A 62,149-nucleotide genomic window follows, 5' to 3' on the forward strand; every position below is an offset into this window, starting at 1 on the left:
GCCTGTTTTGTCATAATTGTTTTTAAGTTTTCTATTTGTTTTACAACAATCTTTAAACATCCTCACTTTTGTTCTTAAGCATTGCATAGCATACATAAGTTTCAGATATTCGAAAGCAATTCCGTGTTCGTTGGGAGACGACTTAGGGTTACTGTAGCCCTATCTACTTTCTTGAATACTACTAGACAATACTGAAGTTGCCTTGAAAAGTAGTATTAATTTGATAGCTTCAACGACAGCTTATCAGTGTGTGAATGTGATTTTGGTCACTCTATATGAAAGTTTTTGGAGTCTCTGGGGCTATAATTCTCACTGTCTTGGTTGAGTTTGTCTATGATTTTTTGGTCACTCTATGATTTTTAGAATTTTCGTTTGCAGGTTTGTGGTGATTGCAGTGGTGGCTTCAGGGTTTAGGTGTGGCAGCGCTAGGGTTAGATTTTTAGAAAGAAAGTAGGGTTTCATTTCTGGTTGGGCTGAAGGTTGAAGACGATGGTGATGTGGCTCTGTGTTTTGTAATGAATGAAGGTTGTTCAATCTAGTCCTCATTTCTGTTAATTATTTCTGAATGTGGTCCCTATGATGATGACTGATCTAGTCCATGTCAGAACATAAATGACAGTTCACTCTTTAATTGCACATGTGGAGATCTGGTCGTTATCGATTTAGACGGCGTTAGTAAAAAGGACTAAATTGAACACAAATTACGATCTTTAGGACAACATTGAACAAAAAAAAAATATAGGGGCCAAAACGAAGGCACGTGACGAAAATAGGGACCATTAGTACTATTAAGCCTATAGTTTAATGTTATATTTTGGGATGTTACATATTTAATTTATAATATAATAAAATAAATTATAATTGTAAGGACTGAGAAAAAGTTAGCTTTTGGGGAGTGGACAAGTGGCATCAGATAGTTGGATTGAATATTATTAATAAAATAAGTTTATGTAGAACGTTTGATTCAAGTCCAGCTTATTATCTGAGCAACCAGTTTCACCCTTCACAAGCCCTACTCTTAGTTCTCTACCTTCTTTCTTTCATTCATCTTCACTGAACCGTTAGGTTTGTGGTTAGGTGGTGCCCTAGCGTTCCCGAAGTTGAGGGCTTCATAATCATCCGATTAGTTTCTCGTCCTTCAGCCGGTAATTCGTTCTTCTTCTTCTCCATGCTTTTAGGGTTGTGACCATGCAAAGATTCCACTTTGCATGTGATTGATAGTTCCTTTTCTCTACTTTCCCACTCAAGTTTAGTTCTAAGAGTTTTTTTCTACCACCAATGTGGTAATTTGTAGGTTTTGTCGAGTCTTTGTTGTGTAAAGCACTATAGAGGCATTCTTGTGAACTGGGCAGTTCAACTCCAAGGTAAAGGGAACTAGTTATTTTCTGTAAATTGATTGTATGATGTGAATGTATAATGTATTCTGAAATTTGGTGTACTGCTTGTACTGCATGTTGGGTGTTTGTGCTGAGACGTGAAATCTGTGAAATTGTAGTGTGATACTATGAACTATTTTGGGTGAATCTTGCTATGGTAATTTGAGCATGTGTGAAGTGCTTGGAGTGACAAAATCTGTTATAGTTGAATGGAATGGAAAGTTAGGTGAAATTATAGTGTTTTAGGGCAAACGAGAGGAAGTGAGGTAGTGATTTTGGGCATGGGTGTCTTAAGTGCAATTGAGCTGTTTGGGTAGCTTAGATAGGTCAATTGTGACTTATTAGGAACTTTAAACTGGCCAAATACATGTTAAAAGTGCTATAATTAAAATTGGGTCTCCAAGTTGTTGAATTTGGTGTTTTAGAGCAAGAACTGAATCATAAACCTTTTAGATTGGTTGTAGGGATGTTTAAAATCAATTATATGAGTATAATCACGGTTAAAACTCAAATTAGGGATGTTAGAAGTTAGGGAATTGGACTAGAAATGGTGAAAGGGTGTGAGGGTGCATAATTTTGCAGAACTTGTGTTATGCAGATTATGCAGTCTCGCTATGCGAATTGTCTCGCATAGCGAGACCCTGTAAAGGGTGTTCTCTGTTTGAGTAATTCGCTGCGCAAGCTGGTGCGCTGTGCGAATAACTAGAGGGTGTTGCTCTCTGTCTAGTGATTCACATAGCGAATCTATTTGCTATGCGACTGGGAGAAGTCTGGGATCACAGCCATTTAATTTGAAAGGTGAATTTGGGTGCATAGCGAGTCGTTTCATGGGGTTGGTCTCTATCTGGACTCTCGCATAGTGACCTGGGTGCATTATGCGAGAGACCTGAGGTTTGGGCATCTTTGTGAGATAATTCGCTATATGAATTAGGGTGTGTTGTGCAAGATCATCCTGTCTCGCCTAGCGAATGGGGTGCGCTGTGCAAATCCCTTGAGTCCAGATTTCTCTTTTGCTCTTGTTTTGTTTGAATTAAGTGTGTGTAATGATTGGAATGCATGGTATGATGGTGGTAATGTTATTAAATTGAAAGTATGTGATTGTGTGAGGCATTGTTTGATGGTTGAACGTAATAAGTGTGGTTCATGGACGTAATCCATGATCCTCAAGGAGAGGATCAATGGTGGTGTCCTTTTAGTGTGTTTTAGAATGATTTGCATGGAAGCTCAGTCTTGGGGGTTATCCTAAAATTACAATGGTTAATCATTCTCAAGTAGAGAGGATTGAACCATGTCGTGAATAGTAGTAGGAGGTCTTAGTCTTGGAGGCTTCCAGTATGCTTCAAGGCGCGGTACAGACTAACCTCATGAGTGTGGTAGGGTGAAACCTATTGGCAATGACTTTGCAAAGCAGTAGAGGCCACCACGAGTGCATGACCCGCCATAGCTCGACAATCATTCTAGTCCGGACGAGTAAAGTCAAAGTGTAATAGGTTATGTTATGTGATCTATATGTTTGAATCAAACTTGCATGTTGTGTGTGATTGCTATAACATGATTTTTGTATACCTAGCTCACCCTTGCTTCTGTGTTTGTGGCTTGTCTGTTTGCAATGATCATCCACTTGGATATGAGCAGAGGCCGATGAAATACCCTTGGAACAGGCCTTGGATGGTGACGATGCTGCAGCTTAGTAACTTAGGACTTCTTAATTATTTAGTATCATTTTGAAATATTGTATGTTTAAAGTTTTAAATTATAGCCACTTGATGACTATAATTCCTATGATTTTATTTGAAAGTCTAACTTTAACTATGTTTTCATATTTAAATGATGACGTTTATATTATGTTTTCTGTATAATTGAGATGTAAAAAAATTTAGAATTTTATTAGTTATTAAAGTAATTAAATATTTTTTTATTTTTAAATAATTATCCTATGTAATTATTAAAATAAAAATTAATATTAATATATAGTTTAAAATATTTACTCTGAAAATTTAGACCAGATTTATATCTTTCAAGTTATAAAATGGCTAAACACAATTTCCGCAGATACAAGGAAAACTCAAAAAAATAAAGTGATTTTAAAAAATAAAAAACAAAATTGAGAATTAAATATTCCTAAAAAATTTCAAAGAAATATTCACACCAATTATAATCGGTTATTGAACTTAAATAATTGATTAAGTTAAAATCATAATTATATATATATATATATATATATATATATATATACATTTATTATTACTATATATTATTATATTATAATAAAATAAAAATATACAAAAAGAATATACAAAATAAAATAAATTTATTTATTTCAATTTATATTTTCTAAATTAATTTATTTGATTGTATTATTATTTTGAAACGGTTAGAACAAATAATATGAAGAGAATTTACAAAACTAAAAACAAAAAAATTTAAAAACATTTTTAAAAAAATAGAAAATTAATCTGATAAGACGTAAGAGTCAACAAAATGAGGTTATGGAACCATCCTATTAATTGAACTTCATGATATGCACCTTTCCTTCGACACGGGTTACAAATTTTCAGATATTCTGACCCCCCGAATTAAATTTTTTTAGTATCTAAAGTTTTATTTTTAATATCTTTTAATCAAATTTTGAAAAATGTTATATCTTAAACTTATCATCATTGACTATAATCTTGATTAGAAATGTCTTAATTCCATAGTTTATTGAATATAATGGCAATGTGAGAATTGTTTAGTTTATGTTTAGAGAAATAATAGGGGATTAATAGTTTAAGAGAAAAGATTGAGATAACTACTGGTTGTTAGCCAGCGCAGACTAATAATAAGAGAATGCCATAAACATTAAATTTAAAAAAGAAAAAAGTATGCTTCGGCTTTCGGTTACATTAATGGGTCCAAGTATCATCTACTTCTTCTCAACATTAAAAGAAAAAATATATTTTGTTAAATAAGTTATAATTTAATTTTAACTTTTAGTTTAATAATTGATTATTATTTAAAAGTATAGTTTCTTTATTATTTGTGAAGAATTGGATAATATCTTATTTTCATTTAGTTTTTCTTCTGATTTAGAAAAGAAAGAATAATTTTGTTTAAATGGAAGTTCAAGAGACTAGAAGTTAAAATTATGTATAATTCTATAAATGGTAAAAAATAATAGCTTGAAGTAATTTTAGAAGAACTAATGTGTAACTAAAGTAATATTCTTTGTTATTGTTATAAATTAGAATTACGTAAATATATTATTTGTGTGTATTTTAATTTTGGATTCTATTATTTTTTATTTATTTTTAAAATCGAAAATTATTATTATTTATTCCCATATTTATGTGATAGTTTTTAACTAATTATGTGTTAAAGGGAAAGTTAATGACAAATTTAAATAATTGCTTTCAACAATTAAGTTATCTATCCTGTGACGAATGAATGTTAAGATTGAGATTAGTGGTTTCAAAATTTAGAAGATTAAAAATTAGAATAATATTTTTCAAAAATTAAAAGGAAAGTTCATACATTTCCCAAGGATTAGAAATTTTTATCTTAAAGAAACTAAAAGCACAAGATTATCATAATTAGGTAGAAAAGAAATGAGACATTTTTTAAATATGTAAATTTATGTGCTATCTCATTAATATTTTTATAATTAAATCATGAGTGGAATTTGAGACAAGCCAAAATTTCATGGGACTAGATAATTTTCAATTTTTTAAAAAATGAAGAAAAGAAATATAACTTTCATAAAAGTTAAAGGTTACTCTATATTCAAAATAAAAATTAAAAAAAAAATTCTAGAGAATTTTTATGAATTAGTTTATGTATAAATTATCTTTAACTTATGAAAAAGCTAAATTGTACATGCATGTATATTCGTTTTACTTTCAATTTTTTTTTCTTTCCTATAAAAAGTTAACCTAAAGCTGCTAACCAGCTAACATAGCCATATATCGTGGCTTCCATTGATTTGCATGGTTGGTGTTCTTCCCATTACCTTTTAGGTTTCATAAACAAATGGCAAGGAACAAGTAAAAACAGTCAAAGGTTTTTGATGTGATTGTTTTCGAAATATTCATACGTGAAGTTGAAGTTTGGTTCAAGATATCAAGTGGCTCAAGAATACTTAATGTGACTTCATTGAAGCTTTTTTGTTTGGATAGTTGAGATTCAACCTCTCATCATCACGTGGGATCCTACTTCAAATAAAATCATCATCATCATTTCATAACCTCATCAATTTATTAATTAACAACCATACAAATTGTTATTTTGTTAAATTGGTTGTACATTTTTTTTTTTTTAAATATCATTTAACATGGTGATAAGGACAAGACAAAGACTTCCATTCTGAGACCTTTTATTCACTCTATCAACAATATTTTTTTAATGTATAAATTAAGTGATTTTAAATTGTTGGAAATATTTAATATAATTTAAAAAATAAATAAAATTAAAATAAAATTCTATAAATATCATTCATGTATTTGAAAAAGACACAACACAACTTATAAAGTTCGGTCTTATGTTTTGTATTATTGTTTTTTAAGATATTGATGTTCATAAAGTTTGCTTTACTTGATTTGATCGATTATTGTATTTTAGAAGAGAAGCTCATAAAATTTTATTTTGCTTTATATAAAAGAAACATTTTCTCTCTAAAGATACTGCTTTGTTGTCTCAACCAAAATTATTTATATTCCTTTTTTTTTATGATTTTTGTTATTATTTGTTTGACTTAATGAATATTCTGTTGCAACCGGTATTACGATGGGACGGCGAGCTGAAAACAAACGAGTTTAAGAAAAGATTTTGGGACTCGTCATCTTAATTTATTTTGGAAAACCATAAAATAAAACATGGTCTATGAAAACGAAATTTTAAGTTCGGGAATCAGTTACACGTAAGGAATGTATTAACATCTTATGTGTGTATCCAAAAGCAGTACCTTTAATTAAATGTATAAAGTTGACGTGATTTTTCAAAATATTTAGTATAAAAAAACAAAAAATATTTTTTTGTTTTATGAGCTCGACAAGGATTGACTTTACCCCTATGTATATCATTTGTGAGGAAAACCAGGGATTGTGTGGTTCTATATCTAGAAAAAGGTTTGTGAAATTGTTTGAAAATTATTATGGATTGTTTTAGATTTTTGAAGAGTGAACCTGTTAACACCCTGGCAAGTGTACCAGATCGTATCAAGTAATAATAGACAGTAAGTCCAAATTGTTTTCCAATGGACTCTTAGGCCTTATCTTTCATGTAAATTGATTGCATAAGACTTGATTGAAAGAAGAATAATTTTGTAGTGTTAATGCAAAACTAAATCTAAACATGCAAATGCAAATTGAATCAATTGGCAAATAAAAGATATGAATGAATGAAGTTGTTGGGGTTTACAATTTCATCGTTATCCACCCTCTTGTATCTACTATTCTTATTAAATTTGCTTTATTATCAATGTCATGCAACTTTCTAGATTACTCTAAACCCAATTCCTCAGCAAAGAGAGCCTATTACCAATTACTAGTTTACCATTCCTAGTCTCCCTAGTAATTACCAATGCATTATATACAGAAGCTTAAAGCAATTGATCGTCCTACTCCTATTCCTAGGCAGTATTTCATAATCAAGAGAATTCTTATCAATTCTAGATTTCCCCGTATGTTTCCGTATCGACAAAATCAAATATCATGACACCGAATGAGTTAAATGATGTAAGCATTAACATCAGAAAAGAAAACCCAAACAATTGATAATATAAGCATATGAATAAAATAAGAATTTCAATATAAGAGAGTTTCAAAAAGATTACATTGTTCCCCAACAACAAAGGGTTTAGTTCACCATAAACATGGTGAAACTAGATGGAATTAATGGAAAAGATGAAAGAGTAAACCCTAGAATTGATAAATTGGAGCCTTAGCATCCAAGAAACCGCCTCCAAGAAGTGTAGAAGGTGCTCTGAAGTCTTCCTCTCCTAAGAGATTACCCTAAGAGTCGCACTAGGTTTATTTATAACGTAGAAAAGTAACAGAATTTCGACCTAGGCCCATCATTTAGGCACTCAGTACTCATTTGATCGCTCAGCGGTAGCCCTCATAATCGCAGGACGCTTAGCGGTGGAACCTGGCGCTTAGCGCTGGGTTTCGCAAGACGCTCAATGTCACCGCATAGGCGTCAAACCGTGGCTTCCTCCTCGAAGCTAGCGCTCAGCGCTGGAATTGGCGCTGAGCGGTGGACCTTACTCTTCTTTTGTTTCTTTTCTCATCCTTTCTTGAGTCTAAGTCCTCCCTTCTTCACTTCCATCCTTCAATTCTTATCAAATCCTGCCAAAACAATGTCAAACCAAGCATAATATCTCTAAAAACCACTTTTGACTCTCTTGTGACTAAACTAAGTGTTTTGCATGATTCTAAGCTCATTCTAAGTCATAAAGGGTATGTTTTGACATCAAATTTAAGTATAAAAGTAACGGTTTTTAGACCGTTATCAGAACCCGACAAAGATTGACCTTGCTCTGGTAAAAAAAAAAGGTTTGTTTTAACAATATTAACATTTTTTGGTTTTAAAGGTTTTGTATTTTTTATTTTAAGAATGGTGAGAAAAAGGAAAGAAATCGGTTTTAACAATATTAACATTTTTTGGTTTTAAAGGTTTTGTATTTTTTATTGTAAGAATGGTGAAAAAAAGGAAAGAAATCGGTCATAGGTCGACGATACTTATACCATTTATTTTATGATTTATTATTCTTAAAAAAAATGTTATTTGTGTGTAGTAAAACAACTAATACCTTTAGAAAAAAGCTTCAAAGTACAATAAGAAGAGAAAAAGAAGGGTGTAAAGGTGACATACATTTTCACCTTTTGGTGCTCCCTTAGTTTTTCCTTGGTAGTTTGGTTGACAAAGTTCCTTTTGCGTGAGAACTTATTTTCCTCTATAATCTCTATTATTTCTGGGTGTCTCTCTTTATTTTTTTTTCGTCCCCTTTTTCTATGACATAGTGCGTATTTATATATACACATTGTAATATTATGGTAATCTGACCTTAATTATGAATTAATTGACAATGAACAGAATAGGAAAAGAAAAGATTTTGGTTGCAAGAAAAACAAATCAATTAATATTTAAAATTATATTTTTCTCTTTAAAAGAAATTGACATAACAAATTATATCAATATATGATTTTTAATTATTGCTTATAATTATTAGCATAATATTGATTCAAATTATTACCATATTAAACTAATATTTCAAAAATATTTTCTAGTGATGTGTCATGTATTAAAGTTTGAAAATTATGTATATATTTATTTTATTATTTTTTTCTTCTTTTTTTTTCTTTATCCACCATTAATTATTATTCTCTTATCTTTATTTTTATTTATTTACTTATCCGGACGAAATTGGGTGTTTATATATTCCATTATCTATATTTTGTCTTATTCTTATATAACTATTATTATTTATTTTGATTATGTTTCTAACACTCTTAGAGAGAAAAATATTTTTATTTTACTTTACGCATCATTATTCCTTTTCTTGCAAAAGTAAAAGGTAATGTTTTGTCATGAATATGATTAAGTCATTTTCAAGTATACTTAAAATATTATGGGTAATTTTTTGTTATGCTTATAACAATAAGTAAACTTTTGGCTCATTGATATATAGAACTATTAATTAATCTATTATGATGTTTGTGATAAAGATATTTGATGTCATGGACATATTTGAACTATTTTGTCTAATATATTTATAAAATATCTTATCATACTAAAATTATTGTTAAGTAATGGAAAATACTTAAATTAAAATATGAGTTTGCTGAAAAGTTTTATGAAAATATTATTGTGAAAAAATAGTTGAATTTGAAACCTTTTTTTTATTAGATTGATGAATTTAAAAATTTTGTGTATTAGATGAAATTAAAAGGAATTATTTTACTTGACACCATGCTTGTGAGTTTTGTGATTTAAAATTGCCTCCTTCACGGTTTGATTGTTTTGTTTAAAACATAATCCTAAAAAAGTTTATTTTTGAAGTTTTGATTATGTGTCTTTGTGTTAAGAAAAAACATCGTTTTTATTTTTAAAGCTTGTTCAAAATTTTTAATCTAATTACATATATGAAGTTAATATTATTCTATAAGTGTTGCATATAATTTCGCATCCGAAAGGTATCATGTCAGAATCCTATTAAATTATGTTTTTAACTGAAACGATTGGTTTGTAAACTATAAGGTTAATGTTCATAATAACAAAGTATTTTGTTTATACCAAAAGTAAAAGAAAAAATATTTTATTTATTACTAAGTGACTTTTGAGTCCTATAGAGTTGGTAGTTTTTTAGACATGGTGTTTTTGTTGTCAAAGAATATATTTGTAATTTTTTTGTTTAAGTTAGGGTTTATGTCTTTATTTTCAAATAAAATATCTAGTAGTTCTTCTTTGATTATTATAGATGTTGAAAGTTGTAATATTGACATGTTATACTAGTTCATGTGAATTTAAATTCTATTAGAATATAAATATATTTTTGAGAAATTTACATTGAACATTGTATTAGATGATGCGAATGTTGTTTTAATATTTTGGGTTTGTTAATTTATTTATGTCTTGGCAGCGACGGACATTTTTTATTTATTTTAGGATTTAACTAATGTGTACAGGCGAATGAGTGTAATTTATAATGTTTTGGCATAGAAAAAAAATTTGTAACAAAGGTTGATTATGAAACTTAAAATGGATTGACATTTGAATTGTGTTGTTTTTTTTAATGACACTAGAATTATATCTTATTTATATATTGTTTCGGTCAGGTATGGAAGATTCTGGTTCAAAACATTCTATGTTATCTTTAAGGCCGGACGGATACAGCTCAGAGTGGACGGGCACTCAAAGTGGACGGACGTAGTTTAAAATGTTCTAGGTTGAAGACCAGGCGGACATTCCTTCTTGTCTCTAAGACCGAACAGATCTTGAAGGTCGGACGGATTCGCTATAGATTGAACGATCGCCTTGTTGTCTCAAGTTGTTCGTTCTCCTTCTGTCTTCTCCAAGTCGGCCGGGCAGGTATCTGTTAAAGGCACTCCGATGCTCAAGTCAGTAAAAATGACCGAATGATTATCACTATAAGTGAATCATGTGATGTGCATAATGTGCAACGTGGTTTGAAATCATACTTGGAACTTTTATTTATAACGGTTGTAATGAGCTTTTACCTTTCGTGGACCTGATGACGGCCCAATCACATCTTAACCTCCATTAGGGGCCTTAATGAGTTATTATTGCTTATAATATAACCATATGGTCAGCCAATGTGATTGGCATGATGATCGATCGACTTGGATGGTCGACTTGGGTGATCGACCTGGACGGTCAACCGAGGTGGCTCGAGAGACCGTACAATACATATATAATAAAGTTAGCAATATATATGATGAAACTTTACATTTTTCTTCTCGTATTCTCAAATATAATTTCTTATGAAAATTGTAATAAAATTCATTATGAGTTATTATGAAAGGAAAAGATAACCATATTTAAAATATTTCAAAGTGTGGGGTGTCTTGAAAATAAGAATAGAAAACTTCTTAGTTATTTATACTGAGTGAAATTATTTATAATACTATAATTAATTATAGAGATGTTTTCTTTAAAAGATAAATTCACTAAAATTGTTTGTGATATCTTTTAAGTACTTTTTTTCCATCTAGAGAAGATATTATTTGTGTTTCTTCTATATTAATATAAAATTGAATTTTGATTTTAGTGGTACAAAACACTGTGTTTTTACTTTGGGTGGACTTGCCCTATCATAAAAAAATATGCTAATCGAAATATTTTTTCATTATATACCATTAAAGTAAAGATTCTTGTTTTAAATACTATTATTAAGACATATTTTTATTATCTATATGATTTACCATTATTAAATAAACCTATATCGCTTATTTCAAATAGAATGTGACAATCAAGTTTCTATACACAAAGTCTTTAACAAAAATTTTAATGAAAAGAAACATAAATTTATTAAAAACTTAATTACTCATGGTTTATTTCCCTTAACTTTGTCATATAAAAAAAATAAAATATCACATATATGCGTACGAAAGAATTTATGCACCAACAAATATTTAATTTATTTTTATGTAATTATCATTTTTTATTTTGATTATTTTCTTAACAAAGACATGTGTCAATTTCATCATCAAAAACTTCACATTAAAAAAAAAAAAAAACAATGAAAAAAGCGCATTGTATACCCTTATGTTATATCTTCTTTTTATGGTAATATTTTTTTTAAAAAAAAATAATATTACCAAGTTACAATGATAAAATGTAATAATATGATTTTCTTAAAACTTTTACCTCTATATTTGTAAATGTAAAATTACATCTTATTTTTATTTTATTTCTTATTATCAAATTTTTATGAAAAAATTGTGAAACGTTTAGACAAATTTAATATATATATATATATATATATATATATATATATATATATATATATATATATATATATATATATATATATATATAAAGAGAAAGAGTGAGATGTATTAGATATCTTAGATTATTATATATTATATTTATATTTTATTTTCAGTTATTTATTTTTTGTTACGTTGTTATTATTTTTTAATTTGTATTTTAAGATAAGATTTGATTATATTGATGAGTTAATTTTGACTTGAATATGGAATTGAGGTGTTTGTTAATGAATGAGAATAAAGTGGACGAATTCTAATCTTAACAAATTGTAAATATTTTGTTACATTTTCTTACACACCAACTCTTTGATAAAAATACTGAAAAAAAATAAAAGTTTCTTGTATTTTTGTGTCTAATTGAGTTTTAAATTGTGAAAGTTGTCGAAGTGTTGTACAAGTCCCTTAGGAAAAAAAGATAGTTATTCTTTGCTATGCTACGATCGATACACTTGTCATTGGTTTTGCAGTCAACAAAGGCTTTTCAAGCAATGAGTTTATGTAAGAAAAAGAAATCTCTCAAAGCCTTTATTTATTTATTATTATTGTTAAAACCTCTAATTGAAAAATCCGACATTGCAAAATCTTGAAGACAACTCTTGGCAAAATTAATATCTAATTAATATTCTCTAAATGAGATTATAAGATTGTTCCTTAATAACTTGATTGCATATATTTACAAAAAAAAAAATGGAAAGGCCCTTTCAATTTACCTTTACAGATTTGTCTTGAGCCTTAGGTTGCTTAGTTAATCCTCTCGCTACCTGAAATACACAATAAGAAAAGGCATTCCAATTGATATTCACAAAATTTAGAGAAAAAAGAAAATAGAATAAATCAAGAACTCACTTGTGTGAAGTTAGATGTGTAAGACATCATAAGCATCGATCTTATTAAACAATTGAAGAGAATATGAGATATGCTTCTTCAGTGTAACTAAAGCAGCACGAAAAAAAGAAGAAATGAGAGAAGTGTGGGGAAACCCTAGGAAAAGAAAAAGAGAAGGAGTTGAAGGGAAGTGTGAGGCATACATTCTCTATCTTTTGTTACTTGCATATTAGAAACTCCAAAACTCCCAAACATGGAGGAAGAAACCCTAAATGAGTGAAAATGTAGAGGATCACGAGCATAAGAAACTGAAAACGAGTGATTGACAAAAGCAACGAAAGAAGACGGACCAGAGTGAGACTACCAATGAAGAAAGAACAAAGTCAAAAATATTATGTCGATTACAAAATGACCTATCATAATATATTTATTTTAAATTAAAAATAATATAATAAACTTTTTATTATAGAATTACAATGATCTCACTTACAATGATTATTCTAATAATAACCATCATAACACATTTCACTCATTTCACCCATTTATACCACATTATTTCATAACCTATTAAATAAATTAACAAAATTCATCATATTAATCATGTACAATATATATTAATATTTTAAATTACTTTTTAACTCATTAAATTAAATAAAAAAATGTTATTTAAAAGAAAGCTCCATTATTAACTGGAGTACAACTTAATGAGAAAATATAATTAGAAACTATCCTAATTTTTCTCATGTTGAGATTCATTAGCTAGGTGAATCGAGATTTGTTGAGTGAATTGAAGCTTGAAATGAAACTTAACTTGAATTGAGATTCATCGAGCCAATTATAAAAACCCACTTAATTTTGCATAATTATTTTAAAATTAGTCTCAAAACTTAATTCCACCACTCTACATATTTCAACACGTTTTAAAATGTACAGTTCCAACCACTCCTTTCACAATTTTCATGTTACGAAAGGTTTTAACTACAAATAATTATTCAATGCCCAGAATCAAGTTCAAGATGATTCAACAACAAATTTTTAATCGAATCCAAAACATACTTCAATTCAATATAACAAACCATAGTTGTCTTATTAAATTTTAAACCTTAATTTAGAATGATTCTCTACTCCAACGTAGAAAACACTCACTCAAACAAAAACTAACATCTAATACTTGAATTACTCTTACAAAACTATACACTCATAAACATCCTAAAAACAAATCTGTTACCTTAAATAAACTTAAGGTAATAATGCTTTAAACGTGATTTCCCTTAGTTGAAAATTACTTGTAAACTAAATAATTATACAAATGATAGGTGACACTAAAATCCTATAGGGATAGTAAGACATTATCAAACAATTGTAAACTTTAATATAAGTGTAGTGTACCAGGCATCCGTGGTCGGTTGTATCGTTGGGGGATGAGTGGACGCGTAGTATTTGTCGACCGACGGAGCGAAGGATCAGGCAAAAGGCAAGATGTCAGTTACGAAGGAGTATTAAAAGGCAGTTAATGGTGTCAGGAGTGGAATGAATGGTTTTAATAAGCAATTAATGTTCATTATTAATAGTAAGGTCTATAAATATGAATTTTATAACAAGGTAAACTCACTTTTTTTCGAGAATACTTACTTGATTTCCTTGAAACTAATCTAACTTAAGCGTGAGAGTGTTTCTTGCATGTCACAATTGATCGGTGTCACAAAGAGAAACCTTTGGAGAACAACATGGAAGTGTTTCTTGCATGTCACAACTGATCAGCGCCACAAAGAGAAACGTTTGGAGAACATAGGAGTGTTTCTTGCATGTCACAACTGATCGGCGCCACAAAGAGAAACGTTTGGAGAACGAGGAGCATCACTAGATAGGAGGAAGCGAAGCCAGAAAGATTCACAATCTTGAACCTTATAAACCGAAACAATAAAGATAAATTAATTGAGACTCAAAGGACAAAACTAAATAAAAAAGTTAAGTGAAGCCAGAAAGATTCACAATCTTGAATCTTATAAACCGAAACAATAAAGATAAATTAATTGAGACTCAAACGACAAAACTAAATAAAAAAATTAAATACTTATCAGAAAATTGAAAGACATGGGAACAAATTTTACACTAATTATATCAAATTAAAATCTCTCTACTTTTATAAATACTTTTATTTCTTCAACAGTATTAATGAAAATACTTATTTTAGGATTAAATATGTTTTTCGTCCTCCAACTATTGGCCGTTTTTGTGTTTAGTCCCTCTTTCAAACTATAGTATAATTTAGTCCTTCAACTTTAGAAAATTATGATTTTAGTCTTTTTTACCAAATTTTTTAAACTTTATTTGTTGTTTCAAGCACGCTACATTATAGCATTTGGATTGTTTACACTGTTTGACACATTTTTGCTTTAATGTTAACTGAGAAACGCATTTTAAACAATAAATAAAGTTAAAAAAATTTGGTAAAAAGGACTAAAATCAGAGTTTTCTAAAGTTGAAGGACTAAATTGTGTACTATAGTTTGAAAGAGGGACTAAACACAAAAACGGCCAATAGTTAAGGGACGAAAAACATATTTAACCCTTATTTTATTGATCCGTGTTGGCAACTTTGGATGGATATAAAGAACTCATCGAATCAATCAAAGATCGGTGAAAATTATTATTTTCTACACATTGCATTATATACATTGTGACAATGATTATGGGTTAATGAACTATCTTTGAATGGAAATATTTTGATTATTTTATATGTAAGCAATTCCCATAAAAGAATAAGTATCATTATTGGCTTACATTTCCAAGAAAGTTTCATTTGCTTTTCTTAAAAGAGAGGGATGGTCATTGACATAGTTTACTCTTTCATTTTTTTTAATATTTTATTAACTATTAATTTATTTAAATATCCTAATTGATTGTTCTAAATATGTTCTGTCTGTAAAACTCAATCATAAAACTTTATTTAAAATAATCAAATTCTAATAATTTATCTTAATTGACTCCTACTTAATCTTGATACACTTTATATTAAGATAATGAAATTAAATTTAACTCAATTATATTTAGTAAAATAAAATTTGTCATTATTTATATAATTTAGTCTTATTTTTAATTAATGTAGAATGTCTAACGCCATATACTAAAAAATTAACTATTAAAATAATAAAATTTTTGATTCAATTATGAAAGATACATAAAATACAATAACTTTTATCTTATAATAAGTTTTATTAAAAAAAATATTTTTTCAATATACTCTATAATTCCTAAGACTCTTTCAATATTTGTTGATCAATACATTTTATATATAAGATTTTATTTATTTTTTCATATTTTGAGTGGCTAAATTGATAGCACTCCACATTATAAACCTATTTTGTCATATACCCATGGTAAACAACTTCCTTTAAAGCAATAATAAATAAATGTGGATAATATTATATAATATAATAGACATTCTTGATATAGAAAATGATGTGGCCATTGGGCATGTTCCTTCTGTCTCTAAAAGACAATCCCATCATGTGATAGTGGGAAATTTTCTATGAACATAGGAACTCTTCACCATTGGCTAATTTATAAAGTATATAGCAATAGTTTACTATATCATAGGCAAGCAAAAGCACAACGCAGTGGTTAAAACAGTGGGATTATAAATCATACTCTTGCTAATCAAGTCAATGCATGAAATGTTTTGTTGAAGATTAGCCAAACAAAGTTGCTGTTTATGGTAGTAATTAATTAAACAATCTAGTTTTCAGTAATTATTTTATGTCCAATGTTGTTTGCTGTCTGTTTTTCATTGAATGATCTCTATGTTCTCTTTTTTTTTTAATGCCAAAATGAACCATACATTGAATCAAGAACTTGGACATGCTCGTGAAGATCCCTTTCTCTCATGTTTTTTTAATCAATCCATGAATCAGATATTTGTTTTTCTACTTCAACTTTTTTCTTTCAGATACGCCATTTCCATTTTTAAGATTTATTTATTTTTTATTGCCTTTTACTTTTACAAAATACTATTTATTTAGTCTTTTTTTAACTATAAAATGACAATGATAGAAACATTAAAAAAGAATAAACCGAACAAGTTAATTTAGATATATTTGATCTGTTTGTTATCAAAATCATTTTATTTGATAAGTTTTATTTTAACCACTCAATTTTCAAATATTACATAATTTTAAAATACCCAGTTGTGTTGAATGCAAATTCCTATTATATTGGAAAAAATTTCTAAAAGTTCAAACATCTTACATGATAAATTTATGTGTTCTGTGCTAACTAAAGAAAACATTTAATAATAATTAATTTGGTCTCTATACATATATTTAAAATCTTTAACAATTCAATCTCAATATTTTAAATTTAGAGTTTTTAGAACCTTCAAGAACAATAGTTAATAGCATAAAAACAAAAGAGACCAATATATAAGACTTTAAAAGTTTAACTACTACAAATGTCTTTTTCGTTATGACTAACGTAAAGTTTACCCATACATTATAATATTTTGAAAATCATGCTAATTATTTCATTTGTGTAATTATATAGTATATTAATTTTCAATTTATGAAGACATGTATTGGTGCGATTCATTCCACATACCACTCTATTTGTAGTATATTTTTTGTTGTTGGAATATTAATCAATCATGTTATTCTGTATGCTCTTGTCTTTTAATTTTCTTTCACTTTAATAAAGTTGATTCTTTAACAAGTTTAGTATAGTTAAAAAACCATTTTATCGAGACAATTGGTGCTATTAATCATTTTCTTAAAATATCTATAAGATAATGAAGCGTATATGTTAAGATATTTTTACACATACATGTTAGTTAAAGATGTTATTCTTTTACAAACACATTACATTTCCGACTTTTAAGTGGTATTTGTATTCATTAGTTATGTGCTTTTAATCAATGTTTTTAAAAAACAAGTGTTTTATGTAGTAGACATGTAAGCTATATTTATATATTATCAATGTGAAGTATATACATAAAAATAAAAAGTTTAATTTTGTCAGATTTAATTGAGATATGATTTCTTAAGAACTTAATAAGAGGTATGATGCACAAACTTCTATGGTACAATAGAAAATTTTCAAGCAATGTAAATTATAACGAGTATATGAGAACGTAAGAGACAAGTATCATAAAATATAAGAATCAAGATTTAAAACCTAAATGTAATATAGCAAAAAATAGACTGTATTACAAATATACAAAGAAAATGTTAAATAAAACTTATTTAAAATAATACGAACATCTTTATCACATGATCTTTTCTATACAAGTTTTACAATTATAATTAAGAAATCATAAAAAGTATATTATATAAATCTTTGAAATTTGTTTGAAAGCCTGAGACATTTGCCATTTATAATGTCACATAAAATACTGAGAAGATTTCGGGAAAAAGATACTAATACATTTATCACTAATAATTTGTGAAGAATCTATATAAAATATCATAACACCAAAATTTTAAAAACTTATTTTTATTATATAAGAATTTCAACTCATTTTAAATTTCTAATAAATACAACATAATTATATTAGTGAATTTAAAAAGTAAGCTGAGTTGATTTATAATTGTGTACACTACTGTAGACAATTAAGTACTGTAGACAATTGAGGTAGATAGATTCTAGGAAATGCGTTACATCAACTATTCAATTGAAAAGTTTGATTAAAACACATTATTTAATTTGAAAAAAAAATGTTTTTTACACGCCTAAATCACTATTTTTTATTTTTTATTTAACACTATTTTTTATTTTTTATTCTCATCTTTTTTTAAATATACAAAAGTTTATAGTTTATGATATTTTATTTTATACTCTATATTAAATTAATATAAAAGTGTGATATGTTACCATTGCTATTTTTTAAATTTTGTTGTAAGATAATGAAAATCTTCAGTTCATACATAAAAGTATGTTACGGTTCCTTAGATATTCCAAGCATATGGACACAGGACACGAGTTTATGATCACATGTTATCATATCTCTTTCATAAAATCATAACTTCTTTTGGTATATATTGAATGATATAAAGTTTCTTTTGTGTCAAATCAAGTTAAGTATAGATCTATGATTCATATTCAAGTTTCATTTTTTTTTCAAAAAAAAAAAAAAAAAACAAATTGCTTCAAAACACACCAGCTGTTTTGAAATAATATTATTATCATAGCTTCATGTTAAAGTCAAGTTCAATATTTACCTAATATTTACCTAAGATCGTGTGTGTTTGTATATATTTATCTATTTAAGTAAATAAAACAATAAGAGTGGTCCATGAAAAAAAATGTATATAATAAATATATAATATAGTAAGATAGGGGATTATAGTTTTTAACGGTGTGGACATAAAGCCAAAGATACGACAATCCTGCAGAGAAGGTGTACAAAAAGGGAAAGAAAATCTAAGCACGAGGAAGTATACCTGTTTAACGAAAAAACAATTAGAAAAGCTTGAATTAGATTAGGATGTGGATTGGTTCACGCAGAGCAAGTGAATAAAGGAGCAGAAAGAGGAAAAACATTAAAAATTTCAACTCCAAAATAGTAACCCTAATACCCTTTACAGCACACATACAAGACATTCATCCAACCATCAACATCACACTGTTGCACTCGTATCTCCCAAAAGTGTTACACTCCTCACATGCCACTATTGTAAAAAATCAAATCAAAACAATCTTTAGTAACACTTATTTAGCGTCACAAAAAATTGTTAAGTACTGCTTAAAAGAATTACTAGTAACACAATCTAAGTTTAGCTTAAGTTAATAAAATAATATTCTAAGTCTTATTTTTCGTATTTTTCATTACTATATAAATTTAGTTTATTGTTTGCCTAATGGAAAAGCGCGGCTCCTCACTGCAAAAACTGCGCGCAGGTGCGCAGCACGTGCGCTCAGTTTACGTGTAGAAATCCCATTGGCTAATGATTTACGTGGCGCAACATGACGAAGGGTGCGCACTAACTCCAGCAGTGTACGTTAGCACTGATTTCACACTTTTGGATTCCCCATCCGTTGCAGCATTCCATGATCCCTCAACTAGCATGCCAACCCTTTCTTCTGCATAAAATACAAGGTTCTCACCACCATAGCTTCCACCAAATTTAACACACACACTCTCTCTCTCTTTCTCGTTCTTTCTGTTACGCTTTCCACCGCCTAGCAAACGCCATTTCTGAATTCGGTTCTGCTGCTTCTTCTTATCATTATTTTATTTATTTTATTGTTGTTTGAATTAAAAAACTACTTTTAGGAACTCACGCTGCCTCCACGTTCTGCGAGGGCTCAATTGCCGCTGGCCTCGTCGTCATCGACTTTGGACGCACGTGCCAGATTTGAACGGAGTATATCATCCAATACACAACTCTCGGGACTGAACTGGAATACGCGACAGACCGAGCTCCATGGCGGTTACTGTTATAAGGCAATAGTGTCTTTGTTTTTGCTTCGGCGAGACAGGCGACGGCGACGAAGAAGAGTAGTTCGTCTTCGCACGTGAGAGGTTGCACCTCCATCGTGTGTGTTAAAAGAAGAAAGGTTGTTATTGTGGTTGTGATTGTGGTTGTTGAGATCACGGTTTTTCAGTGAAGGAATAGTGAGATTTTTCTGAACATGCCTCACAGAGCAACTTACTTTTTCCCGAGGCAGTTCCCTGAGAGGGCTTTGGATGAGTCTTCGAAGCAGAGATTGGATCATGAAAAGAGAAAAATCGTCAACTCTATCAAATCATCGGATACGACTTTTGCATATGAAAGCGACACGCCGAAAAAGCCAGCACCGGTTCCCACGCGTGCCGCTAAAGACAACGACGACGTCGTTTTCTCATCCGGTAAGCAATCCGCAGTCTCCGACCTCTTCACCGCTGCCGACAAGTTCCGCACCAAACAGAAGCAAATCGCCGCCTTCTGCGATTGGTTGATCGACAAAAAGAAGGACCTCAATCGACCGAGTCACCGTTTAAGAACCTATTCTAACGACGACGAGGACGAAGAAGATGAAGGTGAGCATCTACTTCCTCCACCGCCGCCTGAGGCGGCGGCGGCGGCGCAGGTGGTGAAGGATGCTGTTGACCGGAGCTTCGACCGGCAGGTTTCGCTGCCGCGGTTGTCCAGCGGGAGCAGCTACGCCGGGAGCTTGTTCACGCTGGACGGCACCGCCACATTCTCCAGCGACGTTACGAAAGACGAAACGTCGTCGTTTCAAGTCTTAACCGAAGAAGACGCGAGAAAAAAGAAAGAAGAGGAAGAAAATGTAAAACGCAATATGACGCAGAAGTATAGGGAGAGCTACTACCTGCAAATGGCCTTGGCGCAGAGACTCTCTTGTTTAGCAAGCCTCGCTTCTGAACCTGTTCTCGCACTCGACGCTGGTCCCGAAACCTGGGACGCTGAATCGGTTTCGTATCGTTTATGGGTACGTACTTACTAACGACAACAAAACGAAACTACACTTGCGGCAGCTGTAGGTTATAGTTTAGTAACTCGTTCTTTTGGTTGATTTTCAGGTGAGTGGATGTTTGTCGTACACGGACAAGATATCTGACGGTTTTTACAACATATTGGGGATGAATCCGTACCTTTGGGTGATGTGCAACGATGTAGAGGAAGAAGGGAAACGTTTACCGACGCTGATGGCGCTTAAGGCGGTTGAACCAAGCGAGACCTCCATAGAGGTAGTTCTTTTCGATAGACACGAGGACTCCCGGCTTAAGGAGCTTCAAGATAAAGCTCAGGAATTGTATTCTGCTTCGGAGAACGCGTTGGTGCTGGTGGAGAAACTCGGAAAACTCGTTGCCATATGCATGGGGTAAGATAATATCGAAGAATACGATACACCGTACTTTCTACTTTTTTTACGTCCTTCTTTGATTATTATTATTGTTTTTTACTGTTTGTTTGCTTATTTGGTGTGGGATGATGTGTGTGAAGGGGTACGTTCCCTGTGGAGCAAGGAGATCTACACAAGCGGTGGAAGTTGGTTAGCAAGAGGTTGAGGAACTTTCACCAATGTGTTGTGCTTCCTGTTGGTAGCTTATCCAGTGGACTCTGTAGGCATCGCGCGATTCTCTTCAAGGTGAAGAATATGTTTCTTTGTTGTTGTATCATTTGGATAGTGTAAGAGGAGCATGTGTTAGTCTTTTCCTATTGATTTTTGTAATCTATATTTACTGTTTTCAAATAATTCCTTTTTATTTGGGTTTTGCGGATGTAGAGATTGGCAGATTACATTGGTTTGCCATGCCGCATTGCTCGAGGTTGTAGATACTGTGTTTCAGATCATAGATCGTCTTGCCTTGTCAAGATTAAAGATGACAGACAGCTCTCAAGGTTAGCGCAATGGTCCTTTTTTTTGCAGTGTTCTTCTGTTTTTTGTTTTGATACTGAAGTTAAACAAAATGTCTCTGCCCACGTACTCCTGCTTTGGTGATAATCGAAGCGGGTCGCTTCAGTTGTTATGATCATTTTTACTTTTTCTTGCCCTAGAGTTCTATTGTTACTTTTACCTGTAACTTTTTATAATCATCTAGATTTGCCGGGGTTCATTGTCCTTACAAATTTGTGGATTGTTAATTTGTATGTTTCACTTTTCTGTTTAGTTTTCTCGTTTCAAAATTTTGGCTTGATTAATCGAGATTGTAGAACATTCAGTTAACTGTTATAGTATTCTAGATCACCTTATAAAGAGCCTGACGTTTATTTCATATTTTCAACAGAGAATATGTAGTTGATCTGGTTGGGGAGCCAGGAAATATCCTTGGGCCAGATTCCTCAATTAACGGAGCATATGCGTCATCAATACCTTCCCCATTTCAAATTTCTCATTTGAAAGAATCCCAATCTCCATATGTGGATGTTACAGCATGTTCTCAATCTCTTGATAACACTTATTCAGGTGTGTTGCGCTTTATACCTGGAAATTTGGTCTTCCTACTCCTTATTTCAAGTTCATAATCCATGTAGCCGTTAATCTCGATACACTCCTTCAGAGGCCATTCCTTTCCATTGAAGTTTTTCTTAGATGTTACTCAATATCTTGCAGGCTTTGTACATGAAGATCAACGCGTTGGCGAAACTGATCGACTGAAAAACGATAATGGCTCTATTTATTCTGCAATAGATCAAACTCGTGGAGGTACAGATCAACCTCTATTTCCTTGTGGCTTGAAAGGGAATGATAAGGAATGTGCGGTTCTGGGTTTATTAAATTTTCCTCCCATCTATGAAGGTGTTTCTGAAGATCTTGACGAAGTCTCTGGAGCATCGATTCATGAATACCCCAGGCTCTGTAAAGATTCAGTTGTAGTTATAGAAGCTTCCAAAGAGATCGTTGTAAAGGGGAATTCTGGGGTAAAAAGCATCTATAAGCAATCTATAATGACCTCATCCACCGAATCAGAACAGGAACACGTAAAAAATAAACTTGAAAATCAGGGTGCTGGTAATATTCCAAGATACTTGAATCTTGAACCATCACTTGCAATGGACTGGCTTGAGATACCCTGGGACGATTTACGAATCAAAGAGCGTGTTGGTGCTGGTAAATTTTCCGCTTCCTGTTCTTTTTTTTTTTAGAGCACGCGACTAGCCTGGTGACTTCAAATCTAATTTATCTTCTCTCTGTGTAGGATCATTTGGGACAGTGTATCGGGCTGAATGGCATGGATCGGTAAGTTTTAGTACGTACTTACGCACAAACACCTTCGTGAATGTTGCTTCGTATTGTTTTTGTAGTCCCTAATTTCTCGAGTATGATTGATTGTTTTTTATTGCATGATGACTTTATTGTATCAAACCATTGACATATCTTGTATGGTCTCTTTGAATAAATATGTTCAATACAGCTTATTATTTGTCTATTATAATTTTCACTCATATTGGTGTATTTTACTGTGGTTTTAAAATTGCAGGATGTTGCTGTCAAGGTTCTAACAGTTCAGGATTTCCAGGATGATCAGCTGAAAGAATTTCTGAGAGAGGTAAGTATCATGTCGCCCCTAAATTATATCCCTTTTTGTATCCTTATGTTGAGTACAATAATGTTGGGAATCCATTTTACAAAACTCTTCTCTTGCTCTTTAAGTAATGGGGCAAATGAAGCAAGTTAATATTCAAGTTGATATTTTCATTGTTTTTAGGTTGCCATAATGAAACGAGTTCGTCATCCAAATGTGGTGCTTTTCATGGGTGCGGTTACTAAACGTCCACATCTATCTATAGTAACAGAATATTTGCCTAGGTAAGCCATCCAACCCCTTTTTAGAGTAAAATTATACTGAATTTTCTGTCATAATTGTTTGAGTTGAGCTTCTTATTGTTGTTTCCTGGTGCGTTTATGACAGGGGCAGTTTATTCCGCCTAATACATAAGCCAGCGTCTGGTGAAATTCTAGATCCTAGGAGAAGGTTGCGGATGGCTTTAGACGTGGTTTGTGCCTGCCAGATATTATTTTTCTCTGACCAATTGGATATTATATATTATGATGTATGATACATAATTAATCTGATTGTAGGCTAAGGGGATAAATTATCTCCACTGTCTGAAGCCTCCCATTGTGCACTGGGATCTCAAAACCCCGAACTTGTTAGTGGACAGAAATTGGACTGTCAAGGTATAATGGAAAAGATTGATCAGTGGAGTTTCTCACTGAATTTTTTAAAACAATTGTGCTAAGAAATGATTTTTTTCATTTCCTGCTCAGGTGTGTGATTTTGGATTGTCTAGATTTAAGGCGAATACTTTCTTGTCATCAAAATCTGTTGCTGGAACTGTAAGTTTCTTGTTCTCGGATTTTGTACATAAGCATGGTCATGACAAAAAAATATTTTGCATGTTAGGTTTGAAAGTTATTTGAGTAGCAATTTCAGGTTTGAAGAGTTCAACTAATGTTGCTGACATGAGTGCTCCTTGTTCAAATAGACAACAGTCCTGTCATTTCTTATCAACGTTTCCTTTATAAGCTGGTGTTAGTGCTTAGTTCAATTATATAATAGTAATTTAGATAGATGGTTGATACCATTATGTATGGTTGTCATTGTTTGATGACAGTTCGGTCTTTGAGTGGGGATAATGTGTTTTTTTCAGGTGTGTTTTAAGGAAGCAATTTTTTGTCAAGCAAATTATCTGGTTTAGTAGGTTCTGCATGTTCTTGTAGATAGATGCATTTTCTTTCAACAAAGTGGTCATTCTATTAATATTTTGCAGGTTGAACTTTCACTTCACGGTGCCACATCCTCAATAAGTGTGTAACTCTCTTAATTTTATTTTCAGCCTGAGTGGATGGCTCCAGAATTTCTTCGTGGAGAACCTTCAAATGAGAAGTCTGATGTTTACAGTTTTGGAGTTATCCTGTGGGAACTTGTGACCCTGCAACAACCGTGGAATGGACTTAGTCATGCCCAGGTAATTTTTTAAGAGCATTCAGGTCTGAATTTGTTATGCTTAAAGTTTATTTTTCTTGCTTAATATTTTCATTTGAGGTATCACTACAAGAAATTATAAATTTAAAACGTAGCAGGAACTATAACGGAAAGAGGCGTAATGCAAACTTACGTAATTCAAACAAGCTATTTGGCAAAACGAAACCTGCTAAGTATATTGGTCAGTTTTTTAAAGTCATCTTTATGTGTGGTTCAGGTAGTTGGAGCTGTCGCCTTCCAGAATAGGAGGCTTGCTATCCCTCCAAACATTTCCCCAGCGTTGGCCTCTCTCATGGAAGCTTGTTGGGCAGAGTAAGTGCTATATTTGCCATTTCTTCTGTCTATTGAAATTTCCTAATAACCAATAACTCATTTACATTAATATTAACAGGCTTTTTTGTGCGTTATTGCATTCGTTTATGTCGTATTTAAGTAGTTGAGTGCATGAGTTTCATTTTGGAATTGTTGAGTATTGGATTAGTATTTTGATTTTAGCCGTTTTCAGGACCTTCAGATTTACAATTTCACTTTCTATATAAGGAACTTCTACTCCCTAGGGAAAAAAATTGGCTTGCTGCATCGATTGGATACATTTTGTAAGATTTATTTGTTCCTGACGGTTGGTAATTTTTGCACAGTAAACCTGCTGATCGCCCATCATTTGCAAGCATAGTTGATTCTCTAAAGAAGCTACTGAAGTCACCAGCTGATGCGATTAAAATGGGTGGAAAATAACATAGGTGTAGGCTGCCCATGATTGTTGATGAAATTTATTAACCTAACCTTCCCTTGCTCATATACTACTATTGATGATGGCATGAAGCCCTTTTGATTGTTTGTTGCAATTGTATATCGATCGCTTCATTCATGCCAACCCATTTCGTATGGGCAGCAATCAAATCTGTAGTAACTTTTAAATGATGACCTCGAGCTCTTTTATCTATAGCTTTGAGATCAATAAAATATTTTGCAACTTGGAATTTCTGTTGTTTTTTTCAGACTGTAAATATGTAATAATCGTTTTGGCATTCTGTAATTTGGTCTTGTCTGTAAGGTGATAATCTACAAGGAAATGTTATTACTTCATTAAATTTCTTACATATATAGATGTAGAGATGTAGAACATACAAAGAAGATAGAAAAAAAGAAGGTTTAATACTTATTTTGGTCCCTTCTTTAGGAGGGTTTGTTCAAAGTGGTCCCTCCTTTTTTTTTTAAGTTCACTTAAGTTCTACCTTTTGCAAAAACTGTTCAAAGTGGTCTTTTTTGCTAACGACATTAACTTTCTTAATGATACAGTTGCCAGGTGGTTAATATTTGTTGAGGTGTAATGTTTTGACTGTGTTGACATTGTTGTGTGTTTTAAAAAAAATAATTAATTGTGACGTGGAATTTAATAAAATTAGGTTTAAATTAAAAATTGAATTTTGGGTTAATTGGGGGTAATTAATTAAAAATCCCATTAAGAATCTTAATTGTTTCTGGAAATCTAAAATGGAGAAAAATCCCTAATTTGAATCCTAAGAATCCTAAAGTGAAACTAGAACCAAAAACTCTAGATTGGGGAAGAAAACCCTCAACAAGATCAGGTCAAGTACAAGGATCACACAACAACATAAACCCAATCAAATAATAAGCTAACTTATTTCTGACAACAAGATGAACTAATTGCAAAGCAACAAGATCAACCAATCTGCGACAAAGATCACCCTACACAAAAGCAATCAATGAACAGATGAACGCAGACAAAACAACAGTCCACCACAACAAAAATCAATTCACAAAAACGGAATCAAATCCATTGTCCACGACCATTTTCTATTTCCACGAAGAAGGATCCATTCTCAACCAACTCCAGCAAAAGCGGCAGATCAGTCACGAAAACCACCATCCAAACCATTAACCACGAAATCGAACCAGACAACAAAAAACAAAAGAACCAATTAATAATTGAAGTGAACATAGTGCGACTCCCCTTTGACCATTCCCGAAAAAAAAAACTAAAACCCTATCCCTTCCCCCCACGCTAAAAAACCCTCAGTCGAAGTCCGAAATCAGCTAAAAAAACAACGTCGCAAGCGAGACTAAAAAATGGAGAAAGAATCTCGTCAACGGAATTTCTTCCCCAGGTTTCTGGTTCTAGGGTTCTTAGGATTCAGATTGAGGATTTTTTTTCCATTTTAGATTTCCAGAAACAATTAAGGTTCTTAATGGGATTTTTAATTAATTACCACCCAATTAACCCCGAATTCAATTTTTAATTTAAACCTAATTTTATTAAATTTCACCTCACAATTAATTATTATTTTTAAAACACAGAACAGTGTCAGCACAGCCAAAACGTTACACCTCAGCAAATATTAGCCACCTGACAGCTGTGCCGTTAAGAAAGTTAACGCCGTTAGCAAAAAGGACCACTCTGAACAGTATTTGCAAAAGGTAGGACTTAAGTGAACTTTTGAAAAAAGGAGGGACCACTTTGAACAAACTCTCTCAAAAGAGGAACCAAAATAGGTATTAAACCAAAAAAGAAAGAAGAATAAGTTGAGAGGACAGAAAGTACATAATCAATTTTTTCCCTCACTTATTCTATTTAGGAAAAAGTATCTTTACCAATTCTTTTTTAACAATTTTTTAGGTAGTGTCCTACCTAATCTTTCAAATGAAAATTGCTTATTTTGGCTGATGTATTCTTGAGTGTGTCTGAAATTTTACATGGATTCACTAGCTTCTGTATTTTTGTATATTATTTTATTTGTTCTCCTGATCATACCTTAGGTTGAAATCTGGAAAAGCTATGATCTTTCCATGTAGCTTTTAATTCGTTCCATTGGTAAACTTTAAGAATCATACATCTTGTTAAAAGTCACATATTCAATCATCAAAGTCAGAAAAGTATCATAAATACAAAGATCTTTGTGACTATTATAAATAGATAGACATGATTTTCAGAGAACCAGTGTATTCGATAAAATTTAAGATTTTATATTTTTTATAACTCATTTCCACTTTTAAGAGTTATAATTATATTATGATTGGATAATTTTTTTACTAGAGAATGAGAGGGTAAATCTAAATCTTATATATATAAGATTTGATACTGGTACAAAATTTACATATTATAATTTCTTTCGATTTTTACAACTAAATGTTTTTTTTCTATGTAAATCTTACATTAATAGTTAAAATTTTAAATAACAATACACCTCACATGTCAATATATATATATATATATATATATATATATATATATATATATATATATATATATATATATATTTATATTTATATTTCCACTGCACAAGTGAAATTCTCTCCCTTAGCGAGTTAAGCATATAACTTGTTTTTGGGTTTTGACAATCATACAACTTGTTTTTGGGTTTTGACAATCATACTTTCACTTTTTCAACAAGTATACCTTTTGACTTTGATTATGAAAACTAGCCTCATGAGTAAAAGTGATGGAGTTCTTTGTAATGCAGATTTTGCACATTTGCTTAGTGAGTTTACTCAATTTTATTTATCAAATATAATCTGGTTGTGTTCCTGTGTTCCTAATCAAGCTGCCTTGGTAGTGTATGTCATTCTATTATTTTTTTCTTGAAAAAGAAAAGGATTTAAGCGAGTAAACCTAAATAAATATAGAAACTAAATTAAACACAAAGCACTATCATGTGGCGTTGACATTGACACACGAATTCAAACTTATACGTGACTAAATTGGGATGTGACATAACACGAAAATGATTAAATTTAATCTATTTAACATAAAATAAGACTTTTTGACATTTCATCTTAGAGTGATGAAAAGTATTGTCACATTTATAAATGATTTTTCCAGTTGACGAGGTAGAAAAATAGTGAAAATAAATATGAATTAAGTACTAAGGATCCAATTTCATTTAAACAATTTATGAAAAGCCACAATTCATAAAAGTGATTGAATATTTTGAAAGAAAAGTTGAAAAAGGGATGACAATAAAGTATGGGATATAATTTAATTTTCTAAAGATTTAAAAAGAGCTAATTGTAGATGGGCCTTTAAGACCAAACATGACTCACAAGACAATATCTAGAAGTATAAAGTTAGATTAGTTTCCAAAGATTTCCCTAAAAAAATGGCATTGATTACAAAGAGACATTCTTACCTATATCTAAGAAGGTCTATTTGAGAATTGTTTTGGCTTTAATGGCTTATGATTTAAAGTTTCACCAAATGGATTTAAAAAGTTCCTTTTTAAATTTAGAAGAAAAAATTTATATAGACAAATTTGAAGGTCTATTTCCAAAGAAAAAGAAAACATGGTATGTAAATTAAAGAAGTCAATATATGAACTAAATCAAGATTTTAGACAATGGTATCTCAAGTTTAATGATATCATCACGTCATATGGTTTTGTAGAAAATGTTGTCGATTGATGTATCTACATAAAGGTTAGTTGGGGGCAAGATTGTAATTTTAATCTTATATGTTGATGAAATTTTACTTGTTACTAATAATGTCCATATGATACATGTAAAGAATTTTCTCTCTAATAATTTTGAAATGAAAGATACAGGGGATGCATCCTATGTCATAGGAATAAAAGTACCTGATGACAAATCACAAGGACTGTTGGGATTATCTCAAAATCATCTATTAATAAAGTATAAGAGAAATTCAGAATGGAAAAGTGCTTTGTAGATATTGTTTCAATTCTAAAAGGTTACAAGTTTAAACAAAAGCAATGTCCAAGAAATGATTTAGCGAAACGAAATGAAATTTATTCCTTATGCTTTAGTGGTTAAGAGTTTAATATATGCTTAAACACATATTGAGCTAAACATTAGCTTTGTCGTAGGAGTATTAAAAATTGCAAAGAAAGTTCTTATTTATTTACAAAAAACAAATGATTACATGCTCACAAATAGAAGGTCATATCATCTTGAAGTAATTGACTATTCATTTCTAGATTTTACTAGATGTGTGGACTTAAGGAAATCCCTACTTAGGTACATCTTTCTTCTGGCTAGAGGAGAAATATCATGAAAAAGTGAAAAACAAGTTGTGATTGTCACTCCTACTATGGAGACCGAATTTGTTGCATGCTTTAAGGTCACGATTCAAGCTTTTGGTTGTGAAACTTTACTTTAGGGTTTGATATCATTGGTATTATAACTAAACCAATAAGGATTTATTGTAATAATTCTTCAATTATTTTCTTTTCTAAGAATGATAAATACTCTAGTGAAACAAAACACAAATTTGAAATATTTATTAATTAAAGAGGAAGTACATTAACTAAAGATGTCGATTAAGCATATTGGTACAAGCTTAATTGTAACGTCCCGACAACTTACAGGGACTGCTGACTGCCCCCACACATCAACACGAGGCTTTCCAATGTGCTTTGTCCTCACTCACACACTTTCAGAGAAAACTTCCCGGAAGGTCACCCATCCCATAATTACTCTAGGCTAAGCACACTTAACCATGGAGTTCTTATGAGTTAGGCTACCGAAAAGCAAATGCATTTGTTGATATGAGTAGCCAAATCAATTCCTTTAAGCTATCTTTCAACTGTATAGTCCCATACCTATACAGTCTCTAGATCCCTCTCATTCCGGTGTATGTTCGATTCGTCCACGTGCCCCTTCTACTGGAAGCCTGCCAGGAGCCGCTCCTTGTCCATGCCTCTTGCACCGGCGATCACTCCCCGCCCTCGTCAGTGCCCGGGTGTCACATTAATGATAACAAATTCGTTAATTAAAAGTTTATCAATCAAGACATTCATTGGTCATGTTGAAAGAATGAGCTTAATAGATAAGTCATTGTTAACAATGTAGTTTTGTGTATATAAACATTATGGTCGCAATGTTTACTTTACTTGATACTTGTGATTTCCATTATAGATTTTTTTTTTGTTTATTTTTGCATTCACATTATATGGTGTGGTATACATTATTGTTTTGTTTACTGAAATGAATTTATGTATCTTTGAAAGGAAATAAAAAATATCTATTATAGCTTTAATTAAAATTAAGTTTTATAATTTGTGGTACATAGAAGAAATTTTGTTGTTGGATAACTTACAATTGTTATGATCGAATTTTCTAGCTCTAGCTCAATTCAATGAAGGATAATGATATGATACACTCAATGTATAATGTGTACTTAAAATTTAATGTTGAATCTTCAAGTCGTCATATGAATCAAGTAGAGAATATTACATTATTTTAATTTAACATTAATTCATATAATTTATATAACTATTTTAGTATAAAAAAATTATAATTTAATAATTATTAAATTACAAATGCATTAAAGTTATCAAAATTACTTTAAAAATATTAAAATTAATTTTCTGTCTTCCCAATTCATCAAGAACATTATAATCTTTTAATAATTTTTTTAAAACAAACTAGATAAATTTCTAATATTTTTGCTACAAGAAGCAATGAACTTTTAAAATTAATACATACTGTCTGTGGACATTTTGACATTCCATCTTAGAATGATGAAAATTATTATGTCACCTTTATAAATGATTTTTCTAGTTGATGAGTTAGAAAGATAGTAAAAATGAATGTGAATTATGTATTGAGGATTTAATTTCATTTAAACAATTTATGAAAAGTGACAATTCATAAAAGTGATTGAATGTTTTGAAAGAAGAGTTGAAAAGGGGAAAACAATAAAGTATGAGATATAGTTTAATATATGGACTAAATCGGTCTTTTAGACAATGGTATCTCAAGTTTAATGATATCATCACGTTATATGGTGTTGTAGAAAATATTGTTGATTGATATATCTACATAAAGGTTAGTTAGAGCAAGATTGTAATTTTAATATATTGATGAAATTTTACTTATTACTAATAATGTTTATATGATACATGTTGTACATAATTTTCTCTCAAATAATTTTGAAATGAAAGATATCAGGATGCATCCTGTGTCATAAGAATAGAAGTACCTGGTGACAAATCACAAGAACTATTGAAATTGTCTCAAAATCATATATTAATAAAGTATTAGAGAAATTCAGAATGGAAAAATGCTTTGCAGAAATTGTTTCAATTAAAAATGGTTACAAGTTTAATCAAAACAATGTCCAAGAAATGATTTAGCGAAATGAAATGAAATTTATTCCTTATGTTTTAGTGGTTAAGAGTTTAATGTATGCTTAAACATGTATTGGACTAGATGTCGTAGGAGTATTAGAAGTTGCAAAGAAAGTTCATAGGTATTTACAAGACACAAAGGATTACATGCTCACATATAGAAAGTCATATCATCTTGAAGTAATTAACTATTCATATTCATATTTTACTAGATGTGTGAACTTAAGAAAATCTGCATTTGGGTACATCTTTCTTTTGGACAAGGGAGAAATATTATGAAAAAGTGAAAAACAATTTGTGATTGTCACTCCTACTATGGATTGAATTTTTTGCATGCTTTAAAATCACAATTCAAGCATTTTGGTTGTGAAATCATTGGTAGTATAACTAAACCAGTAAGGATTTATTGTAATAATTCTCCAATTTTCTAAGAATGATAAATACTCTAGTGAAACAAAACACAAATTTGAAATATTTATTAATTAAAGAGAAAGTACATTAACTAAAGATGTCGATTAAGCATAAGGTTTATCAACCCTGACATTCATTGGTCATGTTGAAAGAATGAGCTTAATGGATAAGTCATTGTTAACAATGTAGTTTTGTGTATATAAACATTATTGTCGCAATGTTTATTTTACTTGATACATGTGATTTCCATTATAGATTTTTTTTGTTTATTTTTGCATTCACGTGTGGTATACATTATTGTTTTGTTTAGTGAAATGACTTTATGTATATTTGAAAGGAAATTAAAAATATCTATTATAGGTTTAATTAAAATTAAGTTATATAATTTGTGGTACATAGAAAAAATTTTGTTGTTGGATAACTTACAATTGTTATGATCGAATTTTCTAGCTCCAGCTGAATTCAATGAAGGATAACGACATGATAAATTCAATGTATAATGTGTACTTAAAATTTAATGTTGAATCTTCAAGTCATCATGTGAATCAAGTAGAGAGTATTAAATTATTTTAATTTAACATTAATTCATATAACTTATATAACTATTTTAGTATAAAAGAATTATAATTTAATGATTATTAACTTACAAATGCATTATCAGGATTACAGATATTAAAACTAAGGTTTAATTATTCAACAAGTCCTTTTTTTCGGTGAGAATCTCAATTTGGTCCGATTCTTTTTTGATATCTCAATTGAGTCCTTGTTTTGTGAAAATTGAAACAATTACATCCTTCCGTTAAATTGGGCTTAACGGCGTTATAGTTAGGTTGACGTGGCAGGATGATGTTAATTTTTTAAATGATGTGGCATGCTGACATTGTGCAATGCAGTTTAGGGTTTGTGCAAAGGGTTGATTGCGCCGGGAAGAAGGGTGTTGTTCGCTGATGATGACGCTATTTTGGGGTTTTGCACTGATTGCGCGAGTTGGAGTTTTCTCTCATAAATTCACGATTTTGGGTTTCTTGCTTGGTTCTTTTATTGCAAGTTAAGGTTTTGCAAATTCTGGGTATTGAACTCGTGGTGGCGTGATGAAAAATGGGTTTTGTGATGTTCGTGAGGAAGAATGGTTCATGGATTGCTGGAGTGCGATTTTGTGGTTCCAGGTTTCTGTGCAGGTGCACATTGGGAACGAAAATGGAGGTTGGCTTCGTAGTGGTGGTTGCTCGAGGAAGATGGAGGCGCAATTTGCATAAACTGGGAGAGAAATATGCGATTGGGTTCAGTCGATTCGCTCTTGAAGGAGAAGATTGGTTGCGGTGGTGTGTTAATGGATTTCACAATTGCAAAAGAGATGGTGGGTTCTGTTCGTTATTGGGTTTTTCTTCTATATCTAGGTTTCTCTGTGTGTAAATGGATGCTCATGGTGGTTGTTTTCCATGGTTGTGGTATTGTTGCAACGGAGAAAATGGTTACCGGTGCGAACTAATTTGGTCACGGTGGCTTAAGTTCATGATGAAATTGGTGGTGTTGCCATGGTTGATTTGAGAGTTTCTAGAAATTGGGGTTAATTGGGTTTTTGATTTGTTGCAGGTTTCTAGAGATGGAGGATTTGGGAAGCTCATGATTAGGGTTCTTGAAGAATTGTGGCAGCACATGGTGGAGCTCGTGGTGAGGTTGGTCTAATGAGGTGGTTGTTGACGGCGACACAAGGAACGAAAAAGGGAATTAGGGTTTCGGAAGAGACGAAGCTAATGTGGCAAGATCTGATGAGGTGGCTGCCTCCCATTAGTTGATTGGGTGTGTAGCGTCACTTAAAGCCAACATCACCCTACCACATCAACCAAACTATAACGCTGTTAAACCCAATTTAACAGAAGGGATGTAATTGTTTTAATTTTCATAAAACAAGAACTCAATTGAGATGTCGAAAAAGAACGGGGCCAAATTGAGATTCTCATCGAAAAACAGGACTTGTTGAATGATTAAACCTAAAACTAATTGTTTGTGTTCCTATTTCATCAAGAACATTATAATCTTTTAATAAATTTTTTAAAAGAATTTTTTCTTTTCCTCTCCTAGAATATAAATCCGATACATCTTCTAACAATTAAAAAATAAGAAATATGAAATAAAAAAATATTCTCCTAAAACATATTATATCATTAAGAAAGACAAAGTAACAAAAAGGAAAAATGTTAATTACTATAAAACATATTTATAATGCATTTTAGTGAGTTTTAAGCCTTCATAACACATTGAAATACATTAATTTTAATTTCGATATTGTAAAATATAAGAAAAGTTTTTAATATATTAAAATCAATATATTTTTAAAGTACTTCAGAAAAACAATATTAAAACACTAACAAAAATCTTTTCTTTTTTTCACACAGAAGGAAACACCCATCGTTTTTTTATCTCACATTTTTTTACTTAAACTTCTAAATTGAAAATGAACAGTCTTTCATCTTTGTGAGCCATATTTTCTTTTTGGTTAAAAGTTCTTTTTGGTCCCATGTTTGGTTGGAAAAATTCAAAATGGTCCCCATGTTTTTTTTTGTGTTCAATTTGGTCCCAAAGAACGTATTTGGTGTTCAATTAAGTCCTTTTCAGTAACTCCGTTTAAATTGTTAACGACGAGCTGTCTAATTGTGCAACTGCATTGTGAGGTGTCATTTATTTGTTGACTTGGAGTCCTTTGTGGCATTGTGAGTTGGAATTAAGATTTTTTAAATTGTATTTCTGATTAGGAGTCCTCAGCTTCATTGGGATATGCAGATTGTCCTAAACATCCAAAAGCCCCATGTCGTGCTCCACCCCAGGCTTTATTCCATACTTGCTTTTCATTGACTCAAAATGTACGTAAGCATCCTCCACAACCTCTGCACTGGCACAAGCTCACAACACAGCAAGCAAAGTCTCTGAAGTAATCTCTAAACCCAGTTCATTCATCTGCTCAAACAGCTGCAAGGCATCATCCCCATTGGTGTTATTTGCGTAACCCCGCATCATCGAGAGCCAAGAATCCATATTCCTGTTGGGCATATGGTCGAACACCCTACATGCATCCGTCATGCTTTTACAATTCCCATACATTTCAATCACCTTGTTGTTGAGCATGAGATCACTCCTAAAAGAAGACTGTAGAAAGTGGTCATGGGCCTTCTTAGCATCTTCAAGGGACTTGGATTGGCCAAAAAAGATCAAACAGAAGATTGAAGCAACCAACATCAACTTTGACCCCTTTGTCCATCAACTTTATTGCTTCTTTAACATTACCCTCCTTGCACAAAAATGCCAAATCAGTGATTGAAGGAGGTGGCGGTGGAGGAGTAAAGGCTTGTCCTTGAATAAATGTTTGATTGTTGTTTAGCTGGTTGCTAGGGTTTTGGAATTGGTTAGGGTTTGGGAACCCCTGAGTCCTAGGGCTCCACGGATTCGGGGTAGCAGGGTTATGATTGTTCCATCGATTGGGGGAAGTGGATGGGCGTAAGTTAGGATTTTGAGAAGTGGGAGTTTGAAAATTAGGGCTTTGATGGGTTGGGGATTGAGGATTCCACTGATTATGGTTTTGGCCATGTTCTGGAAATGGAGGAGGCATATTATGTTGACGAGGTTGCTGGTGAAGAAATTGATTGGTCTGTGGATTGAAATGTTGAGACTGATGTTGCTGCCATTGTTGAAGCTGAGTGTGTTCTGGATCAGAAGGTGATTGTTGTTGGTTTTGGTGGGAAGGGAATCTTTGATAGTGGTATGGAAGAGCAGAGGTGCTTAGAAATTTAGTGGTTAGGGTTTGGGTGTAGTAGTTGCCATGGATAAGGTGTGTCCGAAGCTTGAAGGAGGAAGAAACGAGCACGCTGACACAAGGACTCCAAGTCAACAAATAAATGACACCTCACAATGCAGTTACCCAATTGGATAGCTTGCCGTTAACAATTTAAACGAAGTTACTGAAAAAGACTTAATTGAACATCAAATACTTTCTTTAAGACTAAATTGAACAAAAAAAAAAAACATGGAGACCATTTCGAATTTTCCTAACCAAAACTAGAACAAAAAAGGACTTTTAACCTTTTTTTTTATGGTATACACGTTGATCCAAACATCCTACAAAATCTCCACTCAATCAATATTCAACATATGAATTTACTTGTATTTATCAAAATAGAAATATATTTCAAATACCATTATCTCACAGCTATATATATATATATATATATATATCCCTAGTTTATAAAATTGAAATGAACATCCTTAGGTTTTGTACATGGAGGAGATATTTCACCTTAATATTTGAAACGAAGTAATTCATGTCTAACTCCTCCATCTTCCCTCATTTGCACCTTAATTTTTTTAGTAATTTTGACTAATTATTATTTCTTGAGATAATCCTTTAAATGGCCATGAAGGTTTTTCAGTCTTTTTTGAAAGAATTTTGTTGTTCAAGTATAAATGAAAGCCAGCAGAGGCAGGTACAGAAGAAGTTCTCTGCACTCAATGGATAAATCCAAAGACAACTGGGCCTTCAACGACACCGTTTTGCAGGTGGGAATGCTCCTCCTCATGTTCCTCTTCTACCTCTTCATGCACAACGTCCCCAAGAAGCTCTGGTCCGACCTCCGTCTCCGCAACCGCGCCGACATCCAAGCCAAGCGCCACTTCGTCCAAGGGGCCCAACTACTCGCTCGAGCCCGCGCCTCCAAATCCAAGGCCCTCGCCAAAGAAGCCCAGGCCCAGGCCCAACGCGCCATCGCCCTCGACCCCCGCGACGCCGCCCCCCACCTCCTCAAAGCCCTCGCCCTCGATTTCCTCGGCCTCCGCTCTGCCGCCCTCGATTCCCTCGACGACGCCCTCTCCCCCCTCGCCGCCACCTCCCTCTCCCCCTCCGAGCGCGCCGATGCCCTCCTCAAACGCGCCGAACTCAGACTGGCCTCGACTCAGCGCGCCCGGGTCGACTCGGCCCTCGCCGATCTCTCCGAGTCCGTCAAACTGAACCCCAACAGCGCGAAGGCTTTCTTCGCCCTCGGAGACTGCTTGGAGCGGAAGAAGATGAACGAGGACGCCGTTAAGGCCTACGAGCAGGCTCTCGAATTGGAACCCCAATTGCACGTCGCTCAACAAGCCCTACACAGGTTGGATTCTTCGCCCAAAACCAATTGAGATCTTGAACCGCTTTTCATGTTATCGTGTTCGAGTTACAGTTTCATCTCTCCGCAACACGTTTACATCCAATTACAATTCACACTTGCTAATTCAATGGTGTTTTTGTGATAAATTCTTGTCTTTGAAATTGAAAGAGCGCAATTAGGTTTAAGTTCTGGCCATCCTTTGTTTCTGCTTCACTTTCACCTTTGATGAAGTCGCCGAATCTGAATATTTAAATGGACAAAAATTATCAAAAATAATATATCTTGTAAGCGTGCATATTATATATTCAATTTTATTAAATAAATTAGGCTTAATACCTCCATTGGTCCTCTTATTTGTTAACTAATCTCATTTTGGTCTTCAAGTTTGCAACAGTCTCAATTTAGTCACAATATTTGAAAATATGAACACATTGTATCCCATCCGTTAAATGGTAGGAGACAGTGTTAATTTGAGCTGACTTGTATTTTTTTTTTTTTATATTTTAAAATTATTAAATCCATGTGGCGGTGTTCCTTCTTCTTCCCATCACTAACTCCTCCGACCATGCCTCCTTTCCACTTCCACCCTCAAACCCTCACTCCAGACACACACATTTTCTCTCAATCGTCTTCTTCGATCCAATGTGTCACTCCGTCCTCGTCTCCGCTCTCATGTTCGGCGTCGTCGCCGTTTGCCTCCACGGTGCTTTTTGTATGCCTGAGGATCTGTTCCTCGACGAGCAGAACGCCTCTCAGACAACCAGATTCCGCTCCTTCCTCGGCGGCCCCGCCGTTGTCGCCAAGACTGTTCTAGCCGTGTCTACGCGAGTTTGAGTGAGGAATCCTTAGATCTGAAACCCGATCTATTGATTTTTGTTGCCTCGAAGAATTTTCCTTCTCTCTTACCTGAAGCCATTTGCGATCTGGGTTTGAGAATTGGTTTAGAAATGGAAACAGAGAGAGAAAAAGGCGAGGCTTTGGAAGCGCAAAGTGTGGTGAAGCAGAATCGTAGCATGTTTGGGAGCATAAATAGTCGCTAGAATCAAAAGGGGTTGCGTTAAAATGGGATAGAGATTAATAGTAGCATGTTTGGGAGCATAAATAATCGTAGCATGTTTGGGAGCATAAATAATCGTAGCATGTTTGGGAGCATAAATAAGCGCTCTTTCATGGCCTCTGTTTTCTGCTGCCACTGTTCTTCCCACATCTGCTTCGACCACAATGGCTCCGCGTCTTGCTTTTTCTCTTCACAAGTTCAACATTTCGATTCCATTAAAGTTAGATGAAGGTAATTTTCTTCTTTGGCACCGTCCAAGGCTTTAATCTTGAACACTTCTTGGATGATTCTTCAATCCCACCCGTTCATATCACTGATACCGCCACTGCCTCCCTTTCTTTCAATCCTTAGTATCTCTTGTATCAACAACAAGATCGTCTTCTTGTGGCGTGGTTATTGGCTTCGATGATATCGAGAGTCTATTACTCTCTCAAGAAGAGAGGTTTCATAAACATCGCTGCAAATGCTAAAACCCTGACTTGTTTCTTCTTGCTACACGTATGGTTTTATTCAAAGGATTTAAAATGACAAAGGAAGACACGGAAGATGTTGGTTTGGAGTTTTGCATTCGACAACATAAATTTCTCCGACTGAATTCTCAACATTGTTTTCTCAACATTGGTCTGAATATATTGTTTAAACTGATTGGTGAGGAAGTTACGAAATTGGTGTTGGTCAGTGGTAATGGATGTCACGTTGGATGCTTAAAGGCTCCTAGTTATTAATATTTGGTGGTGCTGCCATTTTTTATTGTGTGTTTTTTCATTGTGTTTTCCACTCACTCGTCTGATTCAGAGATGCACACATTATTGGAGATGACTATGGTGGTTTACGGTAGAAGAAGGATCACTGATTGAGGGAAGAAGAAGGAACACCGCTACATAGATTTAATAATTTTAAAACATAAAAAAAAATACAAGTCAGCTCAAATTAACGCCGTCTGCTACCACTTAACGGATGAGATATAATGTGTTCATATTTTCAAATATTGTGACTAAATTGAGACTATTGCAAATTTGAGGAACAAAATGAGATTAGTTGACAAATAAAAGGACCAATTGAGGTATTAAGCCAATAAATTACTACTGAATAGAAAACAAGATTAACAAATTTTCTTGCATCAATATTAAGTTCTGTCTTGTAAATTCTATTCACATCTCAAATAATTAAGCACATGCTTCCAAACATCTTATAAAATTCTTTATCATTGAATTCCTTCCAAGAACTTTATTTCATAATGTAATCACATCATTATTTATCATTCTTCTTTCGATCACTTTTTCTTTAAAAAAAATATTTGAAAATATTAAGAAAATGCTAACCGGAAGAGTTTTTAAAGTTACGTCTAAACGAAAAGAACAAGATAAATTTTATTAGAGTGTTTATTATTGAAGCAATTTACATTGGATATTAACTTATTTCCATCATAAGAATTTCTCAAAGGACTTTACAAATATCAGATACTTAAAATACTTTGAAGGTGAATTTGAAGTTATAAAATTTTGTGCACAACGTCACTCGAATATACAATAAATTAGTATCTTTTTGTCAAAGTAGTTTTATAGGTCTAATTGTATGACAAATAAATAATATGAGATAAGAGAAAGGAAATACTGTGAAACACTTATGTCAATAATAATTTTATTCTTGTAAAATTGTATTAATTGAAAATTCAGTTCAAATTAAATGAACATAAGGTGAATATAATAATTGATGCAGGAAGACATAATAGAAAAATCTTATCCTTTAAGACCTTTATTTCATAATAAAAATACACCTAGCTATTTCTCACCATTTTTCATAATGAAAATACACTTAACTTATTTCTCACCATTTCTCTTATGACTTTTATTCAAGATAATATGAAAACCTTGAAAGAATTAATTAGCAAAAAGGTTTTCAAAGAGATATTTCAAGAAAGTTACAAGAAAGATTTCATAAAAGTGTTTAATATTGAAATATTCTTTTATTGAAGAAGACTTGTTCTTTCATAAAAATCTCTCATAGAACATTGCAAAAGTGCGTGATATATATATATATATATATATATATATATACTTTACAAATCTCGAAGGTAAATATGAGATAATAGAAAATAAGAGAGAAAATAGTAACAAACACTTATGTCAACAATCATTTTATTCTTATAAAAGTGTAATCAGATGAGACTTGTATGAGTACAAATTGAATGGATATATTATAAAGATAAATATAACAATTGATGTTATAAGATATGGTGAAAATATTGTTTTTGTAATCATGAGAAGACCTTTATTTCATAATGATAATACACTGAAGATATTACTTACCATTTCTCTTCCTATAACTTTTTATTTAAGATGACATGAAAATCTCTAAGAAACAACTACGAGAAGAGTTTTTAAAGTGACACCTTAACAAAAGTATGAGAGAGATTCCATAAAAATATTTGATATTGAAACAACTTACCTTGAAGATGACTTCACTTTTCATAAGAATCTCTCAAAGACTCCTTAGGATATATATACTTTAGAAATCTTGAAAGTGAATATGAAATTATTGAAGATAAGAGAGAGAAAATAGTATCAAACACTTATGCCGACAATTATTTTATTCTTAGAAAATTGTATTAAGGTGAGATTTTTGGTGCAAATTGAATGGACATACTATAAAGACAAATATTACAATTGATGTTAAAAGACATCGTGTGAAAATAGTATCATGGTACTTAAGATGAGACCCTTATTTAATAATGATAATACACTCAAATCATCTCTTATCATTTCTCTTTCTATAACTTTTTTTCTTCAAGAAGATGACATGAAAATCTAGAAGGTGCATCTGCAGGTGCATCCTCTTGCTGAGTTACTGCTCTCCTAGGACGTCTCCTAGGAGCTGCTCCGGTTGGCTCATCACTTCCACAAAACTGACGATAATAGGAGGCATCAATAGCCCTCCTCGGCTTCTCATAAGGTGGAACTGCAGTGTCCACCCTAGCCTACTGGCACATGTATGTAATCAGGGACGGATGTCCCAGTGTGTCCTGCTACTCACAGTGGTAGCGCAACCCTGAATATCGTTGGCGATGATCTCACCAACGTTAACATCCATCTGCCTCAGCATGCAGTAGATGAAGAGAATCCGATGCATGGTAATGCCGGAGACATAGGAGCACGACTATATGTTGGCATGAGTGAATGTCATCCAATACTTCGCCAAGGGAGTCAAGTCTGCCCTAATGATGTTAACCGGTGCTCCATTAGGGTTCCTCTGAAAATGTCTCCCAGGGACACACATCACTCTATCGATGTCCTCATAGTCCCTGTACTCCCCTGTGAAAGCAGCATACCTACATTGCTCTCCTAGCCACTCAGTACCCAAAAAGCTGTTGATGGTGTCGGGGTCATACCTGATGATCTGCCCCCTCACATAGCTTATGTACCTCCCAGCTGAAACTCCTCCTCTAGGCAAGGCGTTCGTATAGAATTCCTTTACCAGCTCAATGCTAGCTAGTGCAGGATAAGTGGTCAATCTCTCCCAGCCTCGCCTCTCAATCTCCAGTCCAAACTCAGGTGCCAAGTCTGGAATATACATGGCCTTCCTCTCCATCAATAGTCGCCTCTCCTGTACAGTCACGTAGTGCTCCTCATGCTTCTTAGAAAGGAACCGAGAAGAATAAAATCTTCTTGGCCTTTCTGGCTCCTTTCTCTTGTTGCCCATGGTCTTTACTCTCCTTGAGGATGACATTCCTGTATCAAATAAGTTCAATAACATCACATAAATTCATCATTAGAGGTTAGCACATCATCAATTAAATTTCCAGAATAACACAGTCCAGTACTGAGGGAAACCAGGGTCCCTCAGTGTCCAAGCATCACAAAAGTCAAAACCCAAAATCCTGATAAATTCTGCTCAGCAGTCAAGCAGACTGCTCAGCATTTCGACTAGGGTTTCTTAAAAACCTTCTTCCAAAGGTCCTAATCTCCATTGTAACACTAATTTCACCATTCCAAACCAATTTCATGCAATTTAATCAGTTCAAACAGTTTCTATTTCATCAAATCATGCATAGAAATCAAAAGCCCTAATTTATCATGTTCCTACACATGTTTTTCATCAAATTCCAATTAGAAACCCTAAGAATGAAATTGCACAACTTACTTGAGTGGAGATCTTAGATGATTGCTAAACTTGCTCCTAATCGATGATGAATGCCTCTCCAATGCACAACCCTCAACAAAAACCCCAAACTTTGACAAGATAATGGTAGAAAAATGAGATTTTTGTGAGTGAGTGATGGGAAAAGTGAGGAAATCTCTTTAGAAAGCTCTTGAAAGTGAAAGAGAAGTGCTAGGGCTTAAGGAGACCGCTTGGGCGAACTGCAAAGAAGAGGTTTCAAAGTGCAAAAACCTAAAAAACACCCAGCTTTTAACAAACCCGAGCCAGGTTTGCGCCGCCACCGCTCAGCGGTCAAATGGACCGCTCAACGGTGGGCGGTATTTTTCTTTTCCTCTTCTTTGCTTGCTTTTAAGCAATCTAACCCTGTAGCACTTAATTTCAACTTTCAATGTTTCAGTCACATGCCTTTCCCCTCTCAAATGCAACATTCAAACATGCAATGCACTTAACACAGAATTAAAAACAAAAATAATCAACTGGGTTGCCTCCCAGGTAGCGCTTGTTTAACGTCACGAGCCTGACCCAAACCTGTCTAGCACTCATCTGTAAGTGCCTCCCAGCACCTCTCAGTAGGTGTACTTACATATATCCTTCAGTAGATACATATAATATTTTAGCATCCCTCAGTAGATGCTACCCAAAAATGTTTAAAAATCCAAGGAATTACAAGTCCAAAATAAAATAATCCTAAAACTAAAAATGTTTTACAACAATTGGGATTTAATAAGATAACATCATGTCTTCCCATCCCGGTTGGGGTCTTCATCTACCCAACTCATCAATTGCCTTCTGTCCACTCTTCTGATTGCTTTGGAGTATGGTCTTCTAATCTCCACTACTCCACCTTCTTTAATCTTGTTCACAATCCACTTCCTATTCTTGAATCTTACTTGTGAAGCACGTGGAAGTGATGTATCCTCTGAGTGGATTATTCCTCCTTTATCAACCTCTTCATCTTTAGGTACCTGCAAAACATTACAACTGTTAGTATTAGTACCTGTTGTGCTATCTCCAACATCTTCTCTTTTATGTCTGGCTCTCTTTCTTATTCTCATTATGTTTTCTTTAGAGCCACTATATGTTAACGCCTGATCTTGGTCTCTTAACATCATTCTCCCGTCATCGATACGTATTACCATTTTAGAAGTCCTCATAAAAGGTCTTCCCAAAATCAATGGAATTCTTCCATCATTCTCCATATCCACAACTACAAAATAAACCAAGAACTCCAACTGCTCAATACGAACAATTGCATCCTCCACCCTACCAATTGGCTTCTTAATAGAACCATCCGCAACTGTTAGAGAAATATTGGATGGTTTTAATACTAGCCCTTTAATTTTCTTAAGATAACTCAAAGGCATCATATTAATGCTAGATCCAGAGTCTATCATAGCTCTTCCTATATCCATATCATTAATAACACATGGAAGAGTCAACCACCCTGGATCCTTCATTTTCGGTGGATGATGTTTCTTTCTGGGCTGTACAAGCACTTCCTGTTTTTCTTCTTCTTCATCTAAATTTATCACTTCTCCAAGATAATAATTTATTTTCTTGGAGTAAACAGGAACTTGAGGATGATTTTTATTTAAAGGAACAATAGTCACCTGATTAAAAATTTCTCTAATATGCCCATTGTGACCATCTCTTCTTTCCTCATTTTCTCTCTCATTTTTTTCAAACCTCTCCTCTTCCTTCTCTTCTTCACCACTTTCAATGTCGTCACTCTCGCTCATCTCTTCATCTTCCTCCTCACTGCTTCCTATGTCAATAACTTCCTCTTCTGCTTTTCTTTTCTCCCTTATTACAACAACATTACACTCCTCCTTAGGATTAACATCAATATTAATCCTAAGTTGATTCTTTTCTATGGTCTCTACCATTTTTGTCAGTTGACCAATTTGCATCTCCAAAGATTTGAAACTGGGTTGATTACTTGCATGTTGAGACTCGTAGACCTTCAGGAATTTTTCAAATCTATCATTAAAGCCTATAACAGTCTCTGTCAACTGATTCACCTGCTGCCATAAGGGTGAAGGTTGTTGCAGCCTGTTATTAAGGAAACTTCCTGATTGCCCAGATGGGTTACTTTGAGATTGTCCAATACTAGGATGGTTTTCCCAACCTTGGCTAGAATTGCCTTGGTTGTAATTTCCCTGCCTGTATTGAAACTGGTTTCCCATATAATTTGCTTCCTGTTGCATATTTTTTGGCACAGCACATTGACCATTAATATGATCACCACCACAGAAATCACAAAGTTGCGGTGCTTGGGAGACATTACGAATCTCCTTAGGAAGTCGTGAGAGAATCTTTGTCAAATTGTCTAGCTTTTCAGTCAGAAAATGATTCTGAGCTAGCATAACATCATCTACAGGCAAGTGCAAAACTCCTCTCTTCTGAATAGGTGCGCCCCTTTCACTGTAATTTTCCTGCTCATTAGCAGCCATACTCTCAATCAAGTCATAAGCTTCATCTTCAGTCTTTCTCTTGATATCACCTCCAGCTGAGGCGTCCAACATCATCTTAGACTGCGTGTTCAGACCACCTAGGTAAGCAAGAACTATAGTGGTCTTGTCAAAATCGTGGACTGGGGTCTTCCTCAATAAGCCCTTGAATCTTTCCCAAGCTTGACCAAGAGTCTCCTCCATGCCTTGTTTGAATGATGAAATCTCTAGCCTTCCCTGAGTAACTTTAATTGTGGAAAATATTTATTGACAAACTTAGTTGCCACAGTCTCCCATGTAGTAAATGTTCCTCCGGGAAAGGAATTAAGCCATGTCTTAGCATTGCCTCCCAATGAGAATGGAAACAAGCTAAGCTTAACTCGTTCATCTGGCACACCCGTCATCTTCACAGTGTTGCAAATTTCACTAAATGCTGTCAAATGGTCATATGGATTCTCATTTGACAAACCGTGAAACTGGTTACTTTGCACCAGATGGATAAGCGTGGATTCATCACCATGTTAGTCGTATGATCTGTTGGCATGACTATGCTGTTAAAATGGAAATGGCCAACAACATTAGATTGATATGCTAGAGTGCGTCTTGGAGGAGGTTGCTCAGCTCCCATCTCCTCTACTCTTTGTTCTGGTGAAGGCACTAATAATCTGTCAAGAGAAGGAAACAAATCCCTAGATGGGCGTCTGACTCTCCTTCCCTTTGTTTCACTCAAGCCTTCAAGAAGAGGTTGTGTATTTTTCTTGCTCCTAGTATGTCTAGTCTCTTGCATGCACAAGAAACACAAACCCTAGTAGCACTTTTTAATATAAAAATAAAAAATAAAACTGAAAAATATATATATACAATCAAGTCAAATTTAATCAATATACACTATTTTATAAGTTAAACCACGAGTCCCCGATAACGGTGCCAAAAACTTGTTAAGTCCCTAGCAAGTGTACCAGATCGTTATCAAGTAATATAAAACGGGTAAGTCCGAGTATCGTTTCCCAAAGGACTCTTAGGCCTTAACTTTCGTGTAAACCAATCGCTTAAGACTTGAGAAAAGAATTAAATTTAGGTTTTGTATGCAAGACGAAATTAAACATGCAAAATGCAGTGAGTCAATTGGCTAGAAGAAACTATGGNTGAATGGAGTTGTTGGGGTTTACAATTTCATCTTATCCACCCTCTTATATCTACTCTTCTTATTTAATTCGCTTATTTATCATATTGTCATGCAAACTTTCTTAGTCTACGCTAAACCCAATCTCTTGGTGAAAAGAGCCTATTACTAATTACTGGCTTGCTATCTCTAGCCTCCCCTAGTAACTAATAACGCATGATAAACGGAAGAAAAATACAATTGATCGTCCTACCCCTATCTCTAGGCGGTATTAGCATAATCAAGGAATTCCCCCCAGTTCATGACATTACCGTACGTCTCCGTATCAATAAAGACAAACAACATTTACCGAATGAGTTAAACGATAAAAGCATTAAGTAAAGGTAAGGAACCCAACAATTGATAAGATAAACATATGCAAGCATATAAAGAAAATAAGAATTTTGATATAAGAGAGTTTCAAAAGATTACATTGTTCCCCAGCAACAAAGGGTTTAGTTCACCACTAACATGGTGAATCTAGATGAAACATAATGAAAGAATGGAAGAATAAACCCTAAATTTGGTAGATTGGAGCCTAAGCATCCAAGGAATCTCCTCCAAGGTGTGTAGAACAGCTCTGGACCTCTCTGTCTGCCAAAAGATTGCTTTGGGAATCGCACTAGGTCTATTTATAGACCAAAAAAGTAACAAAATTTAAGCCCAAGCCCAACAGACAACCGCTTAACGTCTAATTTAACCGCTCAGCGGTTTCCCTCTAGTCGTGCCAGCGCTCAGCGGTCAATATAACTGCTCAGCGGTTTGCCTCTAATTGCTCTGGTCGCTCAGCTTTGGGTTTGGGCACTGAGCGGTTCACTCGACTCTTCTTTTCATCCTTTTTCTTCTTCTTTCATGATTCTAAGTCCACCTTGTTTCACTTCCATCTTCAATTCACATCAAAACCTTGCAAAACAATGCAAAAACAAGCATAATATCTCTAAAACCAACTTTTGACTCTCACATGACTCAACTAAGTATTTACTTGATTTTAAGCTCGTTCTAAGCCACAAAGGATGTATTTTGATATCAAATTAAAGCATGAAAATAACGGTTTTTAGACCGTTATCATTCCCCAACAACAAATGGTTTAGTTCACCATAGACATGGAGAAACTAAATGGAATTAAATGAAAGAATGGAAGAGTAAACCCTAGATTTGATAAAATGGAGCCTAAGCATCCAAGAAACTGCCTCCAAGGAGTTAGAAGTGCTCTGGACGTCTATGCTTTCCAAAAGATTACTCTGAAGATCGCACTGGGGCTATTTATAACGCATAAAAGTAAAAAAATTTAAGCCTAAGCCCAGCATTCCACTGCTCAGTGCCTAATTTGACCGCTCAGCGCTTTGCCTCCAAGCCGTAGACCGTTCAACAGTCTAGTCTGCCGCTTAACGGTTTGCCTCCTAATCGCAGGACGCTCAGCGCTACCGCTCAAGCGAGAAACAGTGGATTCACCCCCGAGACTGGCGCTTAGCACTGGAATTTGGCGCTGAGCGGTGAACTTGACTCTTCTTTTCTTCCTTTTTTCCTCTTTTCCTGAGTCTAAGTCCTCCCTACTTCACTTTCATCTTCAATTCTCATTAAAACCCTGCAAAACAATGCAAAAACAAGCGTAACATCTCTAAAAACAACTTTTGACTCTCATATGACTCAACTAAGTGTTTCACTTGATTCTAAGCTCATTCTAAGCCATAAAGGGTGTGTTTTGATATCAAATTGAAGCATAAAAATAACGGTTTTTAGACTGTGTATTTAGGCCTCCCAAGTATGCAAGAACTAGAGTTGTCTTGTCAAACCCATGAACAAGCGTCTTCCTCAATAGGCCTTTAAACCTATCCCATGCTTGTCCAAGAGTTTCCTCCATACCCTGTTTAAATGAAGAAATCTCCAACCTTCCTTGGGTGACTTTTGACTATGGAAAATATTTGTTCACAAATTTGTGTGACACAGTCTCCCACGTAGTGAAACTTCCTTCTGGAAAGGAGTTTAACCATGTCTTAGCATTGCCTCCCAGTGAAAAGGACACAAGCTATGTTACACTCGATCATCAGATACTCTAGTCATCTTTACAGTATTGCAAATTTCACTGAATGTTGTCAAATGATCATAACGTTTCTCATTCGACAACCCATGAAATTGGTTGCTTTGTACCAGATGAATTATTGCAGGGTTCATCACCATATTGGTTGTGTTATTGTTAAGTCCCTGGCAAGTGTACCAAATTGTTATCAAGTAATATAAACGGGTAAGTCCAAGTATCGTTTCCCAAAGGACTCTTAGGTCTTACTTTTGATATAAACCAATCACGTAAGACTTGAGAAAATAATTAATTTGAGTTTTTAATGCAAAGAACAAAAGTAAACATGCAAATGCAGTGATTCAATTGCCTTAAAGTAACTATGGATGAATGGAGTTGTTGGGGTTTACAATTTCATCTTATCTACCCTCATATATCTACTCTTCTTATTTAATTTGCTTATTTATCATATTGTCATGCAAACTTTCTTGGTCTACCCTTAACCCAATCCCTTAGCGAAAAGAGCCTATTACTAATTACCGGCTTGCTATCCCTAGCCTCCCCTAGTAATTAATAATGCATGATAAACGGAAGCAAAATACAATTGATCGTCCTACCCCTATCCCTAGGTGGTATTGCTTAATCAAGGAATTCCCCCCAGTTCATGACATTACTGTATGTTCCCGTATCAATAAAGACAAACAACAGTTGCCAAATGAGTTAAACGATAAAAGCATTAAATACAGGTGAGGAACCCAACAATTGATAAATCAAGCATATGCAAGCATATAAANTAAATAAGAATTTGGATATATGAGAGTTTCAAAAGATTACATTGTTCCCCAACAACCTAGGGTTTAGTTCACCATAATCGTGGTGAAACTAGATGAAATATGATGAAAGAATGGAAGAAATAACCCTAAACTTGGTAGATTGGAGCCTAAGCATCCAATGATCCTCCTCCAAGGTGTGTGGAATAGCTCTGGACGTTTCTCTCTGCCAAAAGAATATGTTCTGATTCGCACTGAGGCTGTATATAAGCCCAAAAAGATAACAGAAAGATTACAGAATCTAGCTAATAAAAACAGACAACCGCCCAGGCGCCTAAGTTCACCGCTCAGCGGTTTCCCTCTAGCCATTTGGACCGCTCAACGTCAGTTTTGCTGCTGAGCAGTTTCCCTCTAATCGCTCTGGACGCTCAACGGTCCATTCTGGCGCTCAGCGGCTCTCTTGACCCTTATTTTCATCCTTTTTCTTCCTCTTTCACGGGTCTAAGTCCACCTCACTTCACTTCCATCTTCAATTCACCTTAAAACCCTGCNAAACAATGTAAAAACAAGCATAATATCTCTAAAACCAACTTTTGACTCTCACATGACTCAACTAAGTGTTTTACTTGATTGTAAGCTCATTCGAAGTCATAAAGGGTGTGTTTTGATATCAAATTTATGTATGAAAATAACAGTTTTTAGACTGTTATCAGTTATCCCTTGGCATGGCTATACCGTTAAAGTGAAATGGCCCACAACATTTGATGCATCAGCAAGTGTGCGTTGTCTGGGAGGAGGTTATTCAGCCATCTCCTCTGAATCTTGTGTAAGAGCCTCTGGTGAGGGTTGTAACAATCTCTCAGGAGAAGGAAACAATTCTTTAGATGGACGTCTAACTCTCTTTCCCCTCCTGTGTGTCAGTCCTTCAAGAAGATGTTGTTGGTTTTTCTTACTTTTAGTGTGAATGGCTTCCTCCATAGACAAGAAACAAAAACCCTAGAAGCACTTTTATAAAAAAAAATAAAACAAAAACAAAATATATACAAAGTCAAATTTAATCAATTTACACTACTAGAGATGTTAAACCACGAGTCCCCGACAACGGCGCCAAAAACTTGTTAAGCCCCTGACAAGTGTACCAGATCATTATCAAGTAATATAAACGTTAAGACCGAGTATCGTTCTCCCAAAGGACTCTAAGGCCTTATCTTTCATGTAAACTGATCTCATAAGACTTGAAAAGAAATAATTTTGTAGTTGAATGCAAAACAAAAATAAACATGCAAATGTAAGTGAATCAGTTGGCAAAGAAAAGATATGAATGAATGTAGTTGTTGGGGTTTACAATTTCATCCCTATCCACCCTCTTATATCTATTTTTCTTATTAAATTCGCTTTATTATCAATTGCCATGCAAACTTTCTTAGCCTACTATATACCCGATCTCTCGGCGAAAAGAGCCTACCACTAATTACTAGTTTACCATCTCTAGTCTCCCTAAGTAATTAGCAATGCAATAAATTACAGGAGCAAAAACAATTGATCGTCCTACCCCTATCTCTAGGCAATATTGCTTATTCAAGGGAATTCCTATCAGTTCATGACTTCCCCGTACGTTCTCGTATTGACAAAGGCAAATATCTTCTTACCGAATGAGTTAAATGATAACAGCATTAATCATAGATAAGAAACCCAACAATTGATATTATAAGCATATGAATGAAAAAAGAATTTCAATATAAGAGAGTTTCAAAAGGATTACATTGTTCCCCAACAACAAAGGGTTTATTTCACAATAGATATGGTGAAACTAGATGGAATTAATGGAAAAGATGAAAGAGTAAACCCTAGATTTGATAAATTGGAGCCTAAACATCCAAGAAACCGCCTCCAAGGAGTGTAGAAGTGCTCTGGACGTCTCTGCTTGCCAAAAGATTACTCTGAAGGTCGCTCTGGGGCTATTTATAACGTATAAAAGTAACAAAATTAACAGAATTTAAGCCTAAGCCCATCATTTAGGCTCTCAGCGGTCAATTTGGCCGCTCGGCGATGGACCTCCAAGTCGTAGGACGCTCAATGATGCCGCTCAAGCGAGAAACAGTGACTTCATCCTCGAATGCTAACGCTCAACGCTGGAATTGGCATTGAGCTGTGAGCTTGACTCTTCTTTTCTTCCTTTTTCTCCTCTTTTCTTGAGTCTAAGTCCTCCCTTCTTCACTTCCATCCTCAAATCTCATCAAATCCTACAAAACAATGCAAAAACAAACATAATATCTCTAAAAACACCTTTTGACTCTCTTTTGACTAAATTAAGTGTTTTACTTGATTCTAAGCTCATTCTAAGCCATGAAGGGTGTGTTTTGGTATCAAATTTAAGTGTAAAAGTAACGGTTTTTAGACCGTTATCAGTCAGTTAGTTGACTTTTATTTTTCATAAACCGATTGAATTTTCCTACCACCATACTCATCAACTCATTGTTGTCCAGTTCAGCTTCTGAATCATCCTCAGACTTCTTTTCTTCAATTTCTTCCTCTTCTTTCAACCTTCCTAGTTCCAGCTCGTGTTCTCTCAGCTTGCCGCACAAGGTTGCCATATTCATGCTTGTTAGATCCCTTCATTCAGAAATTGCAGTAACCTTGAGTTGCCAACTTCTGTTCAGACTTTTCAATATATTGATATTGATCTCTTCTTTGTCAAACACTTTTCCTAAAGCCATCAGGTGGTTGACTATGTGATAACGGTCTAAAAACCGTTATTTTCAGTCGACTACACTAGTAATGAAGTCGACTAAGCTAAAATCTTTGTACAGATTTTGTGCACATGTACTTGATGAGATTTTTAGATGAAAAGAATTTCAAAGTGTTTTTTCATGAGTCAATCGATAGTGTGAATCACTTATTCGACTGTATTACTGCTATATTTGGAATTCTATTTTGCCCACTTGCTCCAACGACTATATTTTCAAAAGTTAGTTAGGATTAACTAACTGGGTCAACTGTCATAAATGTGCATTGATTTTGTTGACTGAGGAGCCTATGTGTTGACTGTCTGTTATAACTGATTTAATATAGTCAACTGTATTAGTAGGCTATTCGATTGAGACTGACAGAAAAACTATAAATAGAAAAAGAACACGAATTGTTCTGAGACTTTTGTGATCTAACATTTTCATTGTCCTGTTTTAGAGAAAGCTCTCAGTTTCAGAAGCTCCAAAAATTCTCCAAGAAGACGGTGGTGATATTTCTTGAGAGAGATTCAGATTGAGGAGTCATTTGCGCTTACTGTTTGATTAACATATGCACAAAGAAGGTGCTTCTGGTTTGATCGTGAAGGCTTGGCATCCTGTGAAGACTGCTGCATTTGACTGAAGGCAGGGCAACCTGTGAAGCGTGCTGCGATAGGCTTGGCAACCTGTGAAGCATGTTGTGATAGGCTTGACATCCTGTGAAGAGTGCTGGTGACACGTTAAGGATTGTTCAACGTGGGTGCAGATTGCAGGAGAGGGGATTCTTGCTGCAATTTTGGTTTTTGTGTGCAGCTATATTTGGTTTTGGGTTAGAGAGGAGATTTATATTTTTGCGTGGTGCTTCTATAAATTCCTTGCTGTAAAAACCACAACCATTATAGTGCATTTGCTTCCAAGGTTGGAAGGAGACTGAATGTAGGCATTGTTGGCCGAACCAGTATAAAAATCAGTGTTTGATTTTCCCTATCCCTGCACTCTTTAAATTCAGTCGACTATACATGTTTAGCAGTCAACTACGTTTTTCCGCTCCATTACATTTTTCAATAACTTGCATTTCAAGGAAAGATCAAAAGCTTTGAACTTTCATACAAAGATTGTGAAAAGATTTTAAATTTGAACTAACACCAATTCACCCCCCCCTCTAGGTGTAAAACGAAGCCAACCTGTTTCCTAACAAACTAAACCCTAGGTTGTTGGGGAATAATGTAATCTTTTGAAACTCTCTTATATCCAACTTCTTATCTTCTTTATATGCTTGCATATGCTTACTTTATCAATTGTTGGGTTCCTTACATTTGCTTTATGCTTTTATCGTTTAACTCATTCGGTAAATGTTGTTTGTCTTTATTGATACGGAGACGTACGATAATGTCATGAACTGGGGGGAATTCCTTGATTATGCTAATACCGCCTATAGATAGGGGTAGGACGACCAATTGTATTTTGCTTTCGTTTATCATGCATTATTAATTACTAGGGGAGGCTAGAGATAGCAAGCCAGTAATTAGTAATAGGCTCTTTTCGCCAAGAGATTGGGTTTAGGGTAGACTAAGAAAGTTTGCATGACAATATGATAAATAAGCAAAGTAGATAAGAAGAGTAGATATAAGAGGGTGGATAAGATGAAATTGTAAACCCCAACAACTCCATTCATCCATAGTTTCTTCTAGCCAATTGATTCACTGCATCTTGCATGTTTAATTTCATCTTGCATACAAAACCTAAATTTAATTCTTTTCTCAAGTCTTAAGCAATTGGTTTAAACAAAAGTTAAGGCCTAAGAGTCCTTTGGGAAACGATACTCAGACTTACCCATTTTATATTACTTGATAACAATTTGGTACACTTGCCAGGGACTTAACAAGTTTTTGGCGCCGTTGCTAGGGACTCGTGGTTGAACTTTTCAAGTAGTGTAAATTGATTACATTTGACTTGATTTTATGTTTATTTTTATTTTTGTTCTAATAAATGTTTCCTAGGGTTTTGTGCCTAACGTTTGCAGAATGCAGTATGGACAAGAATTTGATTATATGGGCACTCAATTCTACCAAAATGATTTCAACCACTGGTGGGAACCTCATTCATTCATGGATCAAAGCCAATTTGGACAAGCTGCTGAGCAACAAATTACTCCACTCCAGGAGAACATAAATTCTGACGATGAATTTCTTCAGTGGATCACGGGTATGAATATGTGATTCATCAGACGTATTGAGGAGATGCGACAACGCGAGGAGTTACGAGAATGTCAAAGACAACAATATCGTCCTTCACTTGGAGAAGTAGAATGTCAAAGGAAGCAATATTCTCCTACACTTGAAGAAAGAGATAAGGAAGCTTAACAATGTCTTTGGCAAAAACAATCCTTTATGCCAAGAGAAACCTTGGGGGAAGCTGAACAACGTTTATGGAAAGAACAACTCTCTATGCCAAGAAAAACATTAGAGGAAGCTAAACAACATTGGCAGCAACCATCTCCATCAGAAAGTCGTGAAGAGACATTCCAACAAGTAATGCAACATACTATTTCCTTTTCAGAATGTGATAATGCAAGGTGTAAAAGGAAGGAGATAGAATTGGGTTGCGTGATTGCATCTCTGAATGATTCTAGGGTTAGTACTGAAGTTAACCCTAGGGAGGAATGCCAAGCCACTATCTCTAAAAGTGATAAGGTTATTGATGAGAAGAAAATAGAGATAGAGAGAGATGGAGAGGAAGAAGAAACAGAAAAGTTGAGTGAGGGGGATAAAGATGATGATAAGGAAAAACAATGGTTGAGAGAAAAGAAAAAAAGAGAAAAATTGTGAAAATAAAGAAAGAAAGAAAAAAGAAAAGAAATTGGAGATCATATGAAAGAAATAAAGAAGAAAATATCATATGAAAAACCCCTTCCTCATTCAAAAAAATATCATAGGAAGGAAAAGAAAGTCAAGTGCTTTATGGAGATCTTCAAGAAATTGGAGATTAAAGTTCCTATGATTGAAACATGGAAACATGTGCTTGGTGTTCTCAACTTTATGAAGAAATTCAGCAGGAAGAAGAAAAATAAAATAATATCAAGCAAGGGGAGTATCAACACTTACTGATGGGTGTTTGAACTCTACTAAATCAAGCTTGTGACATAAAAAGAGCGGTTACTGGGAGGCACCCTAGTGATCCAAGAACAATATTTTTGTACTTTAAATTTTTAATCTTGGTGATGTAATCATGAACAATTTTTTTTTTTTTAAATTTTTTGTGTATTGGGTAGCATCTATTGAGGGATGCTAAAATTATATGTATCTACTGAAGGATACAGGTAAGTACACCTAGTGAAAGCTGAGCGGTCCATTTGACCGCTGAGCGGTTGCGGCGTATACTGGTCTCGGGTTTTCTTAAAAGCTGAACGGTTTTTAGGTTTTGCACTTTGAAACCTCTTCTTTGCAAGTCGCCCAAGCGGTCTCCCTAAGCCCTAACACTTCTTTTTCACTTTCAAAGGCTTTCTAAAGAGATTTCCCCACTTTTCTCATCACCCACTGACCAAAATCTCACTTTTCTACCATTATCTTGTCAAAGTTTGGGGTTTTTGGTTGAGGGTTGTGCATTAGAGAGGGCATTCATCATCAATTAGAAGGAAGTTTAGCAAGCATCCAATATCTCCACTCAAGTAAGGTGTGCAATTTCATTCTTAGAGTTTCTATTTGGAATTTGATGAAGAACATGCTTAGGAACATGATAAATTAGGGATTTTGATTTCTATGCATGATTTGATGAAATAGAAACTGTTTGAACCGATTGAATTGCATGAAATTGATCTGGAATGGTGGATTTAGTGTTAAAGTGGAGATTAGGACCTTTGAAAGAGGGATTTTGAAAAACCCAGCAGGAAACCGCTGAGCGGAATTCATCTGGTTTTGGGGTTTTTGATTTTTGAGATGCTTGGACGCTGAGGGGCCTTGTTTTTCCCCCAGTACTGGACTTTGTTGTTTTGGAAATTTAATTGATGATTTACTAACCTCTAATGATGAATTTCTGTGATGTTATTGGACTTATTTGATACACGAATGTCATCCTCAAGGAGAGTGAAGACCATGAGCAACAAGAGAAAGAAGCCAAAAAGGCCAAGAAGATTTTATTCTTCTCGGTTCCTTTCTAAGAAGCATGAGGAAAATTATGTGACTGTACACGAGAGACGTTTATTGTTGGAGAGGAAGGCCATGTGCATTCCAGATTTAGCTCCAGAGTTTGGACTGGATATAGAAAGGCGAGGTTGGGAGAGATTGACCACCTATCTTGCATCAGCTAGCATTGAGCTGGTGAAGGAATTTTATGCCAACGCCTTGCCTAGAGGAGGAGTATTAGTTAGGAGGTACACGAGCTATGTGAGGGGGCAGATCATTAGATACGACTCTGACATCATCAACAGCTTTCTGGGTACTGAGTGGCCAGGAGAGTAGTGTAGGTATGCTGCTCTTACAGGGGAGTGCAGGGATTATGAGGACATCAAAAGGGTAATTTGTATCCCTGGGACACACTTTCAAAGGAACCCTAATGGAGAGCCAGTCAACTTCATTAGGGCGGATTTGACTCCCCTGGCGAAGTACTAGATGATATTCACTCATGCCAACATACAGTTGTGCTTCCATGTCTCTGACATTACCATGCATCGGATTCTCTTCATTTACTGTATGCTGAGGCAGATGGATGTTAACGTTGGTGAGATCATCGCCAACGAGATTCAGGGTTGTACTACCACTGTTAGTAGCAGGACACCGCTGGGACATCCGTGTAACTCACCTTCTAGGGGTGTCATAGAAAATTTTACCAAAATATATGTTTACATTTAAAACCACACATTTATTAATATCATACAATAAGAATGTCAAAGTTTTTCAAGAGTAATTATTGGAATACAAACCAAATCTTAAAAGTAGATTAGGATTACAAACCACAACGTTTCACAATTTAAAGTTTTTCCCAACGCATCCTCACACTAAGTGTCTTCAGTTTACCTGAAACATCATCTACTCTCGTATAACGACACAAGTTATACGATCATCGTAGACACACAAGTAGGGTGAGCTAACCAAAGACAGAACAAAAACATAAGTTACATATAAACTTACTTACATACTTTGAATATTTAATAATATTATTAGTGTATTAATAAGATCATATTATCTCTCATCTCTTACTCGTAATAATTGGATTTATCTCGGTTCTTCTTGTTCACACACACATATAACAAAACCAGTCCCTCATATGGACCGCGGATCAGAGTCATCCTAAGCACACTGCTTTTAGACATATCTCCCTGGTTCTACAACGACTTACGAGTAAAAACATTGGTGAGTAACATCCATTCACCAAGCACAATACTCAGCACAAGTCAGAATCTTTGGCGAGATATTTGTACCCTCTTGAAAGAGGAAAATTAGCAGGACTCGAATCTACCTATCACCTTACATAGACACAAAAGGAAATCATCCTTTTCAAATACCGAGGTAAAACATAACAGTAATAAATGACCAAACTAAAGAATGAATAGGAGGTTTCTATTAAACTTTGTAACTTTTGAAACAATGGACTAGTTGCAGTAAATTTTTTTTCCAAAAATGGCATTTTCAAAAGTACAACTGATTTCATAAAAATAATAAGATTATTAATATCTACCTTTTCCGTGAAGAACAATTAAGAGTTACTATTTAATAAAAATAACAAGGATGTTGTATAAAAAGGAGTGACGAATTTTTAATCTGAACTAATTTCGAAATATTAAACTTTCAATTGACATTTTACACTAACTATTTCAGTTAGATCATGAATAAAAAGAAACTAACCTTGGCCATAGTTAAATTATTTATAATAGTCTAAAAAAAATGAAAGTCTAATGCTCTTATTTCTATCAAGAAAATAAACATGAAATGATGGCTATACTTTATTAAAGCAATGATAAGAAGAAAAGATTCGTAATCTAAGGGATAAAGTAAGGTATAATCCCTTGGAATTTGTGAAACTTAGTAATAAAATAAATACACGGTCACTTATTTTGTTGTTTCAAAATATTAATGTCATTGTCCGTAAAGAATTATATGAAATAAAACATTAATATATAATTCTTTCAAGGTATGGCTAGTCTGACACCATTACTGCCTTTTGATAGATAGGAAAATGTTTGTTTGACACTCTATTTTGACACAATTTTGACACACCTCCACGTGTCAAAATTCTATTGCATGTCCTCAGTAAATGAATAAAACCCTTTTAAAGATGTGCAGAAGGGTAATTTTGGAATAATGGTTTTACGAAAATTGATTTTGGCAGTTTAATTTTTCATCTTCTTCCCTTTTCGAAAGCAAAGTTCCGTCTCTCCCATTTGGTTCCTCTCTTCATTCGTCTCCTGCACCCATTTGTCTATCGACTCCCTTGTTCTTTCCATTCGTCTCTCGTCTCTCGATTTCTATTCATCCATACTCTGTTGGTAAGTACTATTTCGCGTTTCGCGTTTTGCGTTTTGGGTGTGTTTGGTTTTGTGCAGTATATCCCATTAGAGTTTTCACTCTATATCGCATTGTTTGGGTTGGGGAGGGTTTTTGTGTTTTGGTTTTGTGCGTGTCGTTTTATGCTTTTTGTGTTTGTATGAATCCTAATCCACCATTTATATGTTTGTCTGAAATTTGGGCAGTTGCAATGGCGTTTGGGAACCCAAGGGTAAGTTTAAGTTATAGTATTATATAAACTTGTTATTTTTTTTTTGGTAAGTAATAATTTTTTTCTTGATAATGTTGTGTAGTGGCGTGTTCGAATCTCTGTTGATTCATCAATAATTGTTCTTATGAATGGGTTACTGAGAGAAGTGCATGTAGAACGAATTTCGATGACACCATTTCGTTGGTGTTTGCAGCTTCGTAAGGCTGTGGAGATTAACTGTGAATTATTGAAGGTTATGGTATGTCGTTGGGCTGGGCATGATGTTAGCTTTAGGGTGAGTCATCAATTGGTTCCATTTAGTGTTTTGGATGTTTTCATGACGACTGGTTTAGACATAGGTGGCATAGAAGTTCCATTTGATGAATGTATAGTTGGTTTGGTTGGAGAAATGTTTAATTCAAAGAGCACCGCAGGACCCTAGAGGTTCCGGGAAGTTACAGTACATAACAAATTGATTCTCGGTGATTTCGAACATCACTTACAAAATTCAATGTCGAAACCCTATTTTTGGATTATTGAAATGTCGAAACCCTCTTTTTTCGATTCTGTCGGAGTCAGATTAGTTATATTCTATGAGGGAACAAGACCGCTATTCCGGTAGGAAAAGAGTAAGGCCTTTACCGCTTTATATCGAAAAGGGCATTTAAGGAAATTCTTGAATGCAATGGATGCCCTTTTTGAGGGTTAAAAACCCTTGTTTGACGGGTTTTACGGGCATAAAAAACTAAGGATAACTTTATCGGATTTGCTTGACAAGTTTAATGTGATTGTTTCAAACGACAACATTGAGGTTGATGTTGTGTGTAGGTTGTATATATTTGTTTGGTTGGTTGTTTTTTTCTTTCCTAGGAAGTCTAAGGTTGTTGCTAACATGCCTTCAAAAGAGTTAGACGACCTAGATAGTTTGTGTTTATATGATTGGGCGACCGGTGTACATAAACACCTTGTAGATAATTTGAATAATGTCTGGAGGTATCGCCAGCGCACTCAGTCTTAGTGGGAATGTGGCTGTTTTGCAGGTAACATGCTTGCTTTGTAGTTCTTTAAACACCTTTGTATTGCAATGTAAAATATGGTTGACTGTAAGTTATTTTCTTATTGTAGGCTTGGGCGATAGAGAGACTTTCTTTGGATGGTAACCCAAGTCATAGGAGGTTTCCTCGCATGTTGCGTTGGTTCCCCTATAAGACAAGATTATTTGAAAAAATGGAAGAATTGTTTAGGACTGTAGATGTAAGTATTTGATGGATATCCTTTTATGTTTTATTTTAATTATTGATGGTTTTAATGTAGAATTAAATGTGTATGAATGTGTTATAGGTAAAGTTGGAGTGGTATATTCGGAAGCGTGATCGTCACATGCCTGAAATCATTGCGGCTTTTGAAATGTTTGATGGAGGGATAGATTTAGGAGCACAACCGAAACGACCGAGACTTGACGAATTTGATGACGATACCTTGGATGACGGCACGTTTGAAGCAAATTTGGATGAGAGATTGAAGAAAAATACTAAAGATGTGTACGGATCTTGGACAATGAGAACATAAGAATACTAGATGCGCTAGATGTGTACGGATTGTTGTAGGACATTTCTTCTTTTGTAAAAATGTAGGGCAGTTTGTTTTCATGGTAATATGGTTGGTGTAATTGGTTTTGGTATAGTTTGTAAGATACAAAAATGTATATGAATACATTGTGCAAATGATTATTCTAATAATATTATTGATTTCAAGGTTGTTATTTTACAATGTATACATGATTGTTCATTCATGATTGATGTCCAACTTTATTAATGTACAAAGTATGAAACTTGTTTTTTAGCAATATGGGCGAAGTAGTGGAATGTGTGCATCAAAATACAATGAAAACATCAGGTTATTTTCAATTGTTGAAGCTTTTCATGGATAAAACAACATTGTAATCATTTACAGGGCCTTGTAAACGATTACCTGAGTCTGGTTGCATATTTGCACGTCCTGCTGCACTATAGGAACCATCAGTGGTCACCTGAGGGACCAGTGGTGTTTTTTTGAGTTTTTAAGCCCAAAACCACTTGGTTTTGATTCCAAATACTGATTATGTGTGATACTTAGCCTGTAGGTGATTTGTATCACACCCCATGATGGATTGGGGGAGCACCCATCCTTCAAACATCAGGTTATTTTTAATTGCTGAAGCTTTTGATGGATAAAACAACATTGTAATCGTTTACAGGGCCCTGTAAACGATTACCCGAGTCTGGTTCGATATTTGCACGTGCTTTTGCACTGTAGGAACCACCAATTTTCACCTGAGGGACTGGTGAATTTTTGAGTTTTTAAGCCCAAGACCACTGGGTTTTGACTCCAAATACTGATTATGTGTGACACTTAGCCTGTAGGTGATTTGTATCACATCCCATGATGGATTAGGGGAGCACCCATGCTTCAAACATCAGGTTATTTTCAATTGCTGAAGCTTTTGATGGATAAAACAACATTGTAATCGTTTACAGGGCCCTGTAAACGATTACCCGAGTCTGGTTCCATATTTGCACGTCCTTCTGCACTGTAGGAACCACCAGTTTTCACCTAAGGGACCATTGGTGATTTTTTGAGTTTTTAAGCCCAAGACCATTGGGTTTTGACTCCAAATACTGATTATTTGTTACACTTAGCTTGTAGGTCATTTGTATCACACCCCATGATGGACTGGGGGATCACTCATGCTTCAAACATCACCTAACTTTCAATTGTTGAAGCTTTTGCTTGATAAAACAACATTGTAATCGTTTACAGGGTCCTGTAAACGATTACCCGAGTCTGGTTGCATATTTGCACGTCCTTCTGCACTGTAGGAACCACCAGTTTTCACCTGAGGGACCACTGGTGAATTTTTTAGTTTTTAAGCCCAATGACTCCAAATACTGATTATTTGTGAGACTTAGCTTGTAGCTCATTTGTATCACACCCCATGATGGATTGGGGGATCACTCATGCTTCAAACATCACCTAACTTTCAATTGCTGAAGCTTTTGCTTGATAAAACAGCATTGTAATCGTTTACAGGGCCCTATAAACGATTACCCGAGTCTGGTTGCATATTTGCACGGTCTTCTGCACTATAGGAACCACTAGTTTTCACCTGAGGGACCACTGGTGAATTTTTTAGTTTTTAAGCCCAAAAGCACTTGGTTTTGACTCCAAATACTGATTATGTGTGAGACTTAGCCTGTAGGTCATTTGTATCACACCCCNTGATGGATTGGGGGATCCCCCATGCTTCAAACATCACCTAACTTTCAATTGCTGAAGCTTTTGCTTGATAAAACAACATTGTAATCGTTTACAGGGCC

General features: G+C 34.0%; 3 protein-coding genes and 1 pseudogene across 10 annotated transcripts; 3 read left to right on the plus strand and 1 right to left on the minus strand.

Annotated features, from left to right (window-relative positions):
• The first annotated feature begins 19,761 nt into the window (after window positions 1-19,761).
• Window positions 19,762-26,203, plus strand: LOC106778942 (serine/threonine-protein kinase CTR1). Of its 8 annotated transcripts, none has more exons than XM_022776366.1 (16): window positions 19,762-19,777; window positions 19,955-21,114; window positions 21,206-21,507; window positions 21,630-21,774; window positions 21,913-22,028; window positions 22,415-22,593; window positions 22,741-23,238; window positions 23,327-23,367; window positions 23,609-23,677; window positions 23,837-23,937; window positions 24,041-24,125; window positions 24,211-24,309; window positions 24,400-24,468; window positions 24,969-25,100; window positions 25,335-25,429; window positions 25,756-26,203. In XM_022776366.1, the coding sequence occupies exons 2-16, from the start codon at window positions 20,314-20,316 to the stop codon at window positions 25,850-25,852; spliced, it is 2,829 nt and encodes a 942-aa protein (XP_022632087.1). In that variant the 5' UTR covers window positions 19,762-19,777; window positions 19,955-20,313; the 3' UTR covers window positions 25,853-26,203. The 8 variants fall into 8 exon arrangements, 7 of the variants coding, with proteins under 7 accessions (XP_022632087.1, XP_022632089.1, XP_022632088.1 ...); XM_014666953.2 differs by lacking the exon at window positions 19,762-19,777 and having other exon boundaries at window positions 19,788-21,114; window positions 22,741-22,833; window positions 22,927-23,238; XR_002666291.1 differs by lacking the exons at window positions 19,762-19,777; window positions 25,756-26,203 and adding an exon at window positions 24,783-24,829 and having other exon boundaries at window positions 19,787-21,114; window positions 24,903-25,100; window positions 25,335-25,352.
• A 9,332-nt stretch (window positions 26,204-35,535) lies between these two features.
• Window positions 35,536-36,238, minus strand: LOC106778925 (pentatricopeptide repeat-containing protein At2g15690, mitochondrial-like). The gene is made up of 2 exons (XM_014666934.1): window positions 35,867-36,238; window positions 35,536-35,820 (listed from the first exon to the last, which is right to left on the minus strand). The coding sequence occupies exons 1-2, from the start codon at window positions 36,236-36,238 to the stop codon at window positions 35,536-35,538; spliced, it is 657 nt and encodes a 218-aa protein (XP_014522420.1).
• Window positions 36,239-36,935: 697 nt separating this feature from the next.
• LOC106778937 lies at window positions 36,936-37,951 on the plus strand. Its single transcript, XM_014666944.2, has one exon. It carries the CDS (start codon window positions 37,090-37,092, stop codon window positions 37,795-37,797), a length of 708 nt encoding a protein of 235 aa, XP_014522430.1. The 5' UTR covers window positions 36,936-37,089; the 3' UTR covers window positions 37,798-37,951.
• Window positions 37,952-59,776: 21,825 nt separating this feature from the next.
• Window positions 59,777-62,149, plus strand: part of LOC106778926 — a 32,670-nt pseudogene continuing 30,297 nt past the window's right edge.

The sequence above is a fragment of the Vigna radiata genome, unplaced genomic scaffold, assembly GCF_000741045.1.
Source record: "Vigna radiata var. radiata cultivar VC1973A unplaced genomic scaffold, Vradiata_ver6 scaffold_180, whole genome shotgun sequence".
In the NCBI taxonomy this organism is placed as follows: Eukaryota; Viridiplantae; Streptophyta; class Magnoliopsida; order Fabales; family Fabaceae; genus Vigna; species Vigna radiata.

Bases quoted from the DNA above. Each gene is read 5' to 3' on its own strand.
- LOC106778937 (XM_014666944.2), top strand. From the start codon at position 37,090: ATGAAAGCCAGCAGAGGCAGGTACAGAAGAAGTTCTCTGCACTCAATG.
- LOC106778942 (XM_022776366.1), top strand. From the start codon at position 20,314: ATGCCTCACAGAGCAACTTACTTTTTCCCGAGGCAGTTCCCTGAGAGG. The intron at 24,469-24,968 runs GTAAGTTTCTTG...TTTTATTTTCAG, and splicing joins CAAAATCTGTTGCTGGAACT to CCTGAGTGGATGGCTCCAGA. The intron at 25,101-25,334 runs GTAATTTTTTAA...TGTGTGGTTCAG, and splicing joins ATGGACTTAGTCATGCCCAG to GTAGTTGGAGCTGTCGCCTT.
- LOC106778925 (XM_014666934.1), bottom strand. From the start codon at position 36,238: ATGCCTCCTCCATTTCCAGAACATGGCCAAAACCATAATCAGTGGAAT. The intron at 35,821-35,866 runs GTTGGTTGCTTC...GGCCAATCCAAG, and splicing joins ACAAAGGGGTCAAAGTTGAT to TCCCTTGAAGATGCTAAGAA.